Source organism: Aethalodelphis obliquidens, unplaced genomic scaffold (assembly GCF_003676395.1).
Source record: "Aethalodelphis obliquidens isolate GAN/ISIS:26980383/991018 unplaced genomic scaffold, ASM367639v1 scaffold14, whole genome shotgun sequence".
Lineage (NCBI taxonomy): Eukaryota > Metazoa > Chordata > Mammalia > Artiodactyla > Delphinidae > Aethalodelphis > Aethalodelphis obliquidens.
In genome coordinates, this window is record NW_020837958.1 from 4619803 (window position 1) to 4691325 (window position 71523).

At 48.5% G+C, this 71523-nt stretch overlaps 1 protein-coding gene across 1 annotated transcript; it reads left to right on the plus strand.

Moving 5' to 3' along the window:
- The first annotated feature begins 18552 nt into the window (after positions 1–18552).
- On the plus strand, positions 18553–57324 carry SYT13 (synaptotagmin 13). The gene is made up of 6 exons (XM_027115661.1): positions 18553–18732; positions 45888–46113; positions 48735–48869; positions 50338–50639; positions 54860–54989; positions 57020–57324. The coding sequence occupies exons 1-6, from the start codon at positions 18553–18555 to the stop codon at positions 57322–57324; spliced, it is 1278 nt and encodes a 425-aa protein (XP_026971462.1).
- Positions 57325–71523: the final 14199 nt, after the last annotated feature.

A 71523-nucleotide genomic window follows, 5' to 3' on the forward strand; every position in this document is an offset into this window, starting at 1 on the left:
CACACAAATGCCCGCCTTGGCCAGATAACGGAGCTCATGGAACTTGAGCTGCTGAAAATAAAGATGCTTCATAAATGATTATTAGCTCGAAACATGAACGAATAAAGACTAGCCTCACTGGCCACCTTTTATTCATTCTCAGAGTGTCAGGCAAAGAAGACTCAAGAGAGAAATGCCAACTTCTTCCTTGACGGGCAGGGAAACTGAGGCCCTAAAAAGAAGGTGGCTTGCCAGAGGTCACCCAGAGACTCCTGGCTCGCTGTTTAGTGTGCCCTCAACTGTACACCAAACTTTCTCTTAATCGTATCCCCCAGAGAAATATATTCCAGGAAATAAACAATATTCAAGACGCCATAGGATACCCAGTGGGTCTGTCTTAGAAACCCAGTGGATTCTGTCTGGCTCAGGATCTTCCTTGCTTCTACTCTTCCTTTATCTTTTTCCTTTTCTCCATCTCTATCTCCCTCAGAAAGTCATCGAATCCCCGAACCGAAGCCTGACGCTGGAGGCGCGGGGATACATAAGACAAGCTGGATGCCCTTCAGGCGCCCTCAACCCAGCAGAGGAAGGCAGGTCCCATACGGGCGCCTAGACCTGTCCTCTTGTTTCAGGTGGGCGGTTAGCATCCCGCCTGGTGGGAAAGCACAGAATAGGAGTGACTCCAGTGGAGGCTATAGAAGCTGCAGGGGAGAGGGGAGTGTGCAGAGGGGCTGCCAGAGACAGGGGCCCTTAGAGAGAAGGTGAAGGTGTGGGCCAGGCTTCTGAGACCTTTCACCCCAGTGGGGCTTCCTAACGTGAGGCCAAGGGGTGCGACCCGAGCAAAGCGTCACCAAGGCTGAGGCGTTACTGGGGTCGGCGGCTCCTGCCGTTGCTTCGCCCTGAGATGGACCCACTTATGTACCGTGTGGCGAGCGGAGGGGGTTGATGCTACATGTTCAGGGTCAGACATACCGGGCCCTCGAGACCACCACTCCCAACACACAGTCCCGCCCGTCCTACGGGGCAAGGCTGCGTCTCCAGACACTGGTCAGTGGAAGAACCAGGCCTGTCGAGTCCACAGCTGGGTAGTAAGTCAGAGGAGCCTGCAAGGCGGAGCCGAGGGGCGGGAGGTGCTGTCAGTAGGCCTTTGCAGGATGTTTGTTAACCAGCCCCGTGGCACCGGGAGTGCGGCCCGCTGACCGTGGGGTGTTTACAGGCTGCAGCAAATAGTTATTTTATGGCTGGGGGGCGCAGGCAGGAAATTGGAGTTTTATGGCTCACTAAACATCAATAACAAACCCAGTTAGAGACTCCACGGCCCTTCACAGGCCCAGAGCACTGAACAAATATTAAGTAAGATACCCATCATCCCAGCTCCCTTCTGGAGAAGCGCATCCGCCTAACACTCCAGCCCAAGCCGTCTTCCTTCCAGTGGGAGCTGGAAGGCCAAGTCCTCTTCGTTTGGTTTAGCTAGTTTTAGTTTTCCATAGAAACAAAGATGTAACGATGCTTTTGGCTGGAAAAAAAAGAAAAACCTACTCCACCAAAGGGATGAAATCAAAGGATGAATCATTACAGTATCGATTGCTTGCATCTTATAGCATTTTACAGTTTTTAAAGGGTGAGCACACTCAGCCTCTCACTCGGCCCTCACTGCAACCCGCGAGGGAGGCGGGGATCCTCACCTTCATTTTGCAGATGAGGAAACTGAGTTTTGAAAGGAGGAAGGACTCACCAAAGGTCAGTACGTAACTGGTTAGTTACGTTATTTGGGACTCTGTTGGTTGCACATAATAGAATTTCTTTTTCAAACTGGATAAGACAAGGAAAAAAAAAATTCAGCGACTCATGTAACCAAAGGTTGGGCTGATTTCAGGCATAACTGAATCCAGGAATTGTCGTTTCCTCTCACCTCTGGATTCTGCTTTCCTTTGTGGGCTTGTGTCTCAGACAGACCCCCTCTACAAGGTGGCATCTGGCAAGTACTGATCTGCATTATTCTTAACAGTCATAAATCCCAGTAGAAAGAGCTTCTTTTTCCTTTGGTCTCAGTAGAATTCCTGGAGTTGAGTCTCATTGGACCAAGCGCCTACTTCGAAGCAGTCACTGTAGCTATGGGGATGGGATATGCTGGCTGCCCAGGCCTGTGCTCTGGCCACTCATGAAGTCCGTGGGCTCTGCAACCTGTCATTTCAGAGTCTCCTGGTGGAAAAACTAGCTCCTTGCCCTTTGACAGTGAGATCAGGCTCACCAGTCAATGAGTTAGGTATATAGCTCTCTATCACCTTTTTATTGCTTTATCCTAAAAAACAAGTGGGCCCCCAGGGAGAAAAGAGAGAAAAACTTGCAACATGGAAGAGAAAGTGTTGGAGGACAGAGAGAAGGAAAAGTGCTCACCGAACTGAGAAGGCGTACTGAGACCGAAAAACGGGACGGGCAGCTCCACAGAGCAACGGGTCCGTTTATTGTAGGGTAACTTACTCACAGGGTGGGATCTGGATTAGGCAGACAGGGATCCAGGAGCATTCCCAGCTGCACTCCGCACGGCCAAGGGGCCACTGGGACAATTTTCTGGTTAACCTAGGGTATGGGGGTAGGTGCTTGGAAACAGGACATGCATTCCTAAGTCAAGACTTACAAACGGGTAACTAGTCTCGTGGGTGCCGGGAATATGTCAGGGAAGGTTTTCTTCATTGTCTGGGGACTAACAGAGCGTAGAGGCCACCTGGTCCTAATGATTATTAAACAAAATCTATTAACTAGAAAGCTCTTGGTGACAGAGAAGTGATTTACTGCACAGTACAGTCCTGGGTAGGGTCAGTGAAAGGACAGGAGAAACAGTAAGGGCCCAAGATGGCATCAGTTATGCTACCAGCCATTCAGAAAGCATGTGATAAATAAATGGTAAAGTTGACTCTAAAGGAAATGGAACTGGTGCAGGTAACAGACAGTAGTTGTCAAAATTTCTGAAGAAAGCTTTGAGAAGATGTGGCAACCAAGCAAAGCAAAGTTGCTACAATGATCAAACAAAATTAAAAGTTAATTAAAAGGTTGATTTATAAAGTCAAGGGAATCCCTAGAAGGTAGAACAAAAAGACAAAAGGATAGAAAGTATGAGGAAAAATAAGTGACAGGAAAGACTCATTCAGAAAACACAACATCTGACTAATTGGAGTTCCAGAAAAAGACTTCGGAAAACGAAAAGAACAAAAGTATTCCCCAGGGCAACAGACCAGGTACTTAGACTGAAGGGCTCACAGAATGCCCAGCACAGTGAACGGAAAGGGACCCACATACTCTGTGGTGAAGCTTCCAAACCCCAAGTGCAAAGAGTGGATCTTGTAAAGAGTAGAACTTCCAAAGAGAAACAAACAAACAAAAAGGTTGCTATCAAAGGAATTAAACTCAGATTGGCATCAGAAACTGGATAGAAGAAAAGAAAATGGAGCATACCTTTAAAATTGTAAGAGCGAACAATCTCCAGTCTAGAATTCTATGTTCAAGGGGTCAGTAGCACTTATTAGAGTCTTAAGTTCAGAAAAAGGACATTTTCAGATTTACCAGAACCCAGAACATTTGTCTCTCATAGTCACTTTTCTGAGGAAGTTACTTGAGGATGTGCTCCAGCAAATGAAGTCTTCTTCCTTGGACTAAAGAAAGAGAAAAATGTGGCACACAACCTAGGAGGTTGATTGAAGGAAGTTTCAGAATTCCAGCTAAAAGAGTTGGCCTGGAGAGCAATTAATACAGTTGGAAAGAAAGAGTGGGACGATTCTAAGAGGAAGATACCTAGAAAAATAGGGAGTTGAGATTTTATATATTTATAGAATTTGGTACCACGTAAAAGGGTATTACAAGCAATTACAAAGAAAAAAAAGTAAGACAATGAACCAAACAAGAAGTTAAGGAATATAACTCCCTGAAAGGTTTAATACAGAGGGGAAGACAATGAACTCAGAGCCAGACTGCCTGAACTGGCGAAATCCAGCTCTGGAACTTATCAGCTGTGTTATCTTACATAACCTCTCTGTGCCTCAGTTTACTCACCTGTATAATGGGGATGGCATTCATACAAAATAGGACTGTTGAAAAAATTACAGGAATCAATACATGTAAGTAATTAGCACAGTGTCTGTCACATAGTAAGAGCTCAGAACATTTTAGCCATTATTATTATGGGTTTTCCTGAAAGAATCTATTGGTGAATAAAACCAACCAATCAAAATAAAACACTCAGAACTGGAAAAACTATAGTGATTATTGTGTCCATTTAATTGTAGAACAAGAGTACTGGTTAAGATCATGTAAATTATCTTAACAAACACACCCAAAATATATATGGGCTCAAACATGATAGAAGTTTCTGTCTGGATCACACACATTCCAAAAGAGTTGTTTCCTCCTCGACAGCAGCTCTTCCTTAATTGGTGATTCAGGGCTCCAGGTGTCTGCCCCATGGGAGTCAGCATGGGCATCCAGGTGCCCTGGGTTTGCATACATCCGGCCAATGGGATGAGAAGGAGCATGGAGGATCACCCACTGCCATTTTCACGGGCCAGGGAGTTGGCACACGGCACTCCTGCTCACAGGCCATCATCTAAAGCGCAAGTGCATCTGAGCGCAAAGGACACTGGGGAGTGTAGTCCAGTTGTGAGGGAAGAAAGAAAGGGTGAATGATTTGGTGAACAACATCTGTCACAAGAGGCTTGTCGTGTCAGACAGAATGTCGATGCTATAAACTTGGACAAAGTGAATAATAATAGTATTCAGAGGTGGGGAAGGAAAGTGTGAACATTATTAAGGGTGTTAATTTCCTCCTCTTTCTTAGCAGGGTATCAATCTCTTCTGCTTCAAAATGAAACATGGAGTTTTAAAGAAACACTATAATGACTGTAATCTCCTAATCTTTCCATGCTCTGTTTTATCACCTTAAAAGAATCTCTTCAATTAATATCTTGTAGAGAAGAGCAATTTATCTGAAGTTCAGCAATTCATTTAGCATAACCTCAATTTCCTTTTCTTCTGTTAAATTCAAGTAAAATTAAATTCAGTTCTTGAAAATTTTTTTGACGCATACACATCTTGATCTCAGAGCTTACTTCGCCCTTCTCAGAGCCTGAAAGTAAATCAGTTCAGACCTGAACCCCCGGAAAAGCGCAAGGAGGCAAGTGGGATCCCACTACAAGCATGAAGAGCCCTCAGTCACTACTTGGCTAAATGATGCTCTGGGTCCACTTCCAAGGCCTGTCTGTCAGCTGATGTCATGTGATCTGGAGAGGAGGCTCCTGAAGGTGCGGTTTCTAAGGACAGCACCCCTAGTCTCCGCCTTGCACCTTCACGGTGCGTTGGGTTTCACGGCTCTGCGGGAGGAGCAGAGGAAGTGGAAGGGAGAGGTTGGGGCTGGGAGGACCCAGGCCTCTGCCTGCTGGTTTCCATGAAAAGGATTCTGGGCCAGAGTTTAGGGGGTTGCTGGAACTCGCTGGTGTGGATTCTCTTCTCAAATTTGCAGAAATGTTGGCAGGTAGCACTTTCCAGGGCAGGAAGTGATCACCAAAGGGAAAAAAAAAAAAAAAAACAACAACCAGGGAGATGGCTGGAATCAGCAGATTCTAGAGGATTTGTCCTAAGTGCTTTGCAACCAACCCTAGCACCCCATCCAGCCCCCATCAAGACCACTCAACATTGCTGATGGAAAAATAACCCAACTGATGTCTCCCAGGGGCCTGCACACCAGAGACGTGGAGTTGACTCTCCGCTCTTGAGGGCTGCTGTGTGAGAGTTTTCTGACTGGTTTCCTGGAATTGTATGGTTGGTGTAGACTGCATGAACCCTCGATCTACCAGCCAGCCCCCTGAGAGGCCTGCATCCCGGGGCTCACCCTAGCCCAGCCCTCTACCCCGACTCAGGCTTGGGACCCTTTGTCCCAGGATTGATGAATCCTCCATCAGGGGAAAAGGTCTGCAGTCAAACCGTGCGTGGCTCACCCCGCCCCACAGAGGTCTCTAGCCACTGAGAGCCTTGGCTGTCATTCATTCACGTCAATCATCCATTCAGCAGGGATTTATTGAGGACGAAGCACTTTGCTACCGTCTGGGGATACATCGGTGGGCAGAGAAGCAGCCTCTGTCCTCGTGGAGCTTATATTCTAATCAGAACGGGGATTTTTAACCTCAGCACTATTGACATTTTAGACTGGATAATTTTTTCTTGGAGTGTAGGGGCGGTCCTGTGCCTTGTAGGATGTTTGCAGCATCTCCACCCTTTACCCAGTACCTGCTCCCCCTCTCCAACAGTGACCACCAAAAATGTCTCCAGACATTGCCAAATGTGCCTGGAAAGGCAAAATTGCCCCCAACTGGGAGCCACTGGATTGGAGAGACACACACACACTCACGCGTGCATGCGCACACACACGCACCCCTGACAATACATCTAACACAAGGCTCACCATACAGAGGGTCTTAGACAAATGCTGGGTCCCAGGGTTTGCCATCAGGACTCTTACTAACCAGAGCTAACACTATTTTGTTGCCAGGCACTGTGCATAGATTACCTGATTTATTCCTTACAACGTGACAACCCCAATGTTAACCACCTCACCCCATATGGCAGATGAGGAAACTGAGGCTTAAAAGAAGTTAAGCAACTCACCACAGCTGGTAAGTAGAGTAGCTGAGATTTGAACCCAGGCAGTCTGACTCCGGACCTGGCCCTGTAAACTGCAGTGTGTTTGCCTAAACCGCACCCTCAGGATGTCAAGAAGTTGTGGTGAGATTGTGACAGGAAAGCACAGGGCAAACTAGCGAGAGAGGTGAGCAATTTAAAGGTGAGAGTTTCCAGTTCGGGTGCTGGGCTGGCAATGACAGAAGCCATAGAAGAAACCTGGGACCCATTTTTGTTTCTCCTCCTGGTCTAACTTAAAACACGTTATTTCAGGGCCAGTAAAAATCTATGGTGGATGAAAGTGCAAAATCACATTACTTCTTTAGGATAAAACTATTGAGACTTCCAAGAAAGCGTACGTTTACTGCAATCCTTAGAGAAACTCTGATTAATAATAACGACAACAATAACAGTAACAACTAGTATTCGTGAGCCCCTTCACATGCAACGATTGCTGTTCCAAGCCCCTTGCTTGTGTTAACTCATTTAATCCTTACAAAAACCCATTAAATATGTGCAGTTTTAAAATATCAATTATACCCTAAAAATCTATTTTGAAAAAAAGAAAGAAAATGAGGATTAAGAAATTGGGCAGTGTGCACAGATGCACATTTCTCATTACTGAGTAATCCTAGTTATTTAACTATAAAATAAATATTATTTTTCTTTTTTTAAAAAGCCCTATGAGGTTGATTAAGGCAATCAGGGGCTGGGAGAGGGAAGTGACTTTGCTATCATTTCCTGCAGTGAGACCCACAGAGAGGGTGCAAGCTCAGGCCCGTGCTGGGTATCTCTTAGCCTCTGAGGTCAGCGGATGGAGCTCCCAAGGAGCGGGTGGCTATGGATGGAGGGCACAGTGAGATGCCCAGAACTGAGGCAAAGGCAATAGTAGCAGAAGGCAGTGGAGGGAGGGTGAAACTTTCTGGACAGAGTGTGAGGTGGGGGCCTCAGGAGAGCAGAGAGGATCTGGTCCTTGATTCTATCCTGAATCCAGGTGACTTTCCTTCGGGGCAGCTAGAAAAAGCCTGGAGACAAGACACAGGCAGGGATACGGGTAGTGTGCAAAGATGGAGCTAGGAAGTTGGTGGAGTGTAGGGAGACAACGACAAGAAAGAAGCCAGGGCTCTGCTCTGCCCCCTTCCCCAGGCACAGACAACGTACTGACGTTTCATAAATTATGGTCCATGGACCGCCCACATCAGCACCACCTGAGCAGTTCGCTGGAAAACATATATTTCCCATGTGAATTTAAATGACAAAAGACTTATTTAGTAAAATAAGAAATCTTACAGAGTCATGGGCTTGTATATTTGTCCCATTATGTAAGTGGGAGAAGAAAGTCTAGCGGTCCTGTCCTGATCTGACAGAGCATCTTACAAGCGTTTATGCTCTTTACAAATACAGAGATGTCCATTACAGCATTATCGTCAGGGAAATGGTTGGTCCAAATTGCAGGTTTCTCTTTAAAGATTTATTTTCACAGGACATGGCAAAAAAATCTCCGAAGTCTCAGGAGTTTTACAAAATCCTTTTGTTCAAATTATATTTCTGCAGAAAGATTTATATCAACAGGAAACAGAATACATGGGCAATAGGGTCACAAATATTGACGTGCTCTGGTCATCTATTGTGATGCAACGAATAGCCCCAGATCTCAGTGGCTTAAAACAATACTTTGCAATTACGTCTCATGTCTCTGTGTTGACTGGACTCAGGTCTCACTTGGACTCTCTCAGACAGTTGCACTCAGATAGCGGCTGGGGCTGCTGTCATCTGAAGGCTCGACTGAGCTGGACATCCCACGTGGCTCACTCACAAAGCAGCCTCTATGGGCTGTCGGCTGGGAGCTCGGCTGGGCTGTTGACTGGAGCTTCTATACAAGGCTTCTCCATGTACGTGGCTTTCCCAGAATTTAGAAGCTGGGCTCCTGGAGGGAGTATCCCCAGTGAGCATTCCAAGAGGCCCAGGCAGAAGCTGGGAGGTTTCCTATCATTTAGTCTTGGAAGTCTCAGAACATCACTACCATGCATTGTGTTATCCGGCAAATCACCAAAGCCAGCCCACATCACAGGTGAGGGAAATAGACTCCACCTCTCGATATGGGGCAGCTAGCCATGGTGGGGAGGGAAGGCATTGATGGTCATCTTTGGAGATTATCAGTCACATCCACCAGTCTCCACAATGCATGGAACCAAGATTGGTATCTTCATAAATGATCTCAGTTTTACATTGTATCAAATGAGATGATTTGCAGAAGAAAGACCTCACTCTTGCTATAATTATAGAAAAGAGGGGACGTCACCTTCATTCATTTCTGAGATACTTTTGTTAATTATGAACACTTCAAACTTTGAAGGTAACACCTAGAATGTAATTAGTGTTACAAGCGATCAATAAATAACTCTCAATTCTCTGACAGAACCAGAGCAAAAGATGGTAAGGAATTTTCCTTATGAGCAGCAAAGTAAGGGAGAGATCTCATTCATCTTTAACACTGGGTGCACCAGTGACCCGAAAGCAGCCTCCTTAGTAGAGGTGGGGCCCAGAAATTGGCACTCTGTCATCTTTATTCACGGTTTTTATTCATAGCATTAATTCTCCTAATTAGAATCCCTTCCAGGCCTGTTGATTAATAGAAAGTGTCAAGATGATATTGATGACAATAAACGTCTTGTTATTTATTTAGCACTTAGCTACCTTCAAAGTACTTTTCACCGATTATTCAATTTTGTTTCACAATAATTCCCCAAACCTCCTTTGGTGTCTTCGCTCTGTGACATCAGATTGACCCTGGCTTTGTCTACAGAGGTCCTCGAATTCACCAACTTGACTTTGTCTCTGAGATTTCTTCTCCAACATGGCGTTAAGTCTCCTCCGAAACACCTCCCCACTTCCTCCTGCTCTACCTCCACCTGGAAGCTCACGGTGATTTGAATGAGGGGAAAGGACATTATTCTTCATGAAGACCCCTTAGGCCCTTCACTAAACAGCCAAAAAGTAAATTTGTGAAAGGTCTGGGGGGCAGCAGAGAGCCTGGGGGGAACCCTGGATGTGAAGTCAGAAGGTCTGGAAGCTCGGCCCAGCTCAGCTACAACGTCCTGTGACCCGGACAAGGCCCTTCTCCTCTCTGGACCTTGGTGTCCCCAACTGTGAAATGAGGGTATCAACCACCATCAGTGGCTTCATGGGCGCTTAGGAGCGGCTCTGAAGCTCCTCGGAGGTGCTGCTGTGTAATGTAGGGCCCCACGTGATTCTCCTCCCTGCTCCCCCTTCTACCAGAGCAGCTTGTCTTTGGTTCACAAGTTGAATTTCCACATAAAACTGTGTGTGTGGAAATGTTTTTTAATAACAACAATAAACAATGCTTCTGGACCATATGACCTCTAGTTTTCCTTTCAGCCCTAGCATTTCAATAGAAAGGTAATAATTTCTAACAGTCCAGTGCTAACCATGGGGTCAAGCACTTCCCATCCGTTATATTACTTAATTCTCTCCGTTTACAGATGTCAAAAACTGAGCCTCATTAAGATAAAGTGCTTTGCCAGCTGGTTCCCAAATGGGGCCTGGATTCCCTCTGGGGTAGCTGGTACCACCCTCTGGCTTGACCACTCATGGTACTACTTACCAGCCTGACCACTGGCCCAGACTGCCGCACACCAGGTGTCCAGGGGTTCCAGGCCCTCCCAAGGGTGGGAATAGGGCCTGGGGTGGAGGGAGTGCAGTGGTGAAGGGGACTTGCCTAGGGCTGTGCATGAGGGCGCAGCAAAGCCTCAGGGCTTGGGTCAAGGCCCACAGGCAGGGCTGTGAGGCACATCAGGGTCCTCTTTGCCCACTCGCCATATTTACTGAGGTGCTATTATGTGCCAAGTACTGTTACAGGGCTGGGCTACATCAGCGGATAACAGACCCATATCCCTAACTTCCTAAGGCCTATATTCCAAAGTGGAGACTCAGGCCATCAAGACAGATAAGAAAGGTAAGGAAAATTATGTGGACTATTAAATAATGTTAAAAGTAAGGCAGGAAAGGGGGGTAGGGAGTGATGGGGCAAAGGGCAGAGGGCTGGTCATTTTAGAACAGAGAGGCCTCAGAGAGAAAGAGGGTGATGCAGGGAGTGAAGCCCTGGAAGGGAGAGTCCATTCCCCCTGTGTCCTCCAGGTGGCAGCATCCTCCCATCCGTGGACAGCACTGGCGGGTCCTCTTCACAGCCCCAGCTTACCATCCCGGGGAAGCTTGTTTAAGTCTGACACTTTGGGAACCAGGGCTGCTGGGCCCATCTAAAAATGCTGGTTAAAATGGGGAATCCTAGAAAACAATACACAAAGAGCTCCTGGGGTGTGAGTTTTCTTCTGTGCTTTGATCTGGGTGCTGGACAGAACAGGTGTGTTCATTTTGTAAAATGAACTAAGTTATACTCATGATCTGTGCTCTTATGGCCCATGGGTCATACTTCAATAAAAAGTTAAAAATGACACACACAACTCAAGGATTCTCTTTTAATGTAAATCATAGTTTTTATTATTTATCCCGTCTCTTGTTAATTAGCGCTCCGTGCCATCTTTCTTAAAGTTTGTGAAACGTATTAGTACAGATAAAATGCTCAGAGACCTGCAGGACATGTAGGAAGCACTTCATAAACGTTAACACCGTTTCCTTTTGTACACATCATGATGGGTCACCTGTGATGTCCAGTCTCACTTTCTTTACAGTGGAGGAAGAGCTTAGATACTCTTGCCTGACAATTTGATGGCAGAATCCTAGAATTTTACAATTCCCCCCAACCCTTTGCAGATAACTTGCTGGTACTTATTATAATAGAAGTTCTGAAGGCAACTTACCTTTATAGGTCTTTCCAAAGTATTTCTCTTCACGCTTCTATCTCATTAGTTGACATATAAAGTAATTAAAGTATGTAATTCAATAATGAGATCAACTGGCATAAAAAGATTTGGAGATGAACACAACGGGACTGGAGGGCTTGGACTAATCTGGAAAGTTGGTTCCGTGGAGGTTGGATCAGAGAGCTATTACTTACCATTTTAAGTATTAGGGTCCCCAGGATTGATTCTTACACGATTATTAATGGGTTAGTGCACCCATCAGGCATTGCTGAAAGTGCTTGGCAAGGTTGCCTTTGGGAGCCAGGAATAATGATCAAAGTCATTCATTACACCCCTTCTGTGCACCAGGCCCTGTGCTAGGTGTCTTCCACACCCTCCCAGTAATTCTGTGAGGGCTAAAATATCATCTACCGCTTGAAGTTCTTGATGTGGAACAAACACTCCAAAAGTCAGTGGCTTAAAATGACTCATAATCTTCATTTAGCTCCTAATTCTGTGGATTGGCACGTTGGCTGGGCTCAGCTGAGTGGCTCTTCTAGTGTTGGCTGGGCTCAGTCCTCTGTCTGTGGCAAGTTGCCAGGCAGCTGCACAGCTCTGCTTCTGTGTGGGTTGGGGTCATGCAGACAACTGGGCCACTTGATCGCTCATCCTCCAAAAGGCCAGCCTGGGCTTCTTCACATGCTGGCTGGACAGGATTCCATGACAGAGAGTGGAAGCATCTAAGGTCTCCTTAGGCCTAGACTTAGAATTGGCACAATGTCATTTCCACCAGTCTATCAGCCAAATTAAGTCACAAGGCCAGCCCAGATGAAAGCGTGAAGCAAGAGATCCTCACTTTTTTGGAAAGTCATAATATTGCAAAGAATTATGGGCATAGGAAGGGGAATAATTGCAGCCACCTCTGCAAATACACCACACTAATTTATAAATGAAAAAACTAAAGCTCAGGCAGGTTAAGCTGACTAATCTATCCAGGGTCTCCCAGCTCATAAGCAACCTAGAATAAAACATGCCTGAGGGACTTCAATAACTACTCTTTCCACGAAGCTAAGCTGCTTTATTGAGAAATTAAAGGGTCTGGAGCAAATGGGATCATTTTAATATTCATTGAGTATCCTCTATTATTTACACAGCATTAGATTATCCTCACAACATCTTCGTGAAGATGATTGTCCCCATTTTACAGATAAGGAAATCAAGGCTAAGAAAACTTAAGCTTATCTGCCAATGGATCATATAGTCTAGTGAACACAAAGACAAGGGAATTGAATCTATTTCTTCTGATTTCAAGTCCACTATTCTTTCAGTCATGCCAAAATTTCTCTGGGGCTCTGGGGTCCATGAACTTCTAGAAGGTGTCACATGGTCCTTGAACAATTTAGAGTTACATACAAAATTTCATATATATTGCATACAAACACTTTTCTGAAGAAGGAAATGGCTTTTGTTCAACTCTTCCTCCCAACCAGGCAGGAAAAATCCTCCAGACAAAGCCCCGTCATCTTCATATATTCCAGAAATCTAGAGAGAAAGGGAGCCTTTAGGTCAGCTCCATGAGATATTGGATGTAGTTGAGGAACTCTACCCCTGAGAATAGGAATATGTTGCTTCATCGTGTGCTGATATGGAATCGGGGGGTTTGAAAGAACACTGGGTTGTTGAAGGTGACCTGCCAGGGCATGTGGCATCAGCAGTGGTCAATAAGCGAGGCTGTGATTTGCTCAACTCCAGAATGTTTTTCTGCCTTTCGCCGACTTGGATTTCTGTATCAGGGGCCCACAGATCCAACCCCTTCCTCCTTTCTGCCTCACGATGTGGCCCCAGAATTGCTCGAAGCTGGCTGCCGTCGTCCTGGGAGTGGGTCTCACTCCTGGACCTCGATGGAGTCCCTCACCTCCTTGCCCCTCTGCCAGCGTCTAGCCCTCCGGGGGCTGCATCACTCAGCTGGGGGCCCAGGATACCCACCCCCTTATCCCAGGCAGCTTCCTGCTGCACATCTTGCCTTTAGCGGGGCCCAGGGCCTGGGGAACCCCCGGTTAGCAGTGGTCCAGCTTGGAGAACCACAAGGTCACCAAATGAGCGAGCCAACAATGCAGAGCTGAAAAGTGGGCTCCGGCAGAGAGGGAAAGTGACGGGCCCCCCATACGTCCCTCTGCTTATGCCACAGACAGTGCCGGCCCGTCGTACGGCTCTACGTGTCGTGGAGGAAGCTTGGCAGCCCTCTCCTGGATGCCCGCTGTGGCCTCCTCTCCAGTGCACCAGCATCCACATGGTCCCTCTTCCATCTGTGTTCAATACTGCAGCCAGAAGAGTCTTTTCAAAACACGAATCTGATCGCATCATGCTCCCCTGCCTGAAAACACGGAATGCCCCTCCCTCACCGCCCACAGGCCCTGTAGCCCTGCCTGCACCTCTCCCTCCAGGCTCATCTCAGGTGGAGCTTCTGCCAGTTGTGTGCTGGAGCCGCTCCTATTGGTGAATACTCAGGAACCTTTTGGCAGCTGGAAATTGACCATGGTGGAAGTATTTACACCAGAGTAATCAACAAATGCTAAAGATCAATCCCTGCCCCCCAGCTGGTTGGCCAGCACACTGCTGCCCCCTGCCCGCTGTGCAGCTCCATCACAGGGTCCCTGCATGTACTGTTTCTCTGCCTAGAACACTCTTCCTTCTTAGCTGCATTAACTTAACTCTTTTAGACCGAAGTCCGAGTGCTACTTCCTCTGGGAAGCCTTCATTGGTGTCTCAAAGTCAAATCTCAACCTTGAACCTCTCCTTCTTAGCTTGTATCACAGTTGTCATTTCACGTGTATTCGTGTGATGAATGATTATTGTCTGTCTTTCCTGTGGGAATGTAAACTCCATGGCAAGAGAGACCACGCTTGGTTTTGTCCCCTAGCTTTGTTCTATCACTGAGCACGGTGCCTGGTACATGGTAGAAACTCAAAAATATTGTTGAGTGAGTGAATGAGTTAGAGAAATATGCACTGGACAGGAAGTCCTAAGCTCTGGCTTCTGTGGCAAAGACAACTTCTGCTTGTTTCTCCTCTGTATTTCCCAGTCTCCTCTGTTATGTTATGGGATGTCATGTTATCAAATTCTGACTCATCAATGGGGTGAAAGCCATGTACTGTTTCCAGCTATGGCCTCTGAAATGTCACAAGTGGTCTTCCATTCCCTCACTTTTCTCTGTCTGCATGGCTGGAAGCAAAGGAGTCACAAGACAGAAAAAGCCCAAATTCCCGAGTCACTGATTAGAGATGAACTGCTCACACAGGTCCCCTGACCCTCCTTAAACTGTGATAGGAGCAAGATATACTTTTATTGAATGAATACCTGAGGTTTGGAGTTATTTTTTATTGTGGTACAACCTAATCTACCCTAACGTAAAACACCTTCCCAGCTCTGCCATTAACTCCTTCTACCCTGCGGCCAGCCACCATCTCTCTGGGCCCCAGGTTTCCTCTTGGTAAAATGAAAGGATTCCACACAGTGATCTCTGAAATCCTTCTGGCGTTAAAATTCAGTTGTTGTGTTTGGATATTTCCTCCCTCCTGCCTAACGCTATAGGCAGACACCATAAATGTTTGCTAAATAAGAGTACCTCTTACATTTGAAATCCTTCCCCACAGATAAAAGCATTTTAATATCTTAGAAATTCAAAGCAGTCGCTCAGAATATTTAAACAACAACATCCAGCATCCAGCAAGTAAACTATCCAACAAAATCACACGGTGCTGTCCTCATCAAGAGGCTGCGGGGGCTTCCCTGGTGGCGCAGTGGTTGAGAGTCCGCCTGCCGATGCAGGGGACATGGGTTCGTGCTCCGGTCCGGGAGGATCCCACATGCCGTGGAGCGGCTGGGCCCGTGAGCCATGGCCGCTTAGCCTGCGCGTCTGGAGCCTGTGCTCCGCAATGGGAGAGGCCACAGCAGTGAGAGCCTTGTGTACCGCAAAAAAAAAAAAAAAAAAAAAAAAAAAAAAAAGAGGCTGCGGCACTGCCAGAGATCTACTCCTCAGCCTTCCAGAAGCCCCCCAAGCATCCTGCTCTGTCTTCCCTGCGGTCTGGTGGCCCCAGCGTTCCAATTATCTGCAAGCCTCATCCTCAGACTCCGTGTTTAGCCAACCCTCTCAACGGCCTTTCTCGATGGAGACGATCTCATTTCTCAAAGGATCCCACTAATGTCTTTTCTTACAGAGTTGTCTTTAAGGGCTGCTGCCTGGATATCAGTAACCAAGAAGCAAAAGTCACATCTTTGATGAGATGTAGCCAAGGTGACCCAGAGTCCTATGACTTAACTGCGTTTCAGATCTCCTGAGGTCTAGCCTAGCTCTGCCATGGGTTCACTGTGTGTGAAAGAGGCCAAAGCCCAGCTGCTCTCCTTGGGCTGGGGTCCTGTTAAAAATGAAGTTCCTGTTCCTGGGTTCCTGTTAAAATGGGTTCCTGGGTTCCTGTTAAAAATGAAGGTCATTGCAGCTGCTAACATCTCAGTAACCATAGTAACACAGGACCACATGACAGATGTCTGATCTCCATCAGAAAATGTCTGGTATTAAGTGTTCTTCATCCTTTCCCTCACAGCCCCCCCCACACACATCTTGTTAGGTGGCATTGAAGTTCTCCCAGGGGACCAGCTCAGGCATGGGAAATCCGGACTGAGAGCATTAATTAAACCTCTTATTTCCCCAGAACATTTTGCATTGCCAGGCCCGGGAGCCAAGAAAACCTCCCAGGGAAGTTCTTATGAGAGAGGATGCTAACTCCACCGCCAGGGAAAGAGGCACTCCAGCTCCACAACTGGCAGCAAATGAAGCTCAGTAGGAAACTATGCCTGGCATACAGCAAGCACAAAATGAATACTTGCGAAAGAGTCAGTTTAATCCAGTGGAGCTCATTTAGCAAATGGGATTCCTCTTGAGCCACTGGAAGTCCTGCATGAGATCACGTGAACCATTCACCCTTTTCAACAGTTCCTGAGTGCCTGCCGCAGGCACCCATGGGTGATAGTACAGAGGCTCTAAAGGTATTCATTTGCTGAATGAATCCCACGTCCCCGGGACTGTCTGGGGCTCGAGGACAGGTTGGGAAGTATGTAGAGGGCAGGGATCACATCACAAAGGGGCTCTGGATTCAACTGGAGTCTCTCAGGTTTATTGCTGCAGAAACTTTGAAAACTTTTATGCATGTGAGTGACAGGATCAGCTCTGCATTTCAGAAACATCCTTCTTTTTTTTTTTTTTTTTAATAAATTTATTTATTTATTTTTGGCTGTGTTGGGTCTTCATTTCCGTGCGAGGGCTTTCTCTAGTTGCGGCGAGCGGGGGCCACCCCTCATCGCGGTGCGCGGGCCTCTCACTATGGCGGCCTCTCTTGTTGTGGAGCACAGGCTCCAGACGCGCAGGCTCAGCGGCCATGGTTCACAGGCCCAGACGCTCTGTGGCATGTGGGATCCTCCCGGACCAGGGCTCGAACCCGCGTCCCCTGCACCGGCAGGCAGACTCCCAACCACTGCACCACCAGGGAAGCCCCAGAAACATCCTTTTTGATGCCCTGTAGGGAAAGGATTAGAAGGAGACTATTGTTTTGACCAAAGAAACAGTGTTCTAGGACTGCTGAACCCAGATCTTAAGGGAACTGGCAGCTTCTGCTTCCTTCCTCTTAGAACCTGGCTGCCATGCTGTGAGAAGCTCCAGCCACGTGGAGGAGAACACAAGTGCTCAATACACAGCCCAGCTGTGCTCTGGGCAGCAGCCAGCACCTACTGCTTGCCATCTTGGATGTCCCAGAAGATGTCAAGTTGAGTAGCAAAACCGCCCAGCTGAGCCCAGTCAACATGAGAAGTCACAAAAGAATCGTTCTTGGGTTTATCTGCCACGTCATGGGTTTATTCTGCAGAAGTAGATAAACGCTGGGAGGTACCAGATGGTGGTCATGTCTTGGGCTCAGCAGAAAAGGTTTGGTTGGAATGATCATAGATTTGGGAGTCATCAGCTTCATGGGAAGTTGAGAGCCCTGTTTCAAATGAAATCACCTCCACTCCTCCTCACGCATGTCCGGCATGCTTAGAGCACAGCCGACTCGCAGCAAATGCTTGCTGACTTAAATGAAACCCTGCACAATGAAAAACACTGGAAATCCCTGTTTTGTGATTTTAGACAGTCCTCCTCATGCCTGGAATTCTAATTTCCCCTCACTCTAAGCTCACTTATTTTCCCCCTCTCTGAATCAACGTGTGTACTCCGAGCTGCTGCATGCGATACTCTTTTATCATTCTAAGAGAAGTCCTTCCTTGAGGGTGGCCTGTGGACTTGGAATCTGCACACCTGAGTTTGGGTTCAGGATGACTGGATTTTTCTAGCTACCCCACATCCCCTCTGAGCCTCTGGCTTCCTCATCTGTAAATGGAGATGAGAATATCTGCAAATCTGATTAGGTAATAATGGTAGAGTACCGGGTCACGGCTAAAGGAAGTGCAGATGTGAAGAGAATCATTGCAGTCATCTCCACCAGGATGCGGTACAGCCCCTCTCCCTGGTGGTGAACATAGGGCAAGTCCGGGAGAAAGGAAATCTCCAGCTTTGTGTGTTTGAAAAAGCTCCTGTTGATTTTCCAGCCTCCTCGGCCAGAGAGGGTGAACAAAGGGTTAGCAGTCTGGTAAAACGACCCCCTACCCGGACGGAGTCTCAGGCCTGGGTTTGAGCCCCGGTTTCCCTGCTAACCTAACGCACAGTGTGACCTTGGCCAGCTCCTGCCCTTCTGGGACCCAAGTGTCCTTCTACGTAAAGCGTGAAGGATGGCCCGAGACGACCCTCACGTTCCTTCCACCTGAACGGCCCTGGCTCCGGTTAGGGTCGGGGGTCTGGTCACATGCTGGAGGGGAGGGATGCTGGTTGACGCGGAGCTGAGCGCGGGCGCACCAGCTCGCTCCGGGTCCAGCCTCCTGCTCTGACGTCCTCGAGCCGCCCTCCCTCCCCGCCCCCCCGGCGGCTGGAGAGCGGCTGGCGCGCCCGGATCCCAGGCCCGGGAGGTGCGCGGCGGCGGGACCGAGCCCCGCGCGGGGAGCGGGCACCATGGTGCTGTCGGTGCCCGTGATCGCTCTGGGTGCCACGCTGGGCACGGCCACCAGCATCCTCGCGCTGTGCGGGGTCACCTGCCTGTGCCGGCACATGCACCCCAAGAAGGGAGTGCTGCAGCGGGACCTGGACCCCGATCCGGAGAAGGCGAAGCCTGGCGTGCTCCGGTCCCAGCAGGTGAGAGGGGGCGGCGCCTTGGTCTCCCCGGGCCGGGTGGGGTCTCCCCGGCAGCGGCGGGGGAGTGGGTGGCAGGGAATGGTCGGCGTTCTTTGCACGATAGAGCATGGCGGGGTGTGGGGACCGCGGACGTGCTCGGGGACCCTGGGTGGGAGGGGGGGCCGTCCTGAAGGCCTGGGGGTGGAGGAGGGGTTGGGGAGGATAATGAAGGGTATGGGGGGCTCGGGGGGACAGGAGAGGAACCGGGACAGCGAGCGCTAAAGGGGCGGGCATGGGAGGGAAAAGGGAAGCGGGCTTGGATGGGAATGGGACTGGGAGGGGAGCTGGGGGCTGGGAGGCGAGCGTGGGGATCTGGGAGGAGTGATAAGACCGGGAAGCTGTGAGAGGGCCCGGGGAGCGGGCGGTGAGGGTTAGGGGAGACTGAGAAGGGAATGTGCAGAATGAGAAGCTCGAATTGGGGGGAAGAAGAAGGGGGTCTGTGAGAGAGAAGACAGGGGGCCAGTTGCGGGCTGGCACAGGGAGAGCATTGACAGAGTCGAGAAGGGGGAAATCCACCACAATCCAGAGAGGAGGCGGCCGCTGTCGCTGCAGTGGGAGCTGGGGAGGGGCAGTGGTGCTGGGTGTGCCTGGGGTCTGGAGAGGCAGATGAATATGGAGGGGCCTGGAGGACCCTCACCCTGTCCTGGCAGGTCTCAGCTCCAGCCAGACTGAGCGAGTAGCTGAGACCTCCCCGAAGGTGTGTCTGGAGATGCCCCTGGAGACAGGAGGGCTTTTATCCCATGCATCAGCTTGTCCCCAGAGCCTCTCTGGGCAGGAAATGGGTGGTGTCCCCATTGTATAGAGCAGCAGAAGGGGTCTGGGAAAGGTTTGGAAGGACAGCGCTACATGGGCTGCGATCTCCAGGACACATTCCCAAGGTGGTGAGTGCAGAATGTCCTCTGGAGACCCGGAAGGAAGTATGGCTGGAAGGACTGGAGGAAGGCAGGCCCTAGGGCAGGGGGTGACTTAATGACTTCCCAAGGCCCTCTAGATTCCTTCCAGAGCTTAGAGTTCCAGGGGAGGCACTATAAAGCTGTGATTCCACCTTCCCTTTGCCAATTAATTATTCAAAAGCTCAGACCCAGTTGCTCGGGGCCTGTGTCAGTCATTGAGTGTAGAAAGAAATGGCTGCTGTCCTTGACACACTTACGATCCGAGAAAAGTGACATTGACACCGGCAAGAACAGGAGACAATGGGCAGTGGGATGTGGGACCCAGAACCATCTGAAATGGGAGTAGTGGGCTACCCACTCCAGGCGGGCACAGGGCGGAGGAGGGGGTGTTGGATGAGCCCTTCTCCAGACGTTGGGTCCTCAACCTCCTCTCCCATCCGGCACGCTTCAGGGACAGCCATGCGTCTGCCTTTCACAGTGATGGCTCTTCAGGCACTGTCTCCTCCCCTTCCCAGAGAGAACCGCTGCGGACAGTGTTGGTGTAAGTGACCTCCGGGGTCCCTTCCAACTCTTTGTCTTACTGAGGACCAGTAGCCCACGCAATGGCCAATGATCTGTTAAAGACAAACCAGATCACGTGTCTCCCTGGCTTAAAATCCTCCACAAGTTCTCACTGAGCTTGGAACAAACGCAGCAAACTGGAGCCTGGCACGTACTCTGCACCAGGCTCCGTTCTCAGTGCTTTACACTTAATGCATTTAGCAACTCGATGAAGGACATATATGATGAGCCCAACGTCAAGCTGAAAAAGCTAAAGAGAGGGCGAGTGACTTGCCCAAGGCCACACAGCTCGAGCAGTTTCAGAGCCGGATCCTAGTCGAGCTGGTCTGGCTCTGGAGTCCGCGCTGTTAGCCACTGCACTCCTTCACCTACTCGATGTGGCAGGTGTTTACCTCCCCAGCCAAGCTCAGGCCAGGTGCCCGCTTCACGGGCCGTCTCAGCTTCCCTGGATTTTTTGATCCTTCTTGAAGACATCAACCCTTCCCATTTTCCTCTGGCTTTTCACACAGATAGCTCCTTCTCATCCTTTAGGTCTCTTTCTGTTAGGATCTTACCTCCTCAGGGAGGATTTTGTCTACGGCCACATGTAACAGAGCCCTCCCGCCCCCATTACGTTCTCCATACCATTCCTTCCCAATTCTTTTGTAGCACTTGGGACGGTTGGATGGGATTTTTCGTATCTGCTCACTTGTCCAATATTTATTCCCAGCACCTGCTCAGTGTCTGGAACCTAGTAGGTGCCAATAAGCAATTGTTGACAAATAAAGGCATCCCAGTGCCCAGCCGTTGGGTTATTTCTTAAAATGTGGATGCATTTTGCAGTCCCTGTGCAACCCAGGGCTAGCTCGTAGGGACACAATAAACATTTGCTGATACGTGAGACCCATCCATTCACATCCCTCACTCGGTTCCCTCAGTGACAAGGATTTGGGCCCCTGGGGCTGAATGTGTAGGTGTGAATGTGATGAAATTGAGGTCTCACAATGTCGTTTTGGCTACCATTGTGCTCAGACTGATTCAGCTGCTGACCCAGATAAAGTACACAGAGAAAAGACACTATGTGGACATTTCAAAAAAAGTAAAGGAGGTGGGTATTAGGGGTGGCAGATGGCAGCAGGGCGATGGGCGTGGCACATGTTGACAGAGAGGAGGAGAGTCAGGTAAGGAAGGCTCTCTGAAGATGTTCCTTAAACAGAAAGGGCATGGGGGCTGGGGAAGAGTGTTCTAGATTCCTGTAGCCACTGGGATTTCTCTGGGATATAGAGTGACCGCCCGTGTCTCTCTAAGTCGCTGATTGTGGTTGCTGGAAAAATTCCTTGGATTTGTTGGCCATGCCTGGGAGTCCAATTTCTGGTCATGAATTGTAGTGATTTTGAAAAGAACTTTGAAGCTTTCCCTGAGGGTTCTTAACCTGAGGTCCACGGACCCCAACAAGGAGTCTGTAGCTATACTGTAAGGGGTTCTTGGTCTTGGAGAGGAAGAAATTGTATCTTTCTTTTCATTAACGTCTACATGAAACTTAGCATTTTCTGTAAGTAGGAGTATAAACAACACACCACAGGAATATTGGCCATATCTGTGACCAGGTCCTCAACGGAAATCACGGATAGTTTCAGAGCACATCACAGCTGTTGCAGATGCTTTATGATACCATTTACGCTCACCTCTAATTCTAAATTATGTACTTATTAAATCCCCCGCTAGATCCTATTATCTAATGAAAGAATAAAGAGGCGCACAGATAACCATTTCCCCAACTGATTTTATTAGATGTACTGTCGTAGTCCTGTGTCTTTTATTTGCTGCTTTTCAGACGTTCTTCTCCAGACAGCTGAAGGGATCCATCCAGCATCTCCACCATGTGGGAGGTGGCAGAGGGTGCAAACCCTCAGTCACCGCTGTTCATGCCTCCAGCTAGCTTCAGTTCATTATTTTTCTTGGCTTTTCTGAAATATACACTGTGAACCCTTTATCCTGCCTTCTTACACAATCCCTCAGCCTCACCTGCGTGCAGCCTTGCCAGGGAGGAGAGGGATTCAGTTTCACTACGCTGTCCTTGTGATCTGGTAGCATCACCTGGGACCTCCCTCCCTGTGGTCAGCCCGTCTTTCAAAGCTCGGTTATTATGCAGTGATTATTGGATGCTTGAGCCAGGAGACAGAGCAGAGAGGCAGACACGGGGTGTGTGTGTGTGTGTGTGTGTGTGTGTGTGTAATCATCTTCGCTTCACCGCTGCTGCCGCATCTCTTAGCAAGAGGCAGCCAGACCCATTGGTTCCTTCCCCCAGAATTTCCTTTTCATGCTCATCTGCACAGGATGTCACTCACAGCATTTCTGGGTCCTTGCAGAGGAAGCCCTCCTTTCGACGAACTTAAATAACTACAGAGCAAGTAAGGTGAACTGCCCTTCCCCACGGCTCAGTGCCCTGACACTTTAGCACGAGTTGCAGTCCTGTTGTCAGAAAGCTTTCATTTCAGGTCTGATTTTTCTTCCCATCTGGTGCTTACCTTGCTTACATGAATCTTCTCAAATGAGTCTCAGAGTAACCCTGCTGCTGTCCCCTTGAAGTTATGTGGTCAAAAGCTCCTAGCTCCCAATGTTACTTACTACCAAACTATAAAATCCTACCCTCCTTCCAGCAGAGTTGAGAAGGGAAGTGGCTTTTGATGGAACACGATGTTAGTCATTCAGGCTGTTATAAGAAAATACCACAGAGTGGGTAGCTTATAAACAAAAATTTATTTCTCTTAGAGCTAGAAGCTGGGAAGTCCAAGATCAAAGTTCTGGCCAATCCAGTGTCTGATGAGGACCTGCTTCCTAGACTTTTGGATGTAACCTCACCTGATGGAAGGGGCAAGGGAGCTCTCTCCTTCCACTTTTATAAGGGCACTAATCGTACTTATGAAGGCTCCACCCTCATGGCCTACTCACTCCCAAAAGCCCCACCTAATCTATGACAAAGGAGGTAAGGATATACAATGGAGAAAAGACAGTCTCTTCAATAAGTGGTGCTGGGAAAACTGGACAGCTACATGTAAAAGAATGAAATTAGAACACTCCCTTACACCATACACGAAAATAAACTCAAAATGGATTAAAGCCCCACCTCCTAACATTTTCACAATATTGATTCTTCCAATCCAGGAATGTGGTACATCTCTCCATCTGTTTGTGTCATCTTTGATTTAAGGGGGCACAAACATTCAGACTACAGCAAACACTAATAGATTCAAAGTTTTTAAGAAATAATTTAAACATATGCTGTATTTTTATCAAACAACATATGTACAGTGGAGTCCTCCCCCACACCCCCAAGATCAAGGAGTGTATTTCATTTTCCTTGTATCCCTGACTATAGCCGGTGTGATAACGGGCACATGATAACCCTTCAATGTATATTTTGAGTTAAATCATCATATCATGACATAACACTGAATAAGAGAGTGAAGATGCAAAAGAATGCACGTGGTTAAGCTTCCATTTCCACAAGATTTGAATTCAAGCCCATTTATGTCTGGGGTTTCCGCTGGGGGCAGGTAATGACTGGGGCAGAGTCGGGGAGCTTCCCAGCTTTTGTTTATAAGCTCTGCCTCTTGATGTGGCACTGGTTACACAGCTGTGTCCACTTTATGAAAGAAAATTTATCCAGCTCTACATTTATGATTTGTGTACTTTTCTGTATGTAGTTATAACTCAGTAAAGTTTTTATTATTTGTCAAGTTGTGATGGAATGTTTGTGAACGCTGATTTAGTATCGCTAGTATTTTTTTAAACATCTTTATTGGGGTATAATTGCTTTACAATGTTGTGTTAGTTTCTGCTCTATAACAAAGTGAATCAGCTGTATGTATACATACATCCCCATATCCCCTCCCCCTTGCGTCTCCCTCCCACCCTCCCTATCCCACCCCTCTAGGTGGTCACAAAGCATCGAGCTGATCTCCCTGTGCTGTGTGGCTGCTTCCCACTAGCTATTTTACATTTGGTAGTGTATATATGTCCATGCCACTCTCTCACTTCGTCCCAGCTTACCCTTCCACCTCCCAGTCAAGCCAGTATTTTTAATACCAGGATGATTTGGGGACTATAATCAAGAGACGTGGCCCTCCTTTTTGTGGTCCATTATGCGTCATCTCCCTGGCCCTGTCTGCCTTCTTCTGCTACGCCTGTGGCCACCTCCTCCTTCAGACTAGGGACTGGAGAATATCAGCGTGGCCTGATTAACTCTCCCACCTGTTTTCCTCTTCCTTGGAGCACTGGAGCAACATCCTCTCAGATCACTTGTCTGAATGCAGACTTGTCAGAGTGAGGATGGATCAGAGCCCCAATCTGCATTTCATCAGCTAATAAGCTCATTCACTAAAGGTTAATGAACACATGCTAGGCACTGGGATGCAGCAATAAAAAGACAGGTGCATGTTGTTCCTTGCAAGTGGGGAGGTAGACAGTAAAGCCAGCAGTTGTCGTGAAGCGTGTTACAGTGCTACCATGAAAGGCGAGGTATGGGGGGCCATGGGTCCAAAGTAGAACTTTCTCCAGTTCTCTTTGGCTATTCTGACAAGGCCTCCCCTCTACATCAGTGATCGCAGGAGGCCAACATGAATTGCTAACCCCACTCCTGGAACTGATTTGACTCTGGACTGCCGTAAGGTCTAACCTCCTTGGATTCTCAGTCCTTTTAAATAATTGATTTCTCAGCTGATCTCCTGGCTGGTAAACTTTCCTGTTCATATAAACAAACAAACAAACAAACAAAAAATAGACCCGTTTCCACAGAATAATAAAGAATAGTGATAGCATAGCTAACATTTATTGAGTTCTTTATGTGTGCCAGCCACTGTTCTAAGCTCTTTAACCATATTAATTTTATCCTCACAATAGCCCTATGAAATATGCACAATTATTACTTATGTTTTACACATGGGAAAAGTAAAACACAGAGTGCTTAAGTAACTTAGTGGCAGAGCTGGGAATCAAATTTAGGAATTCTGGTTCCAGAGCCCACACGTCTGACCACTAGGCTGAAGATTAGAAGAAAAAACTAGTCAAAATTTTACTTGAGCCACTGCGTTTCCCCAGATATGAAATAAAAGTGTCTATAATGTATGAATCTTTGCAGGTCAAAGATCTGCAGAAACCTTTCCCAAAGCTTTGGATGTCTTTGCTGCCTCTTGCTTCCACCATGCTTCCAGCACTGGGTGCAGTCCCGGGCCCGCCAGAGAAATTTACACAGTAAACATGTTTGGGCTGGTCGCTTAGCAACAGGGAAGACAGTATGAATTTTGCGTCAAGAAATTAGCATAGATTACTTCAAGGAGATGAGTGCACACCCATCGGAAACCCTTGGCCCTTTGAAACATACATAATGTGGACTTTTGGTCTGTGTCCATCAATCCCTTCCTGGTGGCAGGTCCCAGACCCGTCACATCTTTTTCCCTGTCTAGTTTCTCCTCTGGTTCAGCATGTAGATAATTCATGTTCATGGCTCTTCTCCTCATGTGACTGACGGTTCACTAGCACCTTTTGTTAATTCCAGCAGAAAGCACTGCTGCATCTTTTTTTTTTTTTTTTTCCTGCGGTACGCGGGCCTCTCCCTGATGTGGCCTTTCCCGTCGCGGAGCACAGGCTCCGGACGCGCAGGCTCAGCGGCCATGGCTCACGGGCCCAGCCGCTCCGCGGGGATCTTCCCGGACCGTGGCACGAACCTGTGTCCCTGCATCGGCAGGCGAACCCCCAACCACTGCGCCACCAGGGAAGCCCCACTGCTGCATCTTTTGACATTTTTAGATTTTCAGATACTAGCCCGGATTATCTGGGGTACAAGAAGAGGAGTAGAGAGCCCATCAGAACACAATGGAAGAAACACCTGGACGAGAAATCAGAGGGGCTTAAGTTGAAGGCAGAAGGAAGGGGAGAGACTGGCAGGATGGAGAAGCAGCAGACCCAGAAGACAAAGAAGAAGAGACAAGTTAAAGAGTGACTGACTGTCCCAGAGTCAGACGCCAGAGGGAGGAATCAGAATATGTGTGGATGATCCCTGCCCTGTCCACGCTGTTGACCTACAATTTCCCCCAAACCAGTAACAGCTCATCTCCGACTTGTTCCTCGATATTACTGCATCCAGTACGTCCGGAGCTTATTTCTGCTAACACACATCGGGAAACCCCACTTTGAGGATGGAGGAGAAGAGCTTCACAGAAACAGCTTTTAAGAACTAAGAAATTCTCGGACTTCCCTGGTGGCACAGTAGTTAAGAATCCGCCTGCCAATGCAGGGGGCACGGGTTCAAGCCCTGGTCCGGGAAGATCCCACATGCCGCGGAGCAACAAAGCCCGTGTGCCATAACTACAGAGGCTGCTCTCTAGAGGCCGCGAGCCACAACTACTGAGCCAGCAAACCACAACTACTAAGGCCTGCGTGCCTAGAGCCCATGCTCCGCAACAAGAGAAGCCACAGCTATGAGAAGTCTGCACACGGCAACGAAGAGTAGCCCCCGCTCTCTGCAACTAGAGAAAGCCCGCGTGCAGCAACGAAGACCCAACACTGCCAAAAATAAATAAAATAAAATAATTTTTTAAAAAAAGCTTTAATTAAAAAAAAGAGAACTGAGGGATTCTGAATCAACACACACGTGCATACAAAGGGCCCCCTATAGCCAATTTGTTAAGAAATCATGAGTTAGGAGATTTCTAAAGGAAAACAGATGAAAAAGCTAGATCTATTCCTTCCTCCCATCTCTCTCAATTATGTTTATTGAGCGCAGACCTGTGCCGGGTACTGTGCTGGGGCTGGGGATGCAGGAACCGCCCCCTCCTCAATGACACAGTGACCTTTCTCAGCCTTCATGAAACTTACATTGTAATGAGGGAAACCAGAGTTAGCAGAAGAAGAGCACAGATCAATGAAAATGTGTGATGGTGGCAAGTGACCTAAAGAGAAAATTCTGGTGCTATGAGAGGGTAAGGTGGAAGTGATACAGGCGAACAGGTCAGGGAAGGCTTTCCTGGAGGGAGTGATGGCCAAGCTGAGAGCTGGCGTAGGAGGGGAAGTTAACCAGGGCAATGCAGAGGGGTGTGAGGGGTTTCAGATAGGAAGGAGGCCGTGCAAACATCCTGGGACAGGAGGCAGCCTAGCACTTAGGAGGGCCCAGGGAGAAGTCAGTGTGCCTGGAGGGCAGAGAGAAAGGATGCCCAGTGTATGATGAGGCTGGGAGGTGGACAGGAGCCTGGGCAAGCAGGGTATTGCAGACCATGGGCAGGTTCCTCCATTGCTTTATTCATTTATGTATCAAACATTTATTAAGGCCTACGTGAGGGACACTGACCTGTGTACTGACAGTGCGAAGGCTACAGTTACTTTCAAAGCTTTTTAAAGTTAACGTGAAATTCACATAAAGTCAACCATTTTAAAGTATACGAATCAGTAGCATCTAGTACATTCACAATGTTGTACAGTCACTACCTCCATCTAGTTCTAAGACATCTTTATTCCCCCTGAGGAAAACTCCATCCCCATGAAGCAGATGCTGTTCCTCTCTCTCTCTGCCTTCCGTCTCTGGAAACCACCAGGCTGTGTTCTGTCTTCACGGATTTGCCTCTTCTGGACGTTTCATGTATTTGGAATTTTAAAATCGGTGACGTTTCGAGCCTGGCTTCTTTCACTTAGCGTAGTGTTTTCAAGATTCACCCATGTTGTCGCGTGTATGAGGAGTTTATTTCTCGTTATGGCTGAATAATAACCCATTATATGTACATGCCTCACTTTGTTTATCCGTCCATTTGTTGATGAACATTTGGGTTGATTCCGCCTTTTTGGTTATGGGAATAGGGCTGCCATGTACATTCCTGTACAAGTATTTGTTTGCGTACCTGTTTGCAATGCTTTCAAGTATATACTTAGGAGTGGAATTGCTGGGTCCTATGATAATTCTGTGTTTAACTTTTTGAGGAACCTCCAGTTGCTTTCCGCAGCAACTGCACCTTCTACATTCCCACCAGCAAGGCGTGAGAGTTCCAGTTTCTTCACATCTTTGCCAACACTTATTATTTTGCCATTTTTTGTTGTTATTTTTTGTTATTTATTATAGCCATCCTAGTGGGTGTGAAGTACTTTCTAGGCTTTTAATTTTTAAAAAAAATCCAAACTCTGATTTTTAAAATCTTCATCAGTATCTTGCACGTTTTCAATGAGCATTTCTGCTCTGTATTGAATGCCAGTTACAGAGAATCCACATGGGCACACCCGTGAAATCATGTCATGGCTCCTGAGCCTCACAAGAGGAGTGGAGTGTGCAGCGGTGCTGGCTCCCCTGCTCTCCCAGCAAATTTGCACCTGCTACTCCATTCTTTAAATATGGGGCATGTTATCACTGTCACCTTCCTCATTCTTTGCCCCAAGCTTTAGTCCCTCATGGGTCCCGATCTGCTTCACCTAGGTTCCTGGGGGCCCTACAAACCCAGGTCCAATTGGAGTGCTATTTACTACCTTTCAACATCATTTCCTCATGTTGGCATCATCAGGGCAGTGTGATGCCAGGAGGAGGAGCCTTGGTCCCCTATCGTATGCATTCACTCCACACACACAAACATTCCCACCAAGGAGTTCCCTAAGTGCTAATTAAACAAAGGGTGTTTTAATTGATTCATATTATAGAACATTCCTGGGAGAGTTTTACATGGTGTTTAAGGGCATTGCAGCAATACACAGTGGTATTTTGGGAAGCTGATTGAGGTTTTGGGTGGACTTGGAATGCATTGTAATTTTCTCCATTTAAAATAGTGGAATAAAAAAAAAAAAAAAAAATAGTGGAATACAAGTGACTGCTCTCTGAAATTCACTAGCCAGCATGTTTCCATGAGCAGATTAGAGTCAAATAATGAGGGGTGGTTGCATGTTTGACTATGTGCATATGCATGTGTAAATGTGAATATGCACATATGCATATATGAATGAGAGAAAGGGGAGGCGCAGCCCATGGAAAATCTGTGAAACTGAGTCAGTCCATCTGGCAGAGACCCTAGGGTACCTTGACATATTTCACTGACTCCCTCCACCCTCCACTCATTAAATCCAACACATACTTTTCCTTCATAGAAAAACTGAGCAGGCTTTGCAGAGAGCAAGAGAAGTGAGGAGAAATGTTGAATGACTGCATGAGTCATTGGACGGATGGATAGATGAATGGGGAGGAGATTCATGGGGCCACCGCCTCTGCTTGCAGCCAGAATAAAAATCACAAGCACAGAAATGCAGGGGAAGGTGCTGAGCTTGTGGAAGAATCCCTGTGCTCACCTTCAGTGACACCGCATGGGATCAAGACAAGCCTGGAGGGCGTGGTGGCTTCACTTTGTATTGGTTTCCCTCCCTTCAAGCCTCTGTTCCTGCAGCTGACATTGGAGACAGTTTAAAAAATCTCCCGTTGCAAAGACCAATGAGATAATACCCTGGGGGGACCACGTTTTACTTGGAAAATCATTATAAACCACGTAGTTTTGGACTTGCTGTTAAGAGTGGCCTGATGAGAGGGATGTAAGTTACTGAGGCAGGAGAGTGAAGACTTTGCTTTTCAAACAGAATTAAGAATGATGTTTTGGTGAGTTCCCTGATGGTCTAGTGGTTAGGATTCAGCAATGTCACCACCATGCGTGGGTTCAATCCCTGGTCGGGGAACTGAGATCCCATGCAGTGCGGCCAAAAAAAGAAAAAAGAATGATGTTTTGGAGAGGAATGCATTTGAAGATGAAGAGAGGGTTGGGGAAGAGCAGTTTGGTTGGGCAACTAGAAGACTTGCTGGAAACAGCTGCAGAATGAAGCTTAGAATAACTTCAGAGAGCTCTAAGCTCATTCCGTGTTTCAGATCCCGCCTCCCCTCCACCTCTTCTCACAGTGCACTCCCCAAGCATCTTAGAATGTGTTTTTATTTCCAGCACCATCTGTTCACAAAGAAAGAGCAACGATACCAGAGACGTACATACAGTGAAGGCAGTGATGGTAGTCAAGAGACGAAACTCCGTGGGAAAATGTCAACGTGGTCTCAGGGCATTTTGACACATTCCCTGCAAATGCATCATCTAATAAGCCCGTCTCTTACCTTGCAAGTGGGACGGATCCTTCAAGTAGCAACAGGACTGTTGCCCTTTGTGTGACAGCCTCATTACAAAAAATTGCAGAGACAAAGGACGGAAAGGAATGAACAGGAGCATAGGTATCCCATCGGTAACCGCTACATGGTAGACTTGTGTTTCTTTTTGGATACCCACCAGTATTAGTTTTAGGTAAGAACAATCTAGTTTTTTGAGACGACTCAAAAGAGGAAATTACCTCTTAGAATGAAAATGTTCATTTCAGGATCAAGCCACTGAGATATAACAGGAAGCAAATTAGACTTAGATCCCAAACCTGAGTGTGAATTCAACCTCCAGCTAAATGACCTTGACCATTCCAAATCCCACTTTCCTCATCGACAAAACAGAGGTGATAACAATAAGATTCTCTACAGTAGTATTAAAGACTAATAGATATAATGCTTTTGAAAGCACCCAACACTGTCGGCACCAGTCACTACTCAGAGTATATTTTAGGTATCTCTGAATCCTTTTCTTATTTATCCTTTACCAAAGCAATGACTTGTCTGTATGTTCATTGCATAGGAAAGAGAGAGTTCATAAAAAGTATTCCAGATGTGAAAAATGAAAGCCCTCTGTTGGGATGGGAAGGGTGGGCATGAACATTACACTTCTAGGATATTCATTCATTCAAAAAATATTTCTTGATGACCTATTACGTGCAAGACACTGAGTTAGCAATAGGGACACCACAGGGACTGGGCAGACAACATCCCTGACCTCCTGCAGCTCATGTTCTACAGGTAGAGATCTTCATTACACCGTCGTACAGATGAATATAAATCTAACTGTATTAGGTGTGGTAAGGGAAGCAAGAGTTCTCTCAAGAAGTGATAACTCATTAGTGCTCCAATCTTAACAGGAGACTCCCTTAAGTAAAAACATTTTGAGCTTGTATCCCTTATACGTGTATACTTAATTCTTTGTGAAGCATACGTAGGCTTCATATTATGTATACATATCGCTCTACTAATATATTGTGTCCATCATAAAACATGCACAAACATGGCCCTTTTAAAACAATAATGCAAAAATAAATTATAAAATGAGATTCTGTAATTTAATTCCATACACCAGATGGACTGTCTTACACACCCCTGTAGCATACAGTTAGTTCCATTTACTAGGTAAAGGTATTGGGGATGAGCGTTTGAAGTCTTCTAGGCATAGGGCATGTGCAAAGGTCCTGTGGAAAGAAGAAATATCACTTAGGAGGGACTGAAAGCAGGTCAAAGAGGGTAGAGCACAGAGGGCACAGGAGGGAGTGACTGCAAGCTAGCGAGGTGGGTCAGGCCAGAGAGCACCACACAGGACCTTCTGGGACACGATTAATATTTGGATATTTATCCCAAGAGCAATGGAAGCTACTGAAAGGTCTTAAGTGAGATGCGACGTGGTCAGATTTAGGCCGTGACAACATCCTTTTGGGTGGGGAAAGAGTAGAAATGCGGATACCAAGGAAACCCTGGAAAGAGACCATGATGGCTTGAGCCACTATGATGGTGGCAGTACTTTGGAGAGAGGCTTGGGTGTGGGCTTCAGGAAGAGACAGCAGTTAGGGACGACACTAAGTGTTTCACTTAGGATGGTGGTTGCAATCAATGAAACAAGGATGAGGCCATGGATTTTAAGTCATGAGTTCACCTTTGTGCAGGGCAAGTGTGAGGAGCCTTCGAGCTATCTCCATGAAGATGTCAATTGTGCTGGTGGTTCCACAGGTCTGGAGCTCACAGTCTGGCTGTGATATATATTGGGGAATAGCAACCACAGCCATGAGTGTGGCTGAGACCGCCTGGGAAGAGTGCAGAATGAGAGGGAAGAGGGCCTAAGAACAAGTGCCGAGGACGCCAACATTTCATGAGACAAGGAGGGGTGGCCAGAGAGGAAGGAGAAAAACCTGGAGAATGTGATATCAAAATAATAACAATAACAAGAGAAAAACTTTTGAAGAGGAAGGGAATCACTGAGAACTCAAATAAGGTAAGACTGAAAAAAACCATAGGAATGAGACAGTGAAGTTTACCAGTGACCTTGGAGACCAACAGTGACCTTCAGTGGGCTGACGGGGCCTCTGGGAAAGTGTTGCAGAGTGGCTGGAAAGTGAGGAATGAGAACAGCATTGAGTATAGGCAGTTCTTTTGAGATGCATGACTGCAAAGGGGTGGAGAGGGCTAGGGCTGGGGCTGAGCAGGGGAAAAGAGGTCAAAGGAATATTGAGCACAGTTGAAAGCTGATGGGAAAGAGCCAGTTGAAAGAGAGGATGAGCATTCAAGAGAGAGGGAGAGAGAGATTAAAACAAAAGAAACAGCTAGTGTAAGGCCCCCACATGGGCAGATGGGGCGCAAGGCTCTGATGGAAGGACTGGTCCTGGAGGGAGGGAGAGTGGGAGACACCTCCTGCAGTGTCACAGAACAGGGACGCGCACAGCATCTGTCTGGAGAGGAAGGGCAGGTTGCTGTGTCTTAACAGGACGCTAAGGGGCTTCCGTTCTCTTGGTTTCCTTTTTCTCTATGAAGGAAGTCAGAGGAGAGAGAGAAATTCCAGAATGTGGACTTGAGGGAGAAGTTAGGGAAACAGCAGGATTTCTGGAGAGGACTGAGTTTAAGGTTGGAGATCATGAATTGATCCTGGAACCATCCACCCCGTCTAGGTGACGCTCTTGCAGCACAGGGCTATTTGATGCAACATCATGGTTTAGCGGGGCTCATCCACCACTGGAGTTTCACCACGTGGCATCAGGGAAAGGATGGGGAGGCAAGGGAGGGTATTGTTGACGTCATGGCCCATTTTCTCATTTGATCCAGCATCTAGTATGGTGCTTTGCCCCTCTCGAAGTTTTGAATACGTGCTTGCCAAACAGACACACCTGTGGGTTGGAAGCTTCAGGGCTTGAAGCTTGAAATGAGCTGAGGAGAAATATTTGACCTTTATAGTAAATTGGAGTCAAATATTCTGATATTATGGACCTTCCATGATCTAATCGTATTTTGTGACAACATTGTGTAGACTGCTCGAATGTTGGCCCTTGTCACGCAGAAGGGAAATCCAATAGATCTGGATCCCATTTAAGAGAAGGAACAGCTACATCTAGGGATGATACTCACCAGTTTTGAGTCAGCCAAAGTGACAGCTGGGAAGAGAATATTAGAAGAAGCCCCCTAGTGGCTGTCCCTTCCTTGAAATCTCCATGAAAGTCCCATGGTAAAGAATTAAAAAAAAAAAAAAAAAAAAAAGTATATACATAACTGAATCATGTTGCTTTACAGCAGAAATGAACACAACATTGTAAATTAACTCTATTTCAATTAAAAAAAAAAAAAAAAGAAAGTCACATGGAAGAACCAATCTGTTGCCCAAACATTGCTGTGACTGTAGACATCCAATGACACTCAGGGATTGTTTTTTTTGGAAAAAGAAAGAGACCCGAGAGGTAATAATGGAGGTACTTTTCATTGATGCAGCTCTCTTGGATTCTTCCTTCTCCCTACACGTCGCTCCACCACTAAGCATTGTCAACTCTACTACCTGGGAGAAGTCTTCACAGCCTGGCCTCACCATTCCTTTGCAAATCCATCCCTCAGCCCCAACTTTTCTCTTCAGCTGGTTTGCCAGACCCACCACACCCTGAGCATGCTCCCCTCTGTACCCAGGCTGCTGCCTTTCTCTCCATTTGAGATACCTCTGCCTCTCCTCTCCATAGTTATCCTTGAATGTTGGGCTGAAGCTGCTTCTCCAGGAAGCCTTCTCTGATCTCACTGACTTTGAGGAACTCCTCTTTAGGTCTTCTGTAGCACAGAGTCCAGACCTTTGGCCTTTTAATTCTGCCTTCTTTACTTATTTCCCTTTTGTAAAGTATGCATCAGGAGGAGCAAATAGCTTTCATCTTACATATCAATTCTTATTAATTGGTAGTGGCTTCCTGGATCCCTGAGCTGAACAAGCTGTGTCTGATCACAGCAGGAAAGAACACTTTGATCGATTAGTCATGTCTGCCATGGGCAGAGGGTAGAAGAGTTGTAGCATCAGAGCCTCATATTTCCATTTATGGACTATCTCACCTCCACCATTGGATGGTAAACTTCCCAAGGGCAGAGAATTATTCCGTGGTACGTAGGGTGGTTGACTACATAGTTAGCAGGCAACAAGTGTGTGCTGATTTCTGTTTGGGCAGAAATCTGAAGGTTGGTTAATTGGAGGGTTTTGGCTTAAAACCAAAATATAAGGAGAATCTAGTTAAACAATCACTGTCCTGTTGTGAAGGCTCGTTTTACAACTTGGCAGTTTTTTATACCACTGGTTAGAAATTGATGTGCTTTCCAAATGTCTACACATGAGTGGAAGGAAGTCTTCACTTAGTGGTTTTCTGCACGTTTTTTCAGAGCTGAATCACCTTTGATGGGTGCTATTCACATACTTGACGGGTTCTGCAGAATTCATCTCCTTTCTCTCCCACTCAGAAAAGTGTATTAGAACACAAATGTGTGAAAGAGGTATTGTTATAAGAGAAACCCTGAATGTGCTCTAATCAATTTTTAAATGAGTCAGAAACTATCAAATATCAGTACTTCAGCCATCATATGTAGTACACTGGCATAATAACAAGGTTGGAAATTGTTGCTTTTGTCAATGGTTTCATCAATTATCCAAGCATCATAGAATCAAGAAATCCTGTAACTATTCCGAAACAAGATCCTGAATTCAATGTCAAAAGGGTATATAACCATATTTTCCAACCTTTAATACCAAACTGCCTGTCTTACATTAAAAACATGGCTCCCATAAATCAGAAACTGAGAAAAAAATTCTAAAATGTCCAAATGGACACTGTTGCTTAAGACCATGAGACCAATACCAAGTAAGCAAGTGTGTTCCTATCTTATCCAAACTGATGATGATACAGGGCTGAGATCCTCCTCCTACACATGGACTCAGTTTAAAGAAAAACCTTTTGTTGTTGTTGTTGTTTTTGCGGTACGCGGACTTCTCATCGCTGCGGCCTCTACCGTCGCAGAGCACAGGCTCCGGATGCGCAGGCTCAGCGGCTATGGCTCACGGGCCCAGCCGCTCCGCGGCATGTGGGATCTTCCTTCCTGGACCGGGGCACGAACCCATGTCCCCTGCATCAGCAGGCGGACTCGCAACCACTGTGCCACCATGGAAGTCCCTAAAAAAAATTTTAAATCTCTAGTGAACCAATACAGTGGAGGGGGCAGTGGAATTTTAAAAGTTAAAGGCTGGTTGAGGGACTTGGCTCAGAGATGAAACCCATTGTCAACAGCCGTGCTATGATAGCTGGAGATGGGAGGATAAGGATGGATAGATGGGGAGGGAAGGCTGGGTTTGAGCCCCAGTTTACTGACCAGGGGAGTTTTCTGTGCCCCTTTAAAATAACCTAGCTTTGAAACAACGCTTCTGACAAGTGTTGATTAGGTTATAACATAGTCTTGAACTTATCGTAGCTCAGGTCACAAGTGAAACACATTTCTGCACAAGGAATGTCAAATCCAGATTCAGAACTGAGAGCAGGAACAAAGCTGATGCCCAAACACCCAGGCAGGTCATTACACCACTACCAGGTGGGGAGGGGCATGGGGTCATCAATCTAATGATGTGAGATGTGACAGCACATCAAGTGCAATGATCTGGACGTTTCCATTTTTACCAGTTTATGGCTGGTATCCAGAGACATAGTCCGCAGGGAACCATGTTGTGGGATGTCATTTAGCAGCACTGGCTTTGTGGTGGACTCGTGGTCCATGCCTAGAGCTCTCATACATTAGCTGTGGGATCCTGGACAAGTTTCAATGTCTCTGAGTCTCAACTTCCTCCTCTGTTGAGAAAGGAATTAAGTTATTTTTATTTATTAACACTAGGGTATAGAAAAGAGAAAACAGCGGGCACTTATCTCTAGGGTTGTGTGAGGGTCAAATGCAGTAAAGTCTGTTGCGCTTTGCAGAGCATCAGGTGCAGAGGAAGTGGTAGAGAGATGGTGGCCATATTGCCCTTTCAGGCTTTGTGATGTAACTGGTGGAGTCAATGCAGCACCACCTACAAGATTCTCTGGGTGGGATCTTGCCATTGTGTGGTTTCCAGCAATTATAGTTGTGGAATTATAGTTTTTAAAATCTGCGTTTGAATTCTGTGTCTTCCAGAAGAATGGGGATAATGGCAACACTCATTGCCCCTCCTTTTCTCGCAGGGCTTTAAGCTTTGGTGATACCCGCTGTTCTCTGAACACACTGCAGACTTTCATGCGGCTGCCTTGACCCAGGAAGCCCTTCCCCCACTTCTGCACCTGTCAAACTGCTGCCCGGGCTTCGGGGCGGGGCTGGGGGGCAGCAACCAAAAGTCAGAGTCTCTGAACCGTTATGAAATTCTCCTCCCATTATACACCCCACCCCACCCTGTCCCTTCCCTGGGCAAAGTTTGGTGTGCTTCTATGCACTCTGTCTCGTGTTTCGCTGGTCTCCATCATAGTGATTATTATTACACTAATTGCCCCACCACCCACCCTCCTTCACCAGCCATCCACGCATTGATTCCATCAATCATCATTGAACTGTCTGTGGGTAGCTGAGAGGACGTGACAGAAGGAGGTCGTGCCTGTGAGCAGCTCACCACACAAGAGGACGTTTCTCCATCTACCCTGCCTGGCATTCTAGGACCTCCCCAAAACCAGGGCGTTCCCACGTGAGTCTCAGGGACTACCTGTGTCACAGTCACCCTAGGGAGCTTCTTAGACACACAGATTCTTTAGGATCCACCTAAGACCTCTGAGTCAAGGCAGGGGAGGCACTTGGGAAGCTGATTTTTACATTCTCCCAGGTGAAATTTCTATACATCGAAGTGTGGAACCAGCACTTCAACTCTCTTCCTCTGACTAAAGGGCACGCAGGGGCAGAGTAAGGGGTGGCGGGGCCAGCCAGTGGCCCAAGCAACAGTCTAAGGGGCACAAATCGTGGGTGAACAGTAAAGGATGACTACAAATGTGAGGAGGTGGGAAAGGGCTGGAAGCACGACAGAGCGGGTAAACAGAGGACTCTGCAGAGAGCCAGCCCGGGTTTGAACCTTGCCTCTACTACTCACTAGCTGGCTGTGCATCCTGACCTGTAAAATGGGATTGATCATAGCAGCACTTCCTGATAGGGTTATTATGAGGATTCAGTGAGCTCATATTGGAACAGTACAGGGCACAGGTGGGCAGAACCACAAGATGGAAGAGGCTGGGAGGACTCTGAGTTTGGAGAACAGCCAGCAGACCCTTTAAGACTGAGAGAAATCAGCTTTTATTGTGTTCAGCCACTGAAGTTGGGGGTTGTTTGTTACATAGCAGGTGGTCTTCCCTGACCAATACAAGGTCATGAACAAGTGTCCTGCTAGCCAAGAAGGTTCAATCAGTTGTAGGTGTGTGCAAGGATGCTCCACAGAGGGAATGGGCAGAGAGGATCAAGGCTTTGGGTTGTTAAGAGCTTCTATAGCTGCACTTCAAATTCTCTTTACAGGAGTTATCTATACAGTTGGAATGAAAATTTGGACAGATGGTTGTTCACACAGACTCTAGGAGTTGGTCCTTCCCTGGAAGAAAAATGACTGTTTTTCTCAGTTAACTTCTAGCTTGATTTATTGCATGTTGTCCAACATAGGAAGAAAGAGTCCTGCTTCTCCACTAGAGCACGCATGTGTGTGTGTGTGTGTGTGTGTGTGTATGTATATGTGTGTGTGTGTATGTGTGTGTGTTGGGGAGCAGAGGGAATGTGGTACTAGCCAGTGTCCTGTGAAATATCCCAAGTCACAAAATAAATAAGCGAAACTTTTCTGTCCTGATGGTAATTTAAAACATTTTAATACTAAAACAATAACATGGAGTCAAATACAAAAAGTCACATGAACTTTAAGATAGAACTGGAGATTTCAAGAAAGAATCCCAATTACACCAGAAGACTTCCCATTCTCTGGAGTACGTGTTACCTTTGTCTGCCTCTGGTGCTGCTTTGGAAGGAAAGTTTGAGAAACACTGACCCAGAGACCAGTGGATCCTAACTACAGGTCCACAGACAGGTTCTGGGCTGGCCATATGTAGGAATCACTTGGGACACTCACTCAACATTCAGAATCTTATGCCCACCCCAGAAAGCCTAATTCAGCAGGTGGGCAAGAGGCATGTGTGTGTGTGTGTGTGTGTGTCTATCTAAATTTTATTGAGGTACTGTTGTCATATAGTGAAATGCACACATCCCAAGTCACTAGTTTGATCAATTTTGACAAATCTGTCCTCTAGGCTCTAACCCACACTTCTACCATGCCTCTTACCACTCAGTTCTCCCCAGTAGCAATCGGAACCACGGTTCTGATGTCTATCACCATTCATTAGTTTCACCTGTCCTAGAACTTCATCTCCATCAGTGTTTCTCAATCCTGGCGCTATTTACATTGGGGTGAGATGATTCTTTGTTGTGGGGGGGCGGTCCTGTGCATTGTAGGATGATGGCTAGCAGCATTCTGGCCTCTACCCGATAGCAGCCTCCACCTCTAGCTGTGACAACCAAGAATGTCTCCAGACATCACAAATGTCCCCTGAGTTGAGAAACTCTGATATAAATGGAATCACACAGTATAGATGCTTATGTATTATGTCTTCTTTTTTTGACCATGTTTTTGCAACTTACCCTGTTGTTGAGTATATTCACAATTCCTTCCTTTACTGTTAAGGAGTCTATACCATTGTAAGAATACGCCACGATGTACCTACCCGTTCTCCTGTTGATGGGCACTTGGGCTGCTTTCTGTTTTGGGCTAGTACGACTAAAGTTACTGTCAGTATTCACGTATAAGTCTTTCTGTCAACATATATTTTCATCTTCTTTGGAAAAATACCTAGGAGTGGAATTGTTGGGTCATAGGGTAGATATATGTTTAACTTTTAAGAAACTACCGGTTGTTATTTACAATGGCTAAGACATGGAAGCAACCTAAATGTCCATCAACAGATGAATGGATAAAGAAGATGTGGTGCATTTATACAATGGGATACTACTCAGCCATAAAAAAGAATGAAGTAATGCCATTTGCAGCAACATGGATGGACCTAGAGATTATCATACTAAGTGAAGTCAGACAGAGAAAGACAAGTACCATATGATATCACGTATATGTGGAATCTAAAATATGATACAAATGAACTTTTTACAAAACAGAAACAGACTCACAGACATAGAAAACAAATTTATGGTTACCAAAGGGGAAAGGGAGTTGGGGGAGAGATAAATTAGGAGTTGGGAATTAGCAGATACAAACTACTATATATAAAATAGATAAACAACACGTTTCTACTGTATAGCACAGGGAACTATATTCAATATCCTATAATAAACCATAATGGGAAAAATATGAAAAAGAATATATATATTCTTTTGTGCTAAACAATATGAAAAAGAATATAGATACTGGTCCCAATGCATAAATCAAAAACTTTACATAGACCCCAGGGTCAAATAAGTATTTCCAACATTGGCCAAGGGCTTGCCATGCCAGCCTCTGTGCTAAGAGCTTACACCCAGTTGTCTTTTCTACTCCTCAATCCAACCTCAGGAGATAGGTACTATTATTAACACTCCCTTTTATAGATGAAGAAACCGGGGGCACAGAGAGGTTAATTAATCAGACCCAAGATCACACAGCGAGTAGCTGGCAGAGCCTGGACTCCAACCAAGCTGTCTTGTTTTAGAGCATGAACTCTGACCACAAGGCTGTATTTCAAACTCTTGTACACATGTTAGTATGCATAATTACCAGTATCAGAGCCCAGAGTGACAGAGGCTGTCAGGTCCCTGTCCTCTGACCCAGCTCCCCTCTGAGGGGGACTTTGCTGTGCTGAGCCTCAGACCCCAGCCACAATGGCCCATGTTTGGCCTCGTCTGAAAACTCTATATTCAACTCTCTCTTACTCTGCCATCTCTTTCTTTAAAGTTCAAGTATAAAGGGCAAAGCCATCCGTTTCCATTTCCAGTTGGGACTGTTTCCCCCACCCGTAACTTCTGGTTGCTGTGATGCTTTAATGTGGATGCCCCAGAGTGAAAACCCGAATTAATAAACAGCCTTTAGGTGAAAAAATTAATCATGTCACGAAAGGGGTCACCTAACATCTCTAGTAAGGTTAAACATTTGTTTACAGATCATTAACTACATAATTAATTTCCTTTTTATCAACATAAGCCCCATAAAAAAAGGACAGCATCTGTCTCGTTCACTTCGATGTTCCTAACACTTAGCGTAGGACCTGGCCTGTCGTAGGGCATCAATAAATACTTGTTCATTAAATGAAGGTTTGTCCCTTCCCACCCATGCCATCTGTCTTAGCCTGGATGACAGGAAAGCTGAGCCTGCCAGAGGCCTCCGGGCTTTTCTTCATCAGCAAGTGACATCCAGGGATGCAGGAGGGAGGAGGGGGGGGCGGGGCGCACACAGGGAGCGTTACTGAGCCGGCCACCAGCTGGTGTCCAGGGCGACTGCTGGATCTCGAGGTGTCATCTTCTGAAATGTCACTGAACTGTTTGGGAGGAATAGCAAGGAAGAGGGAGGAGCCCACAGTGGTCGAATTCCCCCCACGGAGTTTTAACTCTTGACACATCCGGGTTGCCCTTGAGTGGACCCAGAGTGCCCCTGGGTGTCTCACACCTCAGCAGCCACAAAGAAGTCCAGGGCAGGTGCAAGAGGAGTGTGGCACGGGTGTGACATAAGACCCTTTGGGACTGTGCCTATGCGAAGCTGGTCGGTGTCCACGCAGAGCTGGCCACGTGGGGAGAAGGAAGTGGCTCATGGCCCCGGAGACAGGTGAGGAGGGAGAAGCCAACGATACGAATCAGAAGGGGCTGCTGCTCCAATGAGGGTGTCTCTCGCATCTCTGTACCTGCAATGCCAAGCACAGCTGGGCATTCCCTAATCGTTGAACACTCGCCTCCACTGGAAACCTTCCCTGATTCATCCTGCAGCTCTATTTCCAGACCTTCTTTTCTGCGTTCAAAGGGCATTTAGAAAGAGAATCCCACTTTGAAATCTTACCGCTCCTACACTGGCGGTGTAAGGCTTGAACTCAGGTCCTCCCATGGGCTTTGCCCTGCTGAGCACCTCGTTCCTCCCAGGCATTCATCCGCTCCAACCATAATCCCTTCCCAGGCTCCCTCCCTCAAGTCCCAAACCTCTTTTCTGCTTCTCTGGCTTTGAAGTTTAAGCTATTTAAGTGGAAACATAGATGCATTTGAAAGATGTGGTGGAACCAGGGTTTTGAAACGTAACAAATAAGATTGTACAAGGCAACGAGATAGGTAATCAGCTGCTGCTTTCACTACTTGGAGAGGTTCATGTAGTGGTCAGCAGACTCTGCTTCTCGCCTGGTCAAGGGCTATAAATCATTCTCCACTAAAGGCAGCCATTGCCGTACAGGATCTTACCAAGGCAGGACGAGGATAAACAGTAAAAGAGGATGTGTTTGGCTGGATGCAGAGGGTCTCAGGGAGATGTTTGAGCCTAGGTAGAGTTCTCTACACCAAGGTCATGATCTCCTGTGATGCTCAATAAAAAATGCATTGCATCAGTTCAGGATGCTTTGGGCTGCAATTCACAAAGACCCCAATCCAAACGGGCTTCAACAATAAGAACAACCTTATTCATGTAACCAGAAGTACAAAGGTAGGACAGCTTTCAGGCTCAGTTGAGTCGGTGGTTTAATGACACTGTCATCAAAGACATAGCTTCCTTCTGTCTCTCTACTCTGTGGTCCACCTTGTCGGCTCTGTTCTAAGACCGGCTCACCTTGCTGTCACGAGGCAGGGCCACATACCTCGTATTCAGCAGGGGAGAGAATCTCTTCTGGTGCCGTGCAGAGCAAGTCCTTTCATTCTGTCTGGGGTGGCTTCCCCAAGGCAGAAACAGTTCCCAAGATGATGCCAAGAACGATTGGAATCAGACCAAAGAGAACCCCCCTCCCCACCCTTGCCCCGGAGCTGGGGTGGGACCCAGAAAGCCTGGTGACCTGCAGGGAAGGTAGAGGGAGCAGGGAATGGATACTGACGGACACCCAAGAAAAGCCTAGCCCGTTACAGGCTCCTGAGGTTCTCAGGGGCACACAAAGTGAGACCCACTGTGTAGGGAGGAATTCGAACTCAGGCTCTGCAGAGACTTGAGATGACACAGACTGGACCTCACTCAAAACTGAGCCCAGTGATTATTTCCCCATTAAAAATGCAAAGTCAGCCAAATTTGATCTAACTGGGAATTAATCAACATAGCCCTTTTCTAAAATAATTGAACTGAGATGAAACCGAGTGTAAATGTAAAAGTGTTCCCTAGACCAGCTCAAGAGCCTCAGTTCTGGCCGCAGAAGTGACAGAACAGGGTGACTCTGAGAAGAGGATGTGGTCCAGTGGCCTGCGGGAAGCTGTGGGAAGCTGCAGCACAGGAGGGAGTCTTAGCAGCCCGAACCCCGTGATGCTGCAGTTGCCACTTAGAATCCAGCATCCAAAACAAATAAGGACTTATTTTTTTGAAAAACAGCTGCAAGGCAGTGGAAACGACACAAATTGGAAGTGAGAACTGTCTGGAGGCTTGGTTATAGACTGCGCATCAGTGGTATGACCTTGAACTTCCTCCATTCTCCGTTTCTTTATTGTGAAATAGTATAATTCGCATAACTCAGATGAAATGTTAGAGGCAGGCAACACTTTGTGGAGGACGAAAAGACATGGGGACATCGGCCATTGCTCTGTGTGTCTCCTCCCGGGGTCCAGCCTTCCTCCCCAGCCCTCCCTCTGCCTTCCAGACCCCCTGTCCTTCAAGGTCTAGCTCACACCCTGGCTCCTCCCTGACCTCCAGGACTCCTCTGCCTGCCCCCTGCAGGTGTCCTCTGCTCTCTCCCACCTGTTATTTACACGGGCTGTCTGCCACCTGCTTCTGTACGGCAGTCCCAAACTGTCAAATATACTCTTTTTTTTTTTTTTTTTTTTTTTCGGTATGCGGGCCTCTCACTGTTGTGGCCTCTGCCGTTGCGGAGCACAGGCTCCAGACACACAGGCTCACCGGCCGTGGCTCACGGGCCCAGCCGCTCCGCGGCACGTGGGATCTTCCCAGACCGGGGCACGAACCCGCATCCCCTGCATCGGCAGGCGGACTCTCAACCACTGCGCCACCGGGGAAGCCCCAAATATACTCTTATTTACTCTCCTGTTTGTGATTGTCTCCCCAACTCACCTGTACCGGCAAATAAAGAACAGTCTCCCACCTCTTTGTAGCTTGGCTTGTGGGAGTGAAACAAGCCTTGAAATCACGTTGCCTTTTGAGTGATAACTCAGAGGTGAAATGATCTGCCAAAAGTTACTCAAGCTCAGACGGTTGGGTCAGTACTAGAAGCCAGGCCCCTGGATGCCCAGTGACACTCTCAATGTGGTGGAGGTGCAAAGGGGAGCCTGACTTTACAAATCATACAGCTCCTCCCAGGGTGCCTAGTCGAAATGTGTAATAATGACAAGCGTCTCTGAAGGGTGGGTGCTGCCTGGCAAAGGCTTGAAGGCAGAAGAAAGGTTGGGGGCCACTGGGGCAGTGGGCTTTGGGGCCAGGCTGGTCTAGGCTTGAGCTTGTCACTGCCCGCACTGTCTGGTCTAGGGCAACCTTGGTCCATTGAAGTCGGAAGTGCTTTTTGAGCTCATGCGTGCCAGATGCGCTCAGCAGAGATCAGGATAGAGGTGTCCTAGCTTGGGCTGCATTATAGCCTACTGGGCAGTGTTTCCAAGCGGGGAATGAAGGGTTTTATCCTCTCTAAGCCCCTTAGGGAGTTCTGAAGGATACATGAGGCAATGCAGGGGCTGCAGCCCTCAGGGTGCCCGCAGGAAGTGGGTGCTCAGGAGAGGCTGGCTCGTGCTTCTCACCCCTTCCGCACCTTCTCATGGACTCTCCGTCCATTGTCCAGTCAATGAGAATAGTTAGGAATGCTCCTGTCATCAAGTTCCAGCCTCCTTCAGGAACGGTTGGGGACAGAGTCTCAACCAGGGAAGAATGTCCAGGAGTTGTCCTGGGGCAGTGAAATGTACAGAGCGCAAACACACTAAACCTGAACTTTGAAACAGTGTAACCACCGCCCCCCTCCAGGACTGCACACTCCTCCCAGCCTCTCAGTCACTCCTGCCACTGGGTAGAGCAGCCTTGACGCCTGGCCAGCCCCTCCAACAGCGGCAGAGCCGGAGGGGCAGGACAGCAGGACAGCATGGAGGGCAGGCAGCTCCTTGGGGGTTCTGCTGTGGGCTGTTACCTGCCTCAAGTTGAGAGCCGTTTTGTGGGCTGCCCACCCAGTGCGCCAGCAACTCAAGCTCTAGATCTGGTCGTCCACCCTCAATTTCCTGGGGACTGGACGGGTCCTCGGTATTGCTGCCTGTTAAATAACTTTGAATCCCTCAAGTAGGAGAAATCTCAGTCCCCAGTGGAGGCAAAGATAGGAGATTCCACTCCTGTATGAGGCAGCCTTGCTCACTTAAGACTTGACAAGCAGGTGGGTCTTTGTGTAAAGGAAAGATGGACTTTCCTCCAGGTGGACTCAGCCCTACCCCAGGGCATAGCTGGGCAAGGGGTGCACAAATTGCATTTCAGCCCCAACTTGCTCCGCATCCAGACATCTTTGTGCAGTGCACAGAGCACACAACTGAACATGGCAGCCCTAGCCACAAGTATGTATTGTGTGCTCCCCGTGAGCTGACACTGCAGGAACAAGACAAGACATAATCCCTGTGCTTGTGGAGCTCACATACTAGTGGGAGAGACTGACCACAAACAGGTCAGGCTATGGTGAAAACAATACAGGGTGAGAGAGATGCTGTAAAGCAAAGCTGGATGTGGTGATAAGGAGGGACAGGCTTGGAGGAGGGACTTAATTTAGAGCTGGTGGAGGTGGGGGTGAGTGGTTTGCGGGGAGGAGTTGGGGGCCAGAAGCCAAACCCAGAAAGAGTTCAGCCTGTTTGAGAAGCAGGTTGCTCAGTGGCTGGAAAGGGGTTTGGGGGCAATGTCAGAAAGATGAGCAGGGCCAGGCTGGGCAAGCACTTATCGGTCACTGCAAGGAGTTTGGATGTCTTGCAAATGTCTGTGGGGCCACAGACATTTCTGAGGCATTGGGTGCAGAAGCGGAGGGGGAGGAGGAATAAGAGAGAAAAAACTAGGAGGAGGGAAAACAAAGAGGCAGGTGGCACAGATGAGAGCAGTGGAGGGAAGGCCACCGTGATAGGCCTGGGGCACAGCTGTAGGGTGCATGGGGAATGGATGAAGGGGGGTGGACGGACAGGGCTGACATCTCAGCAGGCCCTGGCGTGATTCATGATGTTGGGGGTTCTGCTGCGCTTGGAGGTGATATTTTGCCTTCCCAAGTCATGGTCCTCAGAGCAGAAAGGAGCCACAGCCCTCCCTCTGCCTCCCCTGAAAGCTCAGGTCGTCTACTGTTATTTCTGGGGGTGGGAACAGGCAGGAGATCCTCTCGTGGACTAACCAGAGTGATTTGTGTGTGCAGTTCAACGTCAAAAAGTCCACAGAGCCCGTTCAGCCCCGAGCCCTCCTCAAGTTCCCAGATATCTACGGCCCCAGGCCGGCTGTGACGGCCCCCGAGGTCATCAACTACGCTGACTACATGCTGAGGACCACAGCGGAGCCCGCTGCACCTGCCAGCCCTCAGGTCCCGAATGACAGCCGCCTCAAGAGGCAGGTCACAGAGGAGCTGTTCGTCCTTCCTCAGAATGGTAGGGGTCTCTGCCCCTCACTCTTCCATGGGCAGTACTCAGCGAGGGGTGAAAGCATCTCTGTAGATGGTGGGCATGGCCAGCCCCAGTGTCCGTGGCATTGGACACTGGGCAAGCAGTGGGCACAGCACCTTGGAGTTACAGCCCTTTAGCCCTTGATTCCCTGCATGTTCCCACATTGCGTCTCCCCAAGGCCTCCAACTTTCCACTGGGAAATGGAGAGTCCCTTTCTAGACATGGGCACCACTATAGAGAGGGGATAAAGAGCTGCGGTCAAACTACGGGCTTCAGAGTCATGGGTTTAATCTCTCCCCTTTTATATACCCATTGTGTGACCCTGGTCACGTTGCTAATCTTTTGGGGGCCTCAATTTCCTCGTATATAAAATGGGATCATACTATCACCTGCCCAGTAGGGTTGTTGTAAAGTATAAACATAATAATGCATAGAAAGTGTTTAACTCAGAGCCTGGCCCAAGGATGTAATCAAAACATCATCATTAGTATTGTTTCTATTCTCCTTCTCATCACCATCAACATCAAGAATGTCACACCTTTCTGTGTACAGCACTATGCTGGACACTGGGGCAGATATGAAAGCAGAGACAGCGCCTAACCCAAGGGAGCATGCAGACTTTCATAAGGAGACAAGAAATCCAGCCAGGAGAATGGATCGCTACATGGTTTGTGTGGTTGGAGAGGGAGATGGTGCAAACAGGAGCAGCGTAACTGGCTAAGGCATCTTCTGGCCTGGGGCCAGCACCACGCTGGCCAGTGAACAGGTGCCCCCCCACCAACCCAGCCCAGAACCACAGTGATTATGCTGGCATTTCTTCAAGAACAAATACAGATAGTGTTGGTGGCAGGAGCGAATCCTGGTTGGCTTTTAGCCTCCAGGTTTGCCAGCTCACATTTTAAATTAAAATAAACCCATTGAGGCCTTGAGAGCTTAAGCTTGGAGGGTGGGGAACAATTTGCATGAGGACCCTTGGGAGTGGTAATCAGAATCAGAAGCAGAATCACAGGAGGGCTCCTTGGGAGCCCCAGACTTCTCAAGGCTGGGATGAAGCCAGGCTTGGCCACTCTCCACCAAGGACAGCAGCAGGGTACTTCAGAGTCTGAAACTTTGAAGAATTCACAACACATCCATTTGTTTTCTCTTTCTGGTTCCTCATTCCTTTCCCCACCACAGAAGGCAACAACCAAGTTCTGATTCCACTGAAATCTAAGAGCTGTTTGGTTCAGCAAATACTGACCAGAGGCCAGAGTGTGCAGAGGGAGAGGACACCAGATTAGACACTGTCCCCATGATGTGCGCAACTCAGTCTACTCCCACCATCAATGATTTTCATCAGCCCCTTTTAGAGCTCAGGTCCCGATTCTTTTTTTTTTTTTAATTGAAGTATAGTTGATTTACAATGTTGTGTTACTTCCTGCTGTACAGCACAGTGAATCAGCTATACATATACGGGGTCCTGGTTTTTGAAGCTGAAACTGCTTCTGCATTTCCCAGGGGTGCTGGGTTTGGTTTGGTCTCGGTTTGGTTTTGATTTTGAAGGCTGAAGCAGTCTGAGACCCGAGAGCTCTGGGTGCCAGGCAAGCCCCCTCTGACACTGTCCATGTGCTGCCCTTGGAAGCCACCCGGGGCCTGGGTGGGTGTTTGTTTGGCTTTACACGTTGCGCTCACATCCTGGTCAACCCATTCCTTGCTTAGACACACCAGGGAGAGTCTTCACTACTTGCAGGAACCCAATAATGAACCATTTTGGAAATTAAATACTCTTTTATATTTCTGCCCTTCAAATTAGTCCTGAAAATCAAAAAAAAAAAAAATTAAATTCCAGTTTGCTACAAGTGGAGTCTCCTCAGCTGCTGGATCCTTTCATTCTCATTATGCCTGACTAATGAGAATCTTCCAGATGTTTGGCTCCTGTCCAAGTGAGGGGCAGAGTGAGCAATATTTGTAGTTTTCAGAACTTCTGAATTAAATTCATTCATTCAGCAAGTATTTACTGAGCATGCTCTAAAGTCAAATCCACTATCTCCAGCCTTGCCCTCCAGTATCTACTCCTGCCTGACTAATTCTCTGACATTTATTTCCAGCCATGAACTCCTGGGGAGCAGGGATTGGACTCTGTGAGAGAGATGGAGCTGGAGATGGGCTGGGGAATGATTTGCTTGAAACAGGATGATCAGGACCACACAGTCTGTGACAGTTTCCCCTGCTGAAAGCTCACCAGGGGCCAGGCCCTGGGCTAAGTACTTTTCTCACTTTATTTCATTTAATGCTCACAGGAACTCCAGGAAGAGGGAACCGCTATCATTCCCATTGTAAAGATGAGGAAACTGAGGTTCAAAGAAGTCAAGTAACTTGTCCAGGGTCACATAACTATTATGTAACAGCTCATGTCTGACGCCAAAGCCCATGTCTTGCCCACTGGGCTGTGATGGTCCCTTGAATGGTAATGCCCGGGACCACAGATGGTCCCCTGGTGCAGCCACCATGATTTTGCACCTGGTTAGGAAGCTTTGGGTTTGGATTTGTGGCAGAGATGGAAAAGGCATGATCTGGAAAACAGGACCCCAGCGTGGGTGGGAGTAATGGCTTTACCTTCTTAACAGGTGTGGTGGAGGATGTCTGTGTCATGGAGACTTGGAACCCAGAGAAGGCTGCCAGATGGAACCAAGCTCCCAAACTTCACTACTGTCTGGACTACGACAGGCAAAAGGCGGAACTATTTGTGACTCACCTGGAAGGTATGTTCTTAGCTGACTTTCACGGCCTTCGGTGTGCTTGTCTCCCCAGAGCATCTGTGGCTGGAGGTAGCACTGGGTACCAGATTAGCACTCTGTAACAAACAAGACCCTGACGTGTGTGATGCTCAGACACACAGGGGTTTTTCCTGTCTCTCATATACCAGTCCAAAGTGGAGATTCCTGGTTGGTGGACATCTTTCCTCCAAATAGTGATTCAGGGACTGGGCTCCTTCCACTGAGGCCTCCTTGTCATCTGTATCTAGCAGGTGGAAGGATGGGGAGAACAGGGAGAGCGCACAACTGTTCCTTAAAAGCTGTATCCTACATAAGGTATGCATCACACCTGCTCACTTCCCATTGGCTGGAACTTGGTCACATGACCACTGACTGCAAAGGACGCTGGGAAATGTGGCCTAGCAGGTGCCCAGTTAAAAGAAGGGAATGGGTTTTGGTGAACAGCTAGTCGTCTCTGCCATAGATGCCTTTGACATTGGACAGGGCCTGTGCTAGACACAGAGGGTATTCTGAATAGTCAGCAAAGCTTTTGTAGTCCTAGAACTAGGTAGTCTTTCCTACAGGGTCAGGATGTCCCTGGTCTCCCTACCCTGACAATTCACTTTACCATCAGCAAACAAAGCCAAGACTTTGCAAAGGAAACGGGGCTAAAAATGCACTATTCTGGGGCTCCTGGAAGCTAGAAGCTGGGGAACCAATAAATTGGAATTTTGTACTTAATTTTATTTTTTTGAGGGTGTGTTTTTCGTTTTTACTTCTTTTATGATTTTTTTTAGTGTTTCATATACTTTCTTATATTTGGACTTCACAGTAGTCCCATTTTACAGTTCGGAAACTGAAGTCTAGCAACGTCAGGTGACTTGTCTAAGGTCACTCCAGCTAACTGGTGCCAGGGCCAGGACTAAGCCCAGTTCCCCTGAAGCTCAGTGCAGGGCTCTTTCTATTAGGACACATGGCCTCAGTCCTTCATCTTCTCTGCCTGGGTAACGCCGGCTACCACTTCTCAAATTATCACTGAGGAACCAGTCCTAAAAGCTCCACAGGTGCAAATTTCCACAAGGGGAAGCCTTAAAAACCCCAAAGTTCAGAATGCAAGACAGCAGTCATGAGGTAGCGGCCAAGCGATTTATATCACAGGTAGTTGTGTGGTAAGTATTTAGTGTAGAGAGCAAACGAATTATGGAATCAGCAGCAAGATGAATGAAAATCATCCGCAGTTTGTGGGCCCTGGCGCCTTGGGGAAATCTCAGAGTCATGAGGAAGATCTCCCATTTCTAAATGTCTTACTGAAAGGCGATTCCACGAAGCCAGTGTCATCAGCCCCTGCGGGATCTTTCAGACGCCCGAGGTCATGACGACTAAGCCGGATTCTGCAGCTCACAGCAGGGCCCTACTTCTCCCTTCCCCTGGTCCTCATAAGCCCTACATCTGGCTGCTTTCTCCCCGGCTGCAGCTGTGACCAGTGACCATGACGGAGGCTGTGACTGCTATATCCAGGGCAGCGTGGCCAACACGATGGGCTCCGTGGAGGCCCAGACGGCCCTGAAGAAGCGGCAGCTGCACACCACGTGGGAGGAAGGCCTCGTGCTCCCCCTGGCAGAGGGGGAGCTCCCCACAGCGACCCTGACACTGACCCTGAGGACCTGCGACCGCTTCTCTCGCCACAGTGTAGCCGGGGAGCTGCGCCTGGGCCTGGATGGGGTGTCGGTGCCTCTGGGGTCTGCCCAGTGGGGCGAGCTGAAGACTTCAGTTAAGGTAGGGTTGCCTCTCCCCGGGAAAGGTAAAACCTGTTAGTGGCACATGGGATGCAGGACTGGGCCAGTGCTCGTGGAACAAACTTCGGAGAACTTCCCAGGCTAGGGGCGGGGGTCTGGAGAGGGAGGCGGGTTATCAAAGTAAGGTGGAGTCTTGAACAGGGTGGGGGGCCGGAGCAGACTGATAGCTCAGGACGGGGGATTCCTGGTATCTAGTTTTGCTTCTAGCTGGCCACGCACACACCCACCCCTGGCCTCGCCATCATGGAAAACATCGCATTGTGAGTGAATTGGCTCTGGTGCTAACAATATTATCCCCATTTACAACCACTCTTACTCCCCACGCACCTAGTGTGAGCCAGGCAGTGCAGTGCAGAGGAGCGCCGGGCAGAGCCCCTCTACTCGTAGAAAGTACAGGCCTGAGGGAGAAGTTGGAACAGATGATGATGACGGTGATGATGGCTATGATGATGATGACATCTGACATAAGGCATCTAAGAGGGGCCTAACTGAAGCGCTCAGACGGGGAGTTCTAAAAAGCCTGGTGTGCAGTGGTGCTTGTGCTGGGCTTTGAAGGACCGACCAGGGCTAGGGGGTGTTGGTTGTAGCCTGGGACGGTTCTCCCCACCCCTCTGCTGCTGCAGAAGCCATGAGTGGGAAACAAGCGTCTGCTGAGATGCCTTGCTGTTCAGAGAGAGGTTCCTTGGAGAGCAAACCATCATTCCCCACAGGCCAGGACAGTGGGGGGGGGGGGTCGAGGAAGGTCAGGGCTGCAGGACAGTGTGTGGCTATCGAGGCCCCCAGGTCCAGGCCTCATCCAAGGCTCTGCCATGATGGTGCCTAGAGGGAACCTTCTGGATGACCAGTCTCTCAACCAGCTGGTCAGTGCCTTATCTGAGACTGTATAGCCTACAAGGCCTACAATAGTTACTATCTGGTCAGCAAAAGTTTGCTGACTCCCACGCTGGAGTAATAAAAATACTAACAAAGACACTAATTTTTGAGCTTTTGCCATCTATCCGTTGCTATGCTTCGAACTTTGCCAAAGTTCTGTCCCTAATCAACCAGGCGGAAGTGACACCAGGACTATGGCATTTACAGGCAAGAGAACTGAGGCTTAGAGTAGCTCAGTGACCCGCGTGGGGTCGCCCACCTGGGACCTGGCAGGCTCGGCCTTGAGGCCAGGTCAGTCTGGTTGGAAATCCCGGGTCGTCCTCCGGCCGCTGTGGGATGTAAGGGCCCGACAATGCCCGAGACAGCAGTCAGCGGCGCCTTTCCTGATGAGCCCCGAGGGAGGGGAGAGTACGCTTTCACGCCCCACCTGCTCCACTTCTTGCTAGGATATCTTCTTCACCTTATCTTCCTCTCTTTCCCAGCCTCAGCAAATTGATAAACACTGACAGCCACTGTCAGCTGGACCCTGGCTGTTCCCGAGCACACTCTCTAATTAGTGTGTGATTTGGGACTTGTGTGGAAGCACAGCCTGGACCCCCCGGGGAAGAGGAACCCGACACTTTGGTTTGTTCAGCTGGTAGACCAGCTTCCTCAGGAGATGGAGGGGCTCCACCCCAGGGCTTCGGAGAGTCTGGTGCTGCTTCCCAATCGTAGAAATGCAGCCTATCTGGGCAGAAATCCCAGGCACCTAACCTGTTTCCATCCTTTCCCCTAGAAGAACAAAAGAGATTCATTCATTCCACAAATACTTTGCCCGGTTCCCACCATGTGCCAGGTCCAGTGCTGGGAGCTGGGGACACAGCAGTGATGAAGACAAAAGACCTGCCCTCACGGCTCATCCATCCTAATGATCGTTACACTCATCGTAGCCGTCACTGTTCCGCAAATATACTCGCACATCCACTTGGACCGCTGGCCTGCTTGCCGCAAATGTGAACAATCTCAGAGAGCGGCGTGGAGTCAGAAGTCTGAGATGGGGCTCTCGGTGTATGAGAGCCCCAAGGCCAGGCTAGGGAGCCCCTTGCCCCCACTAGCTGGAGGGTGCGGGCCGATTTGAACAAAGTGGGCGGAGCCATCAGTTGCTGGAGCCCACGTGGTTTTCTTCTCTTGGTCAGAATGGGTTAAAGGAGGTGCCAGTGGTGCCCCAGTTCTCACCGGAAGACACTCAGCCAAAAGTGGCATGTGCGTCACCAGGGACCACGGAGTGACCCACTCCAAGGGCGGCTGGAATGATTCATTGAGAACCCAAGAGAAAGACGCAGGGGTGGTGCGTGCGGGAAAAAACAGAGAAAAGATGGAGAAAGAAAGCGGGTTATTTTTGTCAGCAGGTACTTTAAACAGCAGAGCCGAGGGGGCAGATGCTGTTCAAATTCTCCAGCTGCGGCACAGCCAGCTGGGCTCATCTGGGGCTCGCGGCTCCCTACACAGAGGTGATGAGCCCTTCACGGGCTGATGGGCCCAGGCTGCTCTCATTTGGTCACCCTGTGGCCACAGCCCAGGCCAACAACTGTGGACCTCCAATAAGTGATCTTGAATCAGGAGGCTGGTGCCCATCCCAGCTCAGCTGCCACCCCTCAGTACACATGCCTGAACTCAGTTCCTTTACTGTGAAATGAGAGGTCTGTCCACCGAGGATGCTGGAGGACCACGGGTTTAGGACTGGGGCTTTGCTATTAAACCAGACCCCCGTTCAAGGCTCAGTTTTGCTACTTACTGGCTACATGACCTCAGGCAGTGAAGGGCCCTCTCTGAGCATCAGGGTCTTTTGCTTAAAATGGGAACGAGGTCAGTATCCCTCTTACTCTTGTTGTCAAGATTAAATGGAACGTCTCACCTTTCCTTCTCACAAATATGTATTGTGCGTCAGCTGTGTGCTAGGTGCTGGGGATGGCTTTGCGGAGATGAAGGCTTGGGGGATAGATACTGTAATTGCACCCAGCACAGAGTGTGTCATGTTAGCTGCTACCCTTAATGCCATTACCAAATTCCTGGCATCTCCCAGAATCATTCCATCACATAACTAGCCACTTAGAGCTAGTTGAATCATTCCGGTCCTATTGAAGATATGTTTCCCGGATGAAAGGTGTGACCCCGGCAGAGGGCTGGCCAGCTACTCCATCCAGCTTCACTCCCTAAGCACAGACTGGCTCCCATTCACCCAGAAACAATGTTCCCACTTAATCAACTCAAGAAGTAGTCATTGTCCTTTCTTGATAACTAATGGTAATCGTCAAAGCAAGGGGACAGATGCTGTCGTGTGTGCCAGGCACTGTTCTAAGCCGTTAAATAATTACTCATTTAATTTTCACAACCCCATTGGGTGGAAATATTATTGTTCCCATTTTACAGATGAGGAAATGGAAGTTTTGGAAAGAGAAATAACTTGCCTAAGGTCACACAGCTAGTAAATGGTAAGATTGGAACTGAGACCAGACAAACAATTCTAGAGTCTATACTCTTAGCACTACCCTTGGGCTGTGACCTGCCTCCTGTGGTGTCTCTTTCACTCGTTTTCCTCCCTCAATGGATTTGTTGAAATTCCAAGCAAACTCTTGTAGGAATTTCAGTGGAGACACTCTGTAAAGCTGCCGGTGGGGGCTGGACATGCTGGACGCTTGCCGGAGGCATCAGCACCTCCCGCAAATCAGTTACTGCCAGTGTCTCTGGTGTGGTACCACCCCTCACAGGCCCGGCCTTTTGTTGACACGGTTGGCCATGCTGTTGACCAAGCCAGGCCCTGTTCAGCATTAGTACATCGCATTATTGACTCTCTCAGCCCTGCAGGGCCTGGAAGGGATTATTTTTTCAAGCAGAGTAATGTCTTACAGCAGCCCGTTGCCCCAGGGACCTGATCAGTCAATGCAGTGGTTCTCAAACTCTGTTCCCTAGAACCCTAGGGCTCTATACAGACGCCCCAGGAGCCGGGGGCGGGGGTGATGGAGGTGAGAGGGGGTCCAGGCCCTCTGGCCCTGCCACGTCCTGAATGGCATCTCTTTGATCTGTTTTATATGTTGGATTTGAATATAAACTATTTGGAAAATCACGTTTTGTGGCAAATGAAAAAAACTTGTATTGAAACACATGCTACACAGAACTCTGTACCTTCCTCCCTTCTGCGAGGGTGGAGAAAGTAATGCTGATGGGTAAATTCTTTCCAGGATGCCCGTTGGATACAAGGCTAGTGTGATCCCAGCCTCAGCGATGGTGAGGGAGTCAGAAGGCATCCCTAAATGAGACTCACCTCCTGCATCCCCTCTTCTGTTTCAGGAGCCGTCTGCAGGGACGGGAGAGGTCCTTCTCTCCATCAGCTACCTCCCGGCTGCCAACCGCCTCCTACTGGTGCTGATTAAGGCCAAGAACCTCCATGCTAATCAGTCCAAGGAGCTCCTGGGGAAGGGTGAGTGAGGTGTGAGAGGGGAGCTAGGGCCCCCTCCCACCGCGAGGGGGGGTGGCACCTGGGAGGCAGTGGGCACAGGTGAGCAGGGATGTGGAACATGAGTGCGTTTGTGGAGTCAGCCTCAGCTGTGTCCTCCACCCCAGACATACAAACCAATTTGGAAGGACACACTCATTTCTCTAAAGTCACATGCATTCACTCCTGCGCCAATCCCACCCACTGGGGCCCAGGAATGAGCTACCTGGGGCTCCCTGTGTTGCGGATCCATCACGAGAAGAATCAGCCTTACCCATGGGTCATAGGAAGCCAAGAATCAGACTGCAGCCAGGGAGTGGAGTGTCTGGGCTGTAGGGAAAACTTAGGCCAGCCCTGGCTGGACCCACCTTCCAGGCCGGTGTCCGGAAGCCAGGGTTCTCCCTCTCCAGTTTCAGGTAGCCACCACTCTACTCCCCACACCCACCCTAGGCTCCCCTCTCTTCCCAGCCTTTGCCAGCCTGCCATCCCCACACCAGCTGAGTGTGGGTGACAGCAGACGGCGTGTGGGTGCACAGGCTAAGGGGGCGTCTGTGCATATACCCGAATAAACATCTCTTCAGCACTCTGGAAGCCTTGGCTTCTCCTTCTGGACACCCCAGCACAGGCCCCAAGTCTTAAGGACCAAACAGCCTCTCTTGTCAGAGCAGAAAAGCAACATTGGTCAGCCCTATGATACCTGGATCCGGAGCCAAGTGCTCAGAGCAGGATATAAATAAATAGATATTTATAGCAGCAAACAAATAAAGAATTGCCTCTGCATTCAGAACCTTTGAGCAAGAGATTTTTGGCGAATGAAATCAGAAGAGTTGGTCTGGCTGACAGATTCCTGCGCCAAAGGTCAGAATTCATTGCAATTTCCTCATCCCTTCCAGACAATACTTCGCCTCCTCCTCCGTTTTTTTTTTTTTAAATTTTTATAGCTCCTGTCAGGACAATTACAGCTCAACACTTTATCTCTCAAATATCTCTGCTGAAATAACAAACTAACCACCTGGGGGTGATAATTATAGCAATAAATACAGAGTAACAATTATTCTCACATTGGCTTCGGAAACCCTGACTAATGAAAACACAGTCTGAGTCCTGAGCCTCGGGATGTTACGAGAAAGCTTGTCTAGTGGCCTGTTGGCCAGTCTCCTGGGGTGGAGAGCTCTACGGGGGGTCAAGGCAGGCTGCCCTCACCCTCCGCATGAGGTCGGGATCCTCAAGTACAACTTGCAGAAGAACAGATGAGAAGAACTCAACCAACCAGCAGGAGACCTGCTATCCTAGGAACAGACAAAAACGCCTGGACGGAGAACCGAGGGGATGAAGACATACGGATGGTTTAGCGTTTCTGGGCTGAGTTTAAAATCAAGCTGCAGGGGCTTTCCTGGTGGCACAGTGGTTGAGAGTCCGCCTGCCGATGCAGGGGACGCGGGTTCGTGCCCCGGTCCGGGAAGATCCCACAGGCCGCGGAGCGGCTGGACCCGTGAGCCGTGGCCGCTGAGCCTGCGCATCCGGAGCCTGTGCTCCGCAACGGGAGAGGCCACAACAGTGAGAGGCCCGCGTACCGCAAAAAAAAAAAAAAAAAAAATGAAGCTGCAGGACGTCTGAGCCATCGTCCTGGGCCTGGTTTGATGTGGGACGTGAAGGCTCTCAGAAGGGCTCATGAGGTTAGGCCACCTTCCTGGCTGTACCTTAGCGTGACCCAGTCATGGGCCGCCTGATGACCAGCCATATATATTGTGCTACAGTCTGTTCTCCACACTTGAGGCAGGAGCTTCTGCCGTATCCCCATGTCTAGATCAGTGTCTGCTGTACGGTGGGCATTTAATAGCTGTTGAGTGAATACATGGCCCATGAGGTGGGGGAGGGGTGGTAGAGAGGGTGCCTCAGTGCAGATCTTGAGCCAGAGAGCCTGTCTCTCCATCCCCAAGAGGGAATATCGTCCCACGCCCCAGAAGCTCACTCTCGGCCCTTCTCTCTGTCTCTGTCCCCCTGTCTCTCCCCAGATGTCTCTGTCAAGGTGACCTTGAAGCACCAGGCTCGGAAGCTGAAGAAGAAGCAGACGAAACGCGCCAAGCACAAGATCAACCCCGTGTGGAACGAGATGATCATGTTTGAGCTGCCGGATGACCTGCTGCGGGCCTCCAGTGTGGAGCTGGACGTGCTGGGCCAGGGCGCCGAGGGGCAGAGCTGCCCGCTTGGGCGCTGCAGCCTGGGCCTGCACGCCTCGGGCTCCGAGCGCAGCCACTGGGAGGAGATGCTGAAGAACCCGCGCCGGCAGATCGCCATGTGGCACCAGCTGCGCCCGTAGCCAGCCACCCCGGCCGCCACCCTCCTCGGGCACAGCCCGCTCCCAGCCCCACTGTCCTCCACGACCTCCTCTTGTGCCCCCTTCGCATTCTGACACCAGAAGACAGATGTGTGTGTGAAGACCAGGACCCTCTTCCTCTCCCATCACACTCCTGTTTCTTAAAAACAAGCAAGGCCGGGCAGGGCGGAGACGGGACATTTGGGTCAGGAGGAATGCGTTTTGCTTACCTGTGTGATTGAAGAGACGCTTATCGTATACGGTCTGTGTGCAGGTTTTGCACCGGGGGTCAGGCCAGATGCAGGGAATGCTTAATCTGGGGAATCATGGTTGCAAGGAATGTGGCTTTTTAAAAATAAGTGTGTCAAAAAGGATGACAGAAATGATGTATCCTGGATCATCTCATAAGAATTAGAGATTGTCAGGGCGGATGGAATCTTAGCCAGCATGAAATCGTGCTACAGACCCCAGGCACTAACTAACCCAGCAGTTCTCAAACCTTAGTGCGTGGAGAATCACCAGCAGATTCCCAGGCCCTGTTCTAGACATTCCGAATCCGTAATCCTGGCTGCACCCCAGGAGGCTGCATTTTTAACAAACACAGAGTAGTTTGCCTGCCAAGGTTGGAGCGCCGCACTTGGAGAGATCCCTTTTACAACATCCCAGGCAGGATTTCACAGTCCTCGTCAGGCCCCCAACACCCTGGGGCTGCCAGTGTCAGTGCTGGACATCCTAACTGTTCGTGTAAAATATAGGAGCCTCCATTTTTAATGTCATCATTTGAATTCTTAATGTTTTCATCTGTGCTTTTCAGATCCTGCTCTTGGACTGAATTTTGTGCTTTCTATTGAATAATTGTATTGTTTCATCTCAAAATCAGTTTATGTTATACTTGGGGAGACCTTCCCTGACCAGGAATAGGTGGGATCCCCTGTTAGTTATTGGGTGCTGGTTGTCATGTCCACCAGCATCACCGAAGTGACCCTCTGAGTCAAACGCATCCCTTCTCAGTATACCAGCCACTTGAGGAGAAATTCAGTTTGGGGCACATAATTTAGTCTGGCTCTGTGGAGGTAGAGAAGGAAAGGAGGTCTTTTGCAAATGTGCCCCTGTCCCTCTGTTTTTAGGACCTATCACTTTCATTAGTAAGTAATGAGCAGCTAGGTTTCAAATCACTACCTAATTATTCCAAATAGCTGTCCACATCATTAATCATATTATGAGCCTTGCTGAGTGGTTATAATCTCTGCCTGGGAACCAGGATTCCTGGGTTCTGTTGTTGACCATCCATAAAATAGGACTAGTGACGTGGCAGCTCTGTCTCTGTGAATGATGTGATAGATGAAATTGTGCTTGAGAGCTATAGGCATCCCTGGCTAGAAACAAACTCCGAGGCCACCAGCAGATCATCTTTAAGCTTCATGTTGGCAACTGACCATGCCCGGAAAGCGCCAGAGTCATCCCAGGCATTTCCAGAACCATGGATTCTACATTTGGACTCTTTAATACTGACATCTAAACTCCTTCAGATGTCACCCAGGCCCCTGACCTAAAAATGAATTCCTTTCCTTCAGTCCTTTAACAAGTCAAATCATTCTTGGTCTCTCCCTAAGAATCTGAGTAGAGATATATCAACGTTTTGTCGTTATTTTTCCCTTTCTGGACAGAAGTAGAAAAGCATTTAGAAATAATTTCCACCTATCCCCTGAAGAAACAGAAAAATATCTAATCCCTCTCAAATGGGAAATTCTTTCACGTAACTGGAAATCTCTCCCATTAAGGCTGACCACCGTCTGCCAAGTATTTTTAGACAAGGCATTTGTTAGTGGTTTCCTATGACATGTTTTTGAGAACCCCCTCACCATTCTGGTCTCCCTTTTTTGGTTGGCATGCTGAAACAGAACAAAACATTCCCTATGTAAGCTGACCAGTACTCTCTTCTTGGTAATATCTTCTACTCCAATCTAAAAAAGTCTGGATTCTAGACTTAAATTCAGGAGACACGGGTTCTACTTCCTTATAAGTCCATTCACCTGCCTTACAGTCACACCAAAGGATGTTTGAGGTGAGTTAATGGGGCCCTTAATCCCAGAATACCAACTCCACCCACAGTCATCCTATCATGAGGCATTCATTTCTTTGGATCTCAAAGGTTTAGTGATGGGAGTCAAATGTCACTGCTTAACATGTTAGGTGTCAGCCATCACCTCACTTAACAAGGTTGTATAGAAATGAGGCAGATTTTGCAGGGGTTTTTGCCTGTTGTGTTCACTGGTATATTCCAAATGCCTAGAATAGAACTGGCTCATGCACCCTCAATAAATATTTGTTGAATGAATTGATGAATGAAGACTGGATAGGGGAGTAGGCAGGAAAAGACACATTTTTAGGTAAACGGCATAAAAATCAGAGTCCTAGCTGAGTTCTCAATGGTAAAGTCATCAGACACCTCAGCAGTTGGCCTAGAAATTCATGACATTGAGTATTACCCTTCACCTAATGACAATTTATAGCTCACTATGTAAATGTAATTAACGATAGACGAGATTATAAAAGCCGTGCTTTTCCACCAAAACTCCAGCTCAGTGAATTTTAAATTACCCAGAGATATCAGACTGCCGGATGAAAAAACTTCACTAATCTTTGCATCAGCTTACCTTGTACGAGATACACTTGCAATTTACTACCACGTTAGAGTAATCGAGTCTGTGTGAATGCATCTGGTGGTTTTTTTTTTTTTTGAAAGGAACACCTTGTCCTTTGCCAGGAAGCATTTTCTAAGAAGTGCATGAATCAGAGGTGAATTGGGAGTCGAATCTCATTAACCTGCAACTCACTCCTTGCCTCAAATCAGTATATATTTGTTGAGTGCCTATTGATCAAGACCTTGCACACATCTGTCCGTTTCAATCTGAGATGTGACTCTTGGTGTGGATTCAATGGCAAATCACCCCAAACAAAACTATGTAGAGAGAACAGTTTGGGAGAGCAGTTCTTCAGGGGCAATTCCTTTGGGATGTAAAGGAGTCCTGGGCAGCTTAAGTCAAATGGAGGTGAGGACCACCAAAAGAGAGACCTAGTCCTTGGGATTTGTATTTGCTGCCTGTGTTCCTGTTGTCAATTCTAAGTGTGTGTCTGTTTTGTAATCATGAACCGAAGCACAAAAAGACGCATGAGATATTGTAGTCACATATCTGGTGTCACACTTTGGAGCAAAAATCTTGCAGTGGTAAATAAATAATTTCCAACAGGGTCGCTGCCTGGTGTTTTTTGTTCCCTTTTACTTAATATTTTAGACATATAAAATGCAGAAAAAATCATTTGATAAACACTCGTGAACCCCTGCCACGTTTTATAAAACTTGACAAATACAGTTGAAATCCGCTCAGCCTTTCACTCAGAAGACCACCGTCCTGAATTTTGGGTTTCTCACCTCAAACCTTTCTTTATCTTTTTACTACCTGTACCTGTAAACCGTGAGCACTACAGAATATTTCGTGTTTTTTATTTTAAATCGCATCACATTATTTTTGCTCTACATTAAAATGTTGAGCTTTATCCATGCATATTTATTTAGCTCTAGTTCCTTTATTTTTTTTGCTGCTGTGTTATTTTCCATTGCGTGAATATATCACAGTCCCATTCTCCTGTTGACGTATGTTTAGATATTTCTTTCCTTTTTTTTTTCCGTTAGAGGAAATGCTGCTGTGAACATTCTTGGGCAAGGCCTCGTGGGGATTTAGCTTTATTCTTGAGAAGAAAAATCAGGTGGAAGCTAGAGACCTTCTCTAACATCCCCCGAAGTGGTACTCCCATCACTGGAAGAGTCAGGGCAGTGGCTTGGGGTTCACCTGTGCTCCAGGTGGTGGGCAGGGACAAGGGAACTTCCAGAATCCTGTCATCTTAGGCCCTCCTGGTGGTTGCTGCAGCCCTGGCTTCCAGAAGGGGCTCAGGCACTAAGCCAGGGGAAGGGCCTGAATTTTCAAGTCAGTAGGCAATCAGCCAGGTCACATGGAATTAAAACCAAAGGCTCTTAAAGAGGACAAATGAGCCATAAAGAAAGGCTTTGCTTTTCAAGTCTGTGCATGTAATTCCTTATTTTATATCATATACATATTTGTTACCTTTTAATTACAGCCAGGATTTAAATTTCCATAATTAAATAGAAGTGGGTTTTATCCCACGTAGCCGAATACTGTGTAGACTATGTTTCACAGGCAACTACGAATATGGCTCCTGGAGCCCAAAACTAATATTTGAGAGTCTGGGTTTATATAAAAGAGAAACGGAAGAGGCAAGAAGGGTTCAGGAATCGTTTTATACGGGGCTTCCCCCTGAACCGCCTGCTCCTGCCTATGAAATAACTCAAATCTAGAGCACTGCATTTAGGAGCTGAGAACCTGCAACCCAGCCGGGCTTTGTCACTGCCATCTTCATGGCCCTGGTCACGTCACTTGCCTCTGGGCTTGTGCCCGCATCTGTAAAATAAATGTGGACAAAATGATCACTCTTCAAGTTTGAACATTTTGTGATTTGGGAATTGAGAATTTTCACATGTATCTCTGGCCTCCAATCTCATGCATAAAATGGACTAAACCCACATACACGTGTACCTGCCTTCCCTGCCCCGGGCCTGGTGTCCTGACAGCCACCCGCTCCTCCAGACAGTATGTGATGTTACCTGAGGCTCTGAGTCAGCCTCTTCTCATTTGCTTAATTGTTAATGGAGCCGGTGGTAATTTTCCACCCAAGAGTTTCTATTTTTTCAGAGCCGGTTAGAAGCCCAACATTTCAAGAGCTTGGAACCCTGGCATCTGTTCTGTCTCCCTCCCTGGGCAGATGCCTGGCAAGGACAGAGCCATGCGATGTGGTTGTGGATGGATTTAGGGGGTTGAGTGTTTTCTTGGTACCAGCCTTGGAGAAGGCCCCCTGTGCCCCTCCCTCATCTCCTGCAGGTGAGCCAGCACAGATGGTCCCTGGCGGGGACCCTGGCAGCTTCCCAAAGCCAGAGATGGGGGCAGGTGCCTACCTGGGAGGAGGTGGGAGGAAGCCTGTCTTAGGACCGGAAGCCAGATGTTACCATAGAAACCAATCTACTGGTGGCTTGTCCTCGGCCAGGTGAGGTCTCTTCTCAAGGCAGACTCTGCTGGAGCCCGGTTTCCCATCCTAATTTCCCAGCACTCCTTCTTGGTGGCTCAGGGCAAGTGGGTGATGGCAGAAATCCTGTTTCAGAAACTCAGGATTCAAACCAGGGACAGATGAGGAGAGATCTGTTCTTCCAGCCAAAAACAAACAAACCAACCCTCTTTGCAGTCCCCTTTCCCTCGAGAGCCAGGTGAGTTGAGCTGTTGACCAGAAGAAGGTGCCCTGAGGCTCTCTCTCCAGGCTGAGAAGGAAAAGGTGAGTCAGGCAGAGGTCTCCAAGTCAGCTGTGGCATAGGTATTGGTAGCTCTGTATTAAAAGTCACAGGCAACCCCTCATCCAGGGTAGACCCTGGGATTCAGGGTGAAAGAAGGGAACCCTAAACTTCCTAGCATCTACTTCAACCTGATGTTAGAGGTAACAGTAACGATGATAATGACCCTGGTCACCATGTTGTTAAGCCTCTGCTCTGTACTGAGCCCTGAAGATGTAGACTCAGATAAATGACTTGTCCAAGGTCTCACAACTTGTAAGAGGCAGAGGGGGGACTTGAATCTGGTACCACTCTAACCCTAAAGTTCAGGCTCTGACTTAGAGCCAGTGGCCAAGGGTTTTTATCGGAAACATAACAGATGCGTAGGCAGTAGTTTCACAGTGCTACCTGGAACCGTGGACTCAGAATTGCCACTCTGGAAGGAGCTGGAAAAGTTCTCTTCCCTGGGGGAACTCGGAATACCTGCCTGGGTGGGGTGGAACATTATCCAAAGGACAAGAGCAGGTTGGAGTGGAAGAGAACTCAAGTAAGCACCTCAGGGGCCGCCTCCACTTTGTAGAGAAGGGGCTGGGTCAAGGCCAGGTGTAGCCGGGTGTAAGTGCTGGGGCATCCTAGTCAAATGAGGAAACTGAGACAGAGAGAGGCAACGTGGAAGCATCTGGGATTTCTACTGTGACCAATACAACATTGCTGACATTGCACTTTTATCAGGCAAATGAAATTTACATTCTTTCATTCATCCCTTCGATAAACACTGATTAGGTGCCTACTATGTGGCAGGAACTGCACACAGTGGTATTAAAAAGTCTCTACTTTTCCCTTATGGGCATTACAATACAGAGGAGGAAGACCAGACATAGAACACACACACACACACACACACACACACACACACACACACACACACACACACGATAATTACACAGTTCCAAAGTGAGATAAGTGTTATGAATGAAAATCTCAGGAGGAACAGTGAATAGTGCCTTGAGGGTGGCTATTTAGAGGACATGGTCAGGAAAGACCCCTCAGAAGGAAGTGTTTCAGCTGACACTTAAAAGATGAGAAGAGCTACCGTCCTGGGGAAACCATCCCAGGCAGGGGGCACAGGGTACTGGGAGGTCCTGTGGTGGGAAAGAGCCCAGTGAGCTTGAGGAACAGAGAGGAGGCCAGGGGGCATGGGCAGAGGGGGGCACAGGAGCCCAGGAGGTAGGCAGGGGCTGGACAATGCAGAGCTGATGGGCCATACTCAGGACTTTGGATTGAACTCTAAGAGCAATGGGAAACAGAGGTTTCTAAGCAGAGAGGATACCACGACTAGATCTGTGTTCTCACAAGATCACTGTAGAAATGGTCACATAGCAGACCTTTGGGTCTTCAGGCCAGTCTCCTGAGTCTTCTCTCTGGGGTGAACTTGTCTTTTGAAGCTTGGAGAGGGAAGCTGGGGCAGCTGGGGAGAAGAGGGAGGGGAGGGAGTGGACTAGACCTCCCCACTTGCCACATACTCCAAGCCCCACTTTGGGGAGACCGAGCTCACAGCCAAGTGCAGATGGAATATCTTTCTTTTCCTTGCTTCCCAGCTGCAAATGTGGGTCAAATCCGATGGCCAGCAGTGGGGCGGGGCTGACCCTGGTTCACCGGAGCTGGTTAGACATGGACAGCTGTGCCCCTCTGCTCCTTCCTTCCCACTCCCCCTCCCCTGGGAAAAGAAGAGAACCCCAACATTCTATGGAGACTGTGGAAAGGCCTTCACAACAGGAAGCCTCTGGGTGACCTAGGGGCTGGAAGGGACACAGGCTGGGAGGAAGATGGCGGGAACTGAGAAGGCGGAGGTTCAGAAAAAGGGAGAGGGAAGGCCCCTGACAGGAAGCTGGGCTGGGGTGAGAAGGGGCTGAGAGGAGGAGGGTTCAGCATCCGGGAGGAAACAATACAACCACTTTTCTATATTTTTCTTGAATGTGTGCCCATCTTCTTTCTAAAACAATTTGGGGAAAACATCACTTATCGGGACTTCCCTGGTGGCGCAGCGGTTAAGAATCCGCCTGCCAATGCAGGGGACATTGGTTCGAGCCCTGGTCTGGGAAGATCCCGCATGCCGTGGAGCAACTAAGCCCGTGCGCCACAACTACTGAGCCTGCACTCTAGAGCCTGCGAGCCACAACTACTGAAGCCTGCGCATCTAGAGCCCGTGCTCTGCAATAAGAGAAGCCACCGCAATGAGAAGCCCGCGCGCACCAACAAAGACCCAATGCAGCCAAAAATAAATTAATTTAAAATTTCTTAAAAAATTAAAACAACAACAACAAAACATCACTTATCACCCACCCCCAGACCAGTGCCATTAGCAAACTACTGGGGAAGGACCCCTCCCTGGGGACTGAGTCTGCCAGTGGAGAATCAGGCGAGGTAGTTGGAGGGAGAATTAGAACACTGTTTACCTGCAATAAAATCTGAGATTTTTGTGGGCTAAATGTGTGTGAGGGCAGAGAGATTTATTTTAAATGGTTTTGGTGACACCTCTTTTTGGCCTGATGGGTGGGTGAGGCACGTAAGTTACCTGGTGGAAGTGGACTTGAATGGGGGAAAAGTGAGAACAGCAGGAAGGGACTTGGAAGACCTCTTCCAGTTCCTTCCCACCTGGCAGGCAGTAGGTATCTCACCTGACACCCAAGCATGGGACTCATTCTGAATCGCCCTGAGCACAGGCTGGGAGAGAGGCAAGAAGGCAGAGATTCGACCTCCGTGGGTAAATTTAAATGCTTTTATTAACAATCTTCTTACATTACAAGGATAATATGACAAAAGGAAAGTTTCTGCGTACATATTATGATAAACCAACATAGCTCTATTTGTATCCAGTGTTCTAGGTCCCGTCACACAGGTACTATAAAGCGTAGTCTGCAAAGTAATAACATCAAGAGTTGTTTTTTTTTAAGAAAGAAAGTATTAACATATTAATATGTATGTGATAATAGACTCCTAGGTATTCCCCCCACCCCCACTGTGTTTTTCCTTTGTGATTGAAATGAAACGGTTCAGCAGCGTGGGGGGTGGAGAGAAGGAGAGAGACGGGGCTGAAAAAGACGGAATCAGACTGCTGGCTCTTCCGGAGAGACAAAAGTGAAGACTGAGGGTGCCCCGAGGGCAGCCTGGCCCTTGTCTTTTTGTGAGCAGTATTGTAACCGGCTGTCCTCCTCTGGAGGGAGGGCCCGGCGCCCTTGATGCCCCATGGTATGCTCTCTCTCTGAGGTACAGTGCATTGTGGGATTGCTACCCGGGGATGCCCATCCCCTGGCCACGGGTCTGGTCCACCGCAGAGGGAGGAAGGCTCGGGCCGGGCCTGGTCTCTCCTGAGCCAGGCACTGGAGGGTGTTTGGAGGCCCGGTTGGCAGCTAGCTGTGGCTCAAGGAGACCCAGGTGGACGTGGAGGGGAGAAGAGGTGGGCACTGTCAGAACAGACCCTCCCCGGACTGTAGTTATGGGGATGTCTGCTGGGGACTGAGGTACGTTGGTAAGATGGGAGGGAGGAGTAGGACAGAGGTCAGGGGAGGCTCAGAGATGGGAGATAAGCGCCTTTGAAGGCCAAAAGGCAGAGGCTGGTCTAGAGAACAGAGGATGCCACTGCCCTCCGTCTCCCATCATCTGTAGCCCCATCAGCCCCTACCTCCCTACCTCCCGGGGAAAGAAACGATCGAGAGAAACCTGGAAGTGAAACGGGTTTCTGATTCTGTCAGGGCTGCACAAGCCCTTCGTCATGCTGCCAGTGGCACCAGTGCCCCCTCAGGCCCCCAGACATCCCTGCCATCTAGGGGTGGGAGCAGGGACAAACTGAGGGAGGCGCCCTCCCCGGAGGAAGTGAATGAGCTTGGGGCATCCGGCTTAGCCTCTGCCTCGAGTCACAGAATCAGAACAGTGTACGTGAACTAAACCTGCCTGTTACGGTGTCGGTGGGGTGAGGGGTCGCTGGGCCTCCGTGCAAGAGAGGGAAGAGCGTTGACCTGAGTACAGCCAGCAGCAGCTGTGCAAAGTGGGCTGGGCCAAAGCCCTCCTTCTGAACTTGAGTTGCTACTGAATTTATGAGTGTGCGGATATGTCTCTCTCACCCTTCCCCGTTAGCTGATTCCCCCTGCCCTGGCCAGAAAGCCTCTGGATGGTGGGCAGCGCTGGCTGGCCATGCTGCCCTGGCAGACAGCGATGGAGTGGGTGAGGGAGGCCAGGACGGCTGTAGTTCAGAGGTTTGGCCTCTAGGGGCAGCAAAAAGCATCTAAAGGGGGAGCGGGTGGCATCTTTCCTGGACCTCTCTTGGTCCAATTTGCACCTTTCCTATGGCCACAAATGCTGCTTATTCCTGTGAGGGGGAGGGTATTTGGGGAAACTGTGCAGTGGTCCCTCCACCAGGGGTCAGAGACCACATCCTACTGCCAAGCAGCAGTGACCACCCAAGCGTAGGCTTGTGGGGGGCGGGGACTAAGAGGGCACTCCACGGGGAGCTCAGGGGCTGAGTATCTCCTTCCAACCTCAGACCAAGCCTGCGGGAAAGAAGAGAAAGTGCACGGAGAGGGTCAGGGCCCGGCTCCCCTCCTCTTCAACACTCCGGGTCTCGGAGGCCCCGTTCCCAGCTGCCTGCTCAGCTTCCCCGGCCCCCCCGCAAAGGCTCTGCCTCCTCCCTCTTCTCAAGCGACAGGCTTTCCCGCTGCTCTCCCAGCTCTCTATAGACTCTATTTTTATATCTATTTAAACATAGAAATGTATAAATATATAGGATATTATTCATAGATATATAGACGGGATTTAATCTCTTACTCTGTGTGTATACGTACTGCATATGTCCATATATACAATATATATGCTGTAGCATTTGTATCATACACTGCACATACCCCTGCTTCCATGCGCTCTCCTAGGGAGACTGGATTGCATAGGTATTTCCAGGGCGATACCACTTGAAGCGATGGGGGGATGGGGAGAGCCAGACCGAAGAGGAGGGCCGTACCATTTTCCTCCCAAAAGGGCACTTTTCCTCCCTCTGGCTAACACACAAAGATCACCTCAAAGTCTTCTTAAAATATCACAGCTCCATCCACTCACCTAAAGCACCATGTCCACAGATAGTAGAGAGAGGCCTTCCTCCGAGCAGGAGAAGGGCCCTGTGTATCTCTGGACATAATCTTCCCTCCTCGAAGCTGGAGGAGGGAGCCAGCCTAGAACCCATGACCCACGTTCCCCAGGAGGCCGGCATCTGCAATGGGACTGTCCCAAGCTCACCTGCCCTCTGAACATGCCTTTCTTGTCTAAGGAAGAGGCACTCCCCACTTTGGCTGTCCCGGGCTGGCCTGGCTGGGCCTGCTGCTTGAACGGGCGAGGGGATCCAGAACCTTCTACCCAAACTGGGTGTAGGGACCAAGACAGAACACAAATTCGACTTGGAAATCCACCCAGACCGGAAACCACAACCAGCTCTAGATACAGAATTCCTGTTCCTAGGGGGGTGGGAGAACAAACAAAGCGGGGAGGAATCTAGAAGTTCTCTTTCAACCCCCAAGCCACTTCCTGGGCCCCATGAGGCTCCAGGTGAACGGCTAAAACGATGCCCGCCCCACAGCCCAAGCTGGGCCACGTCTGATCCATTTCAGTCTCTCCACGATCATTTTCAGCACTCTACATGCTTTCGCCTGTTTTCTCCTTCTTGATAACACTTCTAAACAACTGGAAAATATTTAAACATCATCTTAAATAATTACAAGCTCCTTTCTCCACATCAGAGCGTCAACATAAGCAAGTCAAGGAGAGGGGCCTCAGCAAGACAGCTCAGCATGGAAACGGGTAGCAGGGGTGGGCTGGAGACCTCCAGCTGCCCTAGATTCAGGGCCCAGCACCGAACGCGACCAGCCAGGGATCCAGGACGTCGAGCCTGGTCTCATCCTCCCGTGAGGATGAGGAAATGAGGGTCTGCCCAGCACCACAGGATGCTGCCCGCAGCCATGGAAGAAAAAAAAAAAAAAAAAAAAAAAGCTGGTGTCGTGGATGCCCGGATTCTCACATTCAACCAGGCAGGCGAAACTCGGAAATTGGGACATGGCAAGAGTTACAGACAGGGCTGGGCTGTCCTTGGGTCTCACAGATAGGTACAAAATGGCAATGGGTCTTTTTTTTCCTCCACTGAGGAAAAGCAGACCATTTTAATCACAAGGGCTTCTGGCTCCCGAGCTCTGCGATGTCTCTTTGGCACAATTGGCCACGAACCTGATCTCACTTCCCGCCCCCTCCATGAACCGAAGAAAGTCACTGATCAGCCAACCCAATGAGGACAAGTTTCAATTCTAGAGACACAGACCTTTCATTCTAAGCCAATGGTCGTCACTCCTAAGCCAGGGGCTGAGTTTAAGGGCTCTGTCTCGTCCGAAGGGACGAGGATGCAAGGACCGCCTAGCCACAGCTTTTTGTACTTATCAAAGGGAGGTTAGACTGCCCAAGCATGCGGTTCCCTGGGCCAAACCCCGAGGGTCCCCACAGTCCAAGAGTTCTTCTCAAGGACGCAGAAGAGTGGAAACGCCAGGGATGGAAATCATGGGTAATTGCATGCAGCATTCACAGGATAGAAACACTGGAGCCTCCAAGGGGTAAAGACTCTGTGTCAATTGCAGTGGTGTGTCACCCAAATTGCTCCCTGTCCCAAGGCAAAGTGGCCTTCAGAGTATCATGGGCAACTGGAGTTTTAGGGAGGCCTTCCCCAACTTCAGGACCTGCCAGAGAGCTCATCCTCTCTGAGGTCTGGAGTCTAGCTGGGCAGGTGATGGCTAGCAGCCTCGTGCCGCTAGCAGCTGCTCAGGCTTCTGGCCCAGAGGCAGGTGGCCAGCTCCTGCCCCTCTAAAAAGACAAGGTAGACACTGGCATTGGCCCAAAGGATTTTTTCCCCTCTGGATAAAAATTTGAGCTGATTTTGGCCACGGCCTCCTGAGAGGAAACAGTCGCAGCCCTGCTGCGGTACTCAGGCAGCCATGGGCGATTCTCTCCTCCTGGTTTCCAAATGAGTGGTCTAAGGGAGGACTCCCTATCTCCTGACATAGTGGGTGGGGAGGTGCAGAGGGGGGCAGGAGGAGGCGTAAGGCAACTGTTGGCTAGAAGAAAGGATCCCGACTACTGTTTCTGACCCCTACGGAGGCCCACCTTGCCAGCCATCTCTGCCCTCAACGCATCTCAGTCTGTGCGATGTTCAAAGGAAGCTCCCACAGACACGGTGGTTTGGGTGTGTGGTGGAGAGGAAGTTGGGGAGGGAAAGGTGGACCCTTGTGCTTTGCACTTGACCACAGTTACTGACCCTGATGGGAGGAGGCAGATGGGGAGAGAAGACATCGGCCTAAAGTGGAGAAGCGGATGAAGCTGGGAACTTCAAAGCACAAAGAAGGGCTCTGGGTCTTTCCTTGCAAGTTCCTGCTAACTCTCTCCTTGTTCAGAGGAGGGTGGGAAAGTACGTGCGACTGGGGAGGGGGGTGAGGGGTGAATGTCACCAGGCAGGGGTGCATTGATTTGTTGAAGAAGGCAGCATATGAGGCCTGGCAGTGGGACAGTCGGAGAAAACCAGTTGGTTTTTTGTTTTTTTAACATGCTACATCACTGTTGAAAACAAACAAAAAAGTTTCAAAAATAATATATAATATATATAATATATTTATATAATGAAAAGCTATCGACTAGCAGCAATGACTCTAAAGTTATCTTAGCACCAAGACCATGGGGTGGGGGGGAAGGGATCTGGAGGGGGTGAAGGTCTGGCAGGACAAGGAAGGAGGGGGTGACATGTTCAGTGTTGATGACAGTTCCACTCCGGTTCTCAACGGTGGCATGAGCCCTCGGAGACAAGATAAACCAAGAAGGAAGGAAGCCACCACAGTTTCCTAATGTCTGAGCTGAGCAGGTGGGGGACACTGGAGCCATGCCTGTGGCCAGATCACACCGTCCTTTGCCCACCCTCTGCCAACTGAGAGGGATGGCTCCCGACAGACCACAGACAATGCAGCTCTTCCTCTCTCCCCCCAGTATAACCTGCACCCACGATGCAGGATCTCTGCATATCAGATATGCATACATCAGATGTGGAAACATGGACAGAAGTTTTTAACAGCTCACGCACATTTTTTAAAAAACTCCCTTGCGAGGTATACTGGTAATTAAATGAACAAAAGAGCATTGATCAAGACTCCTCTAGATTAAACCACTACTTGCCTCAGGGAGTAGGCGAGTGGCTATTTCTAAAGCTTATATCTCGGGGTGTGTGTGTGTGTGTGTGTGCGTGTGCGTGTGCGTGTGCGTGTGTGTGTGTAGGCTGATGCCTTGAGAGTCCTGTCTTACCTCTTGTGTATTCCTTTCTTTTAGGACGTCTCTACCCTGTTCAAAAAAGGAAGCGTTCGCCGGCATAGATGCATTACCCACTTTCCCACTACCTTCCTGCCAGGCTGCAGGGCTCGTCATCAGCCTTACTGCAAAAGGACCCAATCTCTAGAGACTCTCATCGGAGTTACGCATAACCCAGGGCACAACTTGCATTGACATCTCCTGCCACCGAACTCTAGCAGGCATTTCTTGATTATTAAAGGGAAAATAAAATACCCCCAAACACATTATATGATTATAAAGACAGAGTATAAATAATTCATGTAAATTGATTACATACTTTTCATTTTACTTGTTTTTAGCCAAAAATTGCTGCCCTACTGGGGTATAGACTTTTTGGCTCTTCATTCCCCCCATATTCCCTGGATCTGAATGGAATTATATTATGTTATCCCACA

What these genes read in the sequence shown, in the direction of transcription:
- SYT13 (XM_027115661.1), top strand. Translation starts at nt 18,553, where the DNA reads ATGGTGCTGTCGGTGCCCGTGATCGCTCTGGGTGCCACGCTGGGCACG. An exon ending in GCGTGCTCCGGTCCCAGCAG is followed by an intron (nt 18,733 to 45,887) that starts GTGAGAGGGGGC and finishes TTGTGTGTGCAG; the next exon opens with TTCAACGTCAAAAAGTCCAC. An exon ending in AGCTGAAGACTTCAGTTAAG is followed by an intron (nt 50,640 to 54,859) that starts GTAGGGTTGCCT and finishes CTTCTGTTTCAG; the next exon opens with GAGCCGTCTGCAGGGACGGG.